Here is a 72,089-nt window from a genome sequence, read left to right on the forward strand (position 1 = left end):
TAGTGTGTAAATATTCTGCTGTTTCACCTGGGAGTTTGTCCACAAATTTATCACGGTTAAATATGTCAATCAACAACTTTAGTGAGATCGACAAATTTGCCATGTTGCCAGAAACACGGCTGACTATCTAGTAGGGGTGGCACCGAATCCGAATCCGGTATTCGGAAAAGCACAAATAGTGGGTTTTTATGAATATTTATTGCGTACAAATATTTTTAAAATTATTTGTTTTCTGGAAGAAAAATAAACATGTCAAATAACAACGCGCAGGTTGAGACTCATAACATAGTAAGGTTACATCACTGTCTGTGTCTGTATCATGAGTGTATAAATAGCTACAGATCTCTCAGCTGAGCTGTGGCTTAGTGGTCAGCACAGATGTCCATGGTCTGGGACACTGGGGTTAGAGACCTGGTGTGGGAACCCATCTTTGCAAGATGTGTAGTAAAACAAAAACAGGATTTTTTTTTTTCTTTTATTCGAATACAAATACAAATACTTTTGCTGCCTCAACAAATACAGATACAAATACAAATACTGGCCTCTCTGCACATCCCTACTATCTAGATGATCTGAATATTAATACAACAGCCAAATTAGTCCTGTGGTTTTCATTAATTATAAAGTTAATTACTCATAACAGACGTTTAAGTCAAAACAGCAATGATAAAAATATTAACTGTAGCTCAAACTTTCCACAATGCTACTTGCGTTATCTCATTTAAGCAAAACTTATGCTTTTTCAAAAATAACATGTAAGCTTCTGTGTGAACCTAAGGGTAGCAGGGGTAACCATAGGTTGCAGAAAGGTCGACGTTCAAACCCCCCAAATCCCAACAACACATCCTATGGACCAGTGTGTCAAGCAAGTTGATTGGTTGATTCAGTGCCTGTAGGGTTGTGAATCCCAAGCAGACATGAAAACAAGCATAAACATATTACATACAAGTATGAAAGAAACAGCCACACAAACGTCTCCTAGTGACCCCCATGCATGTTCATCTATGTGCAACCCAGAGAAGCATAATTCCAACCTTAAACTACATTGCACAAATTTTCTAAGAGTCCAAACTACATAGCTTATGATATCAAGACTATGTCTGTCATCTCTGCTATGTCATGCTAGTGGCTCTGTGAAGATGCACTTAGGTGCTTTGGGCTAAATGCTAACATCAACATGCTAACTTGTTCAGAATGACAATGCTGACATGCATTATTAGCAGGCATAATATTTATCATGATTACCATCTTATCCTAGCAGGTTAGCATGCTAATGTTTGCTAATTAGAACTAAACAGAAAGTACAGCTGTGGCTGATGGGAATGTCATTTAGCTTTGCTGGTATATAGTAATGAAGCAAATTTGGAAAAAGAAGACTATGGAAAGTTATGGGATAGGGAAAGGTATTACAAGTCACCCTGAGGGGAACATTAATGTCTGTACTAAATTTAATAGCAATCCATCCAACAGTTGTCAAGACATTTAACCACAAATGTTAACTCCATAGTAATGCTTGAGGAAAAGTTGAGGGATCACCAAAGTTAGTCAACCCATCCAATAGTTGAGATATTTCTGTCTAGACCAAAGTGGTAGACCAACAGACGGTCTGAAAGACTAATATTGCTATAAAAATGGAACAAAATTATAATATTAATAGTGTATAATAATAGTTACAGGAAACAAACACAACATTCCCTATTTAGAGTCACATTTGGATTGTCTGCCCATTTCTGTCTATTATTAGGTTGTATTCATTAGGTTATAGGGCAAAAAAATTGGAATCTCTAACATGTAATAAATATTTTTGTCTCAGTTGTTTTTGCTCTGACCTCTTTGATTGATGTTTGACAGTATAACCTGAAATGCAGACATTCAGTTAAGGTCAATGTGACTTTGATCCCCTTTTCAAAGATTAACTTTTTTTTGTTGCATCAGCGGGAGCAGGACTTGGCTATGATAAAATACACTTAACTCATTGGGGGGGAAAGTTTCCATAAGGGAGTTGGGAGACAGAAAACAGATTTGTCAAATGTGTGACATGTAACTTTCACAGACACAAGGCCAGACCAGTGAATGATGTCCTGTTATCCATTCTGACAAGGCATATTATCTTGTATAAAGTCATATCTTACCACAATCTTGTTTTCATTAAAAAAGTGGTTAGCATGTTTCCAATGCAAATCAATGTGTTATCCTTGAAACTAGTGAAGGGATTATATGTAAAGTGAAAGGAGTTATTCATAGTGACATAAACACTGAATTATTATTTGACTATGCAGTCTCTCTCAGATCTACGGATCATTTTGTTTCTTTCAGTTCATTGTTTTGGTTTTATGGTCTACAAATTTACTGTTTTGGTTCGCCCTCGCTTTCATCATTGTTGATTCCAGCAGCAGACAGCAGCAGTTTTTAGCAAAAAAAAAGCTCTGATAAACCCACTGTAGCTACCTCACGCATAAAACAGCAGTAGCTAGTGACTAGCTAACATTTCCCACAGTAATTGATGATGATCAAAACAGAGCTAAAAGAAGAGTGAATATTGGACTTAAATTTATTCAGGTGATTCAGTAGTAATGGAAATGTTGCTCCATGTCTGCTAGATGTGCAACTGTTTTACTAACACATTCACTCAACTTTATAAGGTGAAATATATATAATATATATAATTGTTACTGCTTTAATGTTAGCATCTTCTCACAATATCAAGTTTCTAGAAGGTTCAAGAAACAAATTAAGCCATTGAAAACAAGCGGTCTCACTTATCTTAACCTATCTCATAATGAAAATACTGAAGAGACCAAAAGTTACTAAATGAATTGAATGAATAGTGTGGTCTTTTTCTATTCATTTAATATTTCATGGCACTGAGATACACTCATAGTGAAATGAGATGCCTAATTTTTGAACTAACAGTTCCCAGACGTAGATTCTACAGACCACACTTACCATAAAAAGTAGCAAGCATCCAGTTAGTGTGCATTTTCACAAAAAGGATTTATGGACAGCCCAACTGTTGATGCCAGGCATTGTGAAATGGTGACCTGCTGCCAGACACTTTACAGCAGTTGTAGAACTTTTGACAGCTGCTAAATGTTATTTAAATCATATATTTCATCAGTGTTTCGTGTTAAAATGCTATAGCCAAGTTTATCATTTGCCCGTCTTCTCTTCCAGGATCATCAAAGTGTCTCAAAGAAGGAATGTTACAGAAGGATTATAGGAAAACGCCCCAGTGAGTGATCTGGATGTCTTTATATCTAATGCCAATAGATCACTGAGTTTTCTTGACTGGGATCCAAACATTTGCAGTTAGTAGTGTTTGTATTTTTCTCTATGCACATGTGTGGAAACAGCCTTGCAACAGATTCTGTAGTTTGGAGACATGCATCAAAAAACTTGATATTGGTATAACTTTTGTTGTAATGCTGATAAAAAAACATTGTCAAAAGTATTCTGTAACTTAAGACTTCCAAATAAGAATTGCCATACCACAATATTGTTATCCAAAGCAAACAGCATTGTTGGATTTTTCAGTACAGATGTGTCCTCTTTTAAGGCGTACTGGATTCAGGTTTTATTTCTATTACAAGAGCTGAAGAGCTTGTTTTCCATCATCCACTTTCTTGTTTCTAGTTGTAGCTCCTTAAAATCTTTTGCATCTTATTTGTCAATTTGTAAAATTAGTATAATTCTACTATGAGAAAGGTTAGTCTTATGTGACAAGACCAAAACCTTAAACAACATTAAATACATTTTTGCCTCATTACCCTATATAAAGTTTTTAAGGAATGCACTAGCAAACAGTTGCCTATTTACACATCTAACATGACACAGCAACAACAGAATTTTTGGTGCCCATGACAAATGGAGGTCCAATATTCACTTTCCTTTTAGTTCCTTTTTGGGCTCCATCAGGTTCACTATATGCTAGTGAAGCATTTAGCAGCTAAAAAGCTAGTTGCTATAACTTTGATTATAGTATCGGGTACAATTGTGGGCTGTCGGGACCAGTAGCCCTCATGGGGACCAAAGTCCAGTCCTAAGGAGGCAAAATGTAATTTCTGAGGTCCTGGTTAAGGTTAGGGTTTGGGTTAGGGTTAGGGTTAGGTTGGGGTTAGGGTTAGGTTGTGCACAATGTATCGAAGTTAACGCAATGTCCTAACAAGGATAGCTGCACATCAGACCTGGAGTGGGAAAAAAAACTTCACTTAAAGAGATTTTTAAAAATCTCTTCAAGTATCTTGCATTGGTGTATTTGTTGTGTTTCAGTTGTTTCCCAGCTTGGTAGTGGAGGGTTTTAATACCCTTATCTTGCACATCAGGTTATTTCTGTCAGGGTTACTGATACAGACATTTTTAAGAGACCACACCCATGTTTTTATGTGGTCATCTTTTCATCAGTTGTAGACCATAGAGAGGACAGACGCTGCAAACCCACGCAAACTTGGATTAGAAAATGTGAAGTATGTGGAAAGAATGGGGGCAGACTCTAGAGTAAACTTAGACTGATCCAAGAGCAACTGAAAGATCCTTTGGCCTGCTGGTCTGTTAAGAGCTAAAATATCCAGATTCAACCAGTCAGGCAGAAGTTCTGGACTAGAAACACTGAGCCCAATAAGTGTGCTGAGTCTTAGTCATTGGCTTCCAGCACTCTGATTCCCTGCCATACGTTGGCTGCTACAGCAGCACCAGTGGGTTTGTCAAAGATGACCACTCAAAGAATATTTAATTTCACCAAACACTGGGATACACATGGAGTTTTTAAAGTTTTGGAGTATTCACAGTGCTTTGGAAAGCGTTATGAGAATGCTGGGGAAAAGTCTGACCACATCTCATCCGTTCCATGCAGAGCCGGTCTGCCATTGACCACAGATAAATTATCAAGAGTCTGGGAGAGAACAGATGTGGCCAACACCTAATTGGCTCCACCGACACTCTCTCCGTCTGCTTATTCTTTTTCCCTTCTTGTTTTGTCATGCTCTGCTACTCCCTTCCTCTAACGCAGCTTTACTTTCTCGTCTGCACCAAAAAAAAAAATCAGTGCAATATCCATCACTGTTTTGAAGCTGACCTTAACATGTGTCTTGCACATTACAAGCACTTGAAAACTCTTTCCATCTTCGGGTGAGTGTTCCCCTATGTCGCTGTACAAACTGTTCCTACCACCTGAAATGTAATCACATGGGATAACGAGGGGTCCTACAAGTGCAGCTCTGATTGCATTCCTTCCCCTTGTGAGTTTTGGAATTCATGAATTGTGGATGCAAGTGAAGGGATAAGTGAGATAGAATACGGCTTCATATTTATGCCATGATATCACTGAGGAATTGGGAGTGAAAAGTAAGCATGCCATATCCAATAACAAACACAGGAAATGGAGAATCCTTGCTCCTTACACAAATTACACAAACAGTATTTCATTCTGTCAGTTGTGCTGTAAAGAAATAAACTGTAAGACATTGATTTTATTCATAGAAGTAGCAAGCGACAAAGACAAATATCTCCTTTGTGTGTTTGTGTTTTTGTTAACTTTCTTTCCCCAAAGTTGTACACTGTTCTGTAAAAAGCCTGCACGTTCATGTCTCACACTCTGAAGAAATAAACTTGAAATGTCTGAAAGCTAAAAAGGGAAGTTGGACTGCTACTCCTCTGACACACAAAATGATAAATGTGGATGGAACAGCAGAACCTTTTTAAGGATACAAACAGTGCCATCCGTCTGCCTTAGTGTCAGTCTGGCTGGAATCAGGCCCTAATGTATACAAAGGAAGTGTTTTGTCTGGTGAAGAGAGTTTCCCTACACTCTCTGTTCAATTAGGATCAACGCTTGCACTAAAAACTCATCTGGACTAAATTCACAGTGAAGAAAGATGCTTGACCTCCTATTCGCCAAATGCCTTAAAACATGTTGCTCTTGCCAGTGCAGGGTGTGGACACTGTGATGGCTTATGAGGGACTATGTAGGCCAGTTACCACATCTAAGTTTTTTTTGTTATGGACATGTCTGAGCAAGAGACAGGCAAAGGTTCAAGTATGAGTTTAGACATTCTTCAGTTCAAGAAAGAGTAACAATTAGAAAGTGGTAAAAATTAGTATTTTCTGTATAATTTTATGCCACCAGCTGATTTGTTCAGTTCACTCCCTGCAACTATCCCTTTCTCCAAGAGCAAGAGTCAATCAGGTCTATGATTAGATCAAGACAGGCTTGAGTTTCCATGTTGTTGAATAATGGTTCAAGATGTTTGGTAAGAATTTTCCACTGGCTCCGCTGGAATTTTAGCCAAATGTAGCAATGGTTTTGCCAACTCAGTAATAAAATCAGAAGAGCCTGCAGTGCTCTGTTTGCAATAACCGGGCAGGAACACTCAGTGGTGGCGCACTCAAAGAAATCCAAATTCAAGGATACCTCCAAAACATGAGAGTTAAACCAAAATAAACTAAAGGCATCTATAAAAGTCCTGACTAAATGCCTGATTTATAACCTACCTGGGAATTTTGGCCACTGTGGTTCTGTCTGACTTCTGAGATGCTGTTGATACTTCGAGGAAAAAAGAGGAGGAGCAAGAGGGAAATGGAAAAACAAAAAGGATCCAAAATCCAAATAAAGATATGAATAAAATAAACACCATTATTACTTGTGATTTATTAAATGTGGTTTTATTTTTATTTTATTTATTTATTTCAATAAACTCTGGAGTCTGGTGTAAAGTAAGCACGGAGTCAACCCCTAAAACTGACTTTCCTGTATTCCACAACTAATTCAAAAAATCACTGCTAAACATTATAAAGTTAAGCATCCCGAATTTTTGTCAAAGCAAAAAGCTAGCTTGGTTTGTTGTAACAATTTCGGTTTTTACTTCAAATGCTGACCATTTATATTTGTAAGACCAAACAACTTGATGTTTTTATGGTGCAAACCAATCATAGACATGGAGATATAAAAACAATATAGAGGAACAGATCAGCTGAAGGAAATGTTTAAAAGTTTAAAGCCCTTTTGAGATGTTTGTGCAAAATAAGCAATGTGATACCCCTGATATTCTGTACACTCAATATATGCCATGGAAATTATGAGTACAAGGAATTGAGGAGAATGAAGAAAAGGGAATATTGTGTATTACCCATACCGATTATAATTTTGTGTTTACAGCCGTTCTGTTATTTATAAAAACAATGTTTTCCTCCGTCAGCCTCCCGCTGAGTTTTGCCTCCTGCCAAAAAGATTATAAATTGATGGTTACGTATGCTGTTGTTCAGATTCAGGGACATTTTGCTCTTGTCTTGTTGACAGCTTGTTAATAATCCACATGTTCCTCTCCGGCTATGTACTGTCGGAGATACTGTATTTTATGTAATGTTGTATTTGTGTTATGGTGAGAAATACTGAAGATATTTGACATTTTAAGAAACAACTGGCTGGCCCTTTACACGAACATCTGTACTGGCCAGACAGAGCTTATCTCCACTGGAATGATGCATTAACTATTGCTTAATACTACTCTTCATGAATTTGTGTGTGTGTGTGCGTAACGTCAACATCTGTTTATCTAGTTATTTGGCAGTTGTGTTTCCCTAAAGTAACAGAGCTGGCTGTCTAGAGTGCAACTGCGCACCAGCTCATTACATTTTACCGTAATTTCATTTTTGTGTTATTAGCACTGAATGTTAAAAAGAAAAATGATGACTCATACCTCTCTGACCTCTCGCTAGTTTTCTACTTTCTCACTCTCTCACTCTATTTCTTCATTCTCTCTCATATCATCACCACATTAGCGCTCTTTGCTTCCATAAACACTCTCTCTGACTCACTCAGACGTACACAGTAGCAATCAGACACAAACCAGTCCTTGTCAGGGATGAGCATATTTGCCATGCTGGGCCAGCAATGCCAGGGAAGGGTCTGGCCAGTAATGTCTTTCCCAGGCAGACACGTTCTGCCTCAGGCCGGCCAAAAGACACCCGAGAGCCCTGGATCGCCTGGTGAAGACATCACCCGTTTTACTGCCAGTCTGAATATTTCCACCAAAGTACTCTTATATTCTCACTATTATCCAAGGGAAAAGGACGTAAATCTGCATCTAGAGTAAAACAAATGCAGTATTCAGAAAAATATACCAAGAAATTGTATATAGGATGACAAATCTGCTATCATGCACCATATAAATACTGTATATGAGAAACTCAGTTACCTTAGCCTTTATGCCTTTGTGCTGACTTCTGTCCCACAGAGGACAACTTTCATTTTTACAAAACATTCCTGGGAAAAGATATCATCAATCAATCTATTAACATCTGTTTCATTGCAGACTTGCTGTGTTTTGATATGTAACTCTAGCCCAAGCCAAGCTTTGCATAATTTATGCCAATTCAAGCATTAACATTAACACTTCTTGCACCTGCTGAACTGAAATGATAAGACAGATACACTTTGTCTTAAACCGACAGAATAATTTCCATACACGGTGCAGATGGACCGAACACTCCCTTTCATTTGACCTGGATGGATATCAAATGTCTATTGTTGGTTTTCTACAGGTTTAGAAAAGTCCAAGGAGTCAAAAAAAAATCACAGAAGATGCCAACCAATTAACATTATACAATGGCATGTAGCAATATACTGCAGCACTGTTGTTCTCTGTTTCCTGTTCCGAGTATCATGACTGGTCATGATTTGGAAGAATGCTCTTGTGTCAGCTGACAGGTAGCCCACCGCAACCACATCGTAACATCTCACAGTTTAAATACCTTCATGCTCATATTCACCATATGTGCCCTTGTTCAGTGGCTTCTGCTGCAGCTGTTGGCAAAAAGCCTTTTGATTCTACTCTGTTATGTGCACCTTTTGGACAGCTTTTACTCATGAGGGATTGTTTGAAATGCTTTGCACATTATGTTTATCTCAGGTTAATATACTGCAGCAAGAATCATCTCACTATACAGCCGAGTGAAACTCCATTTCTATGTTTATTTGTTATCTGACATGAGCGTTTCTGACAGATTTCGTCCTATTTAGGTGCATACCTCACCAGCACAAACTGCTGACTTCTATAGGTGCCTTTCGACTACTGTATGGTTTCTGTCATGATGGATTAATGCAACTTTCCAATGAGATTCCATCATTTGGGTCTGGACCATTAGCAATCATGTCCGCTTTGCTGACTCTGAGGAAAACAGATGTCTGAAAGTGCAGAAGAAATGTGCTCATAAACAAATATTTCATGTAACAGAGGAAATCAGCTGCAATCGTAGTAGTTAGAAATATACAAACAGGCTAGTGTGAACAGTCTGTATTTTCCCCATGTGGGAATGAAACTCAATCCACTGAATGAACAGGAAAAAATATACCAAAGTTCCTTTTAATCCTTCCTTTCATTGAAAGCATTGATTTAAGGAATGAAACAGCCTTGATGTTAGATGCTTTGATGGTTTCTGAACTCAGCAGCTCAATCAGCACTGAAAGCCAAATTTACACACATGGGTATCTGATGTTGTGGTAATGGTAGAGGAGCGAAAACTAATATTTATCTCATGCTACTTGATATCACACATTGCTGTTGCCTCAAAAGGGTTCTTAGCTCCATGAATTAGTGAGCGTTATCATCCTACATCACTCTCCCTGACCATGACTGTTACTTCTGAAATTTGACCTTTGCTTGAGTTGTTTAATATACGGATGATTAAGTTTTATCTCTGTGGCACACCGTAGAAGTTACATTTTTCAGGCAAAAGTCAGTGATGAATTTCCACCACTGATCTGTGAAGAAGCAGTTGTGTGTTGTTGTGCCTCAAGTATATACAACATAAAACTTTCCCAAAGCCCTACAGGCTGTAATGCCAATAGATTTTCCATTCTTCTGTTATATTATTGATGGTGCTGGCAGTGGCAGCCAATAAAACTGTCATATATGTACACAAGCTTGTAGCATTTGGCAGTTAGAGTTTTTGGCATCATCAGCAACTGTAAATTCATCACAATGTTGATCGTACATTTTGTTTTGTTTTCTCATGACATCTAATTATAAGATTGAGGGGAAAATGTAGATACATCTCTCAGAGCTCCTTTCATTTAAAAGCTTGGCGGCTAACATATCGTTCTTGCCGCTGAAACCCAAATGGTTCTGGGAGGGTCTCACTTTGTTGGCAGACAAGAGAGCTGCTTGGCTGCACACCTCAGCCCAGTAAATCAGAAACAGACTGAAATGGAAAGAAAGAAAAATGCCCACCAAATTCATCCAGTCCCATACATAGAGATTAATGAAGACTCTCAAAAAGCCAGTGAACACTTGTACTTATAGCAAACTTATGGTGCAGAACTTCACTTAATGAAAGTGAACTCTGGATTGCAGATTTGAGCGTTGTGGGAATGACTAATGCGAAAATGATGTTTCTGCACCATGAAAGGACTATTTGACAGCAGCGTAGATTGCACACCAAATGTTTATGTGTTCGTCACATGAAAAGGGTAGCTGGCAGTTAAGCTTATAGAGAAATAAAGCAGCTTCGGTCAAGCGTATGGTTATGGTTACGATTAGAGTAAAGCAACTCAAACCACATTGGTTAAACTTACAGGCATGATTAAATAAGAAAAACAATTGGTGATTTTGACCCCCATACCAACACTTTCACAATATTTTAGTGTCAATTAACTGACTTTGGTTAATTGTATGTCCTCAATGTAACCAGTTTGCGGTGTAAAACTGCTATGAAATATATTCTTTCTTTGTGCAACATTTGCCTAAAAGTGTTGGAACAGAAAAGCGTGGGTTTTTTATTGTTCATTTATAGTATTATTCAATCTAACGCCTGCCAAGGGACAATTGAATAATACTACATCGAAATACTATTCGTTTTTTAGCAGTGGTCCTATAATTAAGGTGCAACGGTGCATTTAAAACTGCTGAATTTGCAGAAGGACTGTAAATTGGACTTCCCCCTAAGTGACAATTGACATTTTCCAACATATACTGTACATGCATGACGTGAGCTCATAAGCAGTCTGCCTCTAACACACAGTAAATTTTAAGCTGCCATGTGCATTCATGCTCATCACAGCTTTTCGGGGTATGTTTTCAGTAATTATCAACAGGCAAAACTGCATATTGAGAAGGGCTTCCAAACATCCATAAATTAATAGCTACTAAAAATAAAAATGTTAGACCTAAAGTGAAAAATTTCCTTTACCACTCTACATTTACTAAATTGTGGAAGATGTAGACTGAGTTATTCCAGGTTCCCATTTTTACAGGCAGATTGCCTGTAAAAATGTCTCAGATTACAAAAATGTCTTTGTTTTGAATAAAACCAGGGTTGCTGTCTGTAATAATTCCGGTAATTATGATGGAGAGATTTTAAAAGGAATCAAGAGTTGACACAGAAATACTATCCAACACCACAGATACTTCTCATTACATCAAAAAAAGCAAACATTTCATAAGCAAACATTTCATAATATGTAGATTTTATCATTCATGGACTCCATCCACTACCTACCTAATGATTCATGCTCATATCAAATTAACAAGATGTGATTTAGTTGATTACTTGATGCAGTGGAAGAATGCATTCCTTTCTGGTCATGTTGATACGATTGGATGTGCGGACTGAAGTTCCAGCCCAGCCTTGCAGCATATTGAGACAGACTGCACAGTACAGACTGCACCCCCACTTACTCCCTGTGGCTCAATTCAAAATGTATAAAGGTTCAGACTGGCACAAAAGTAATCTGCAAAGACCAGGGAAAACTGTAGGGTTTTGTTAAATATCATAAAAGATCCCATTAATGATGAAGTAGTTAAAATTCATTTGTTTGCAAGGCTCCTTATAAATAATCAACTTTTCTACTCTTTTTAAAAGTCTACTTTAGCAAATATTCCACTGTATATTTCAAAATTGTTCTTGTTGTTCATAAACTTAATCCCACTTCCCCATTTTTAAGACCATGCAATCACATTAAATCAGTGCTCTAATGCCATAATATTCAGCTGCCAGGCAGCTGTGTTTGACTAGGTATTTATAATGAGACTATGAATGATTTGATTATGTGAAAGCTGCGCTGGGCAGACATTACTGCCTGAGGACTGCACATTAACTCATATTTGTCCATATTTTCTCCTTTATTCTACAGACTGGGTTTGTAAATGCTCGATCTATAATAACCCAAATCCTTCCCCTCTTTTTAAACCATGCAATCACAATTAATCAATGTTTTAATGCTGCACCGCTCACCAGCCAGGCAGCTGTGTTTGCCTATTTCACCATATCCTTCTCCTTTATTACAGGGTGCGATGTAAACTTGGCCGGTCATGATGTGTTCCCTCTTTCACTTCACTTTCTGCCAAGCAGGAGTCTGTCACCATGGAGATAAAAAAAAAAAGTCCTTGCCGGCCTTGAATGGCCACGTTTATACCAAAACACTACTTTAGCGACTGTTTCCGTCGCCTGTGTGCTTTTTTTTTTTTTTTTTTCCTAGGACCATGTGGGGCCGAGGGGTGAACGAGGAGGAATAGTGAATGCCAGAATCGCCTCCCTGAAAAGGCCTTTGTGTGGGTGTAAATTGTTATGACAATCGGTGATGAAGGTTTCCTTGGGTTTACGGCGATGCTATTCAGCGTTCCATCCGCATCCTCCTTCTCAAACATTTAGTGACACTACTTTGGAGTAAATTACTAAAAGTAACATGGCACATATCAGCATGTTTAGCATCATGTCCTCCAAATTATAATGTCTATTCTATCTGTAGTTCACTCATCCATTATTCAGCATCCATTTTACTGCAGTATTCAATACTAAGGGTCAAGTATGAGCATATTGGATGATAAATAGCTGCTAATGGGAACAACATGGCCTTCAATATTTTGACTCTCCTGTTAAAAAAAAATCACTAGGCCACTAATGGCAGAGTTAGTGGCTTTTATTGGTTTATCAGAATGGCAGCATGGCACTTATCTCACCTCAAACATGAAAAACACCCATTAAAGCTGGCAGCTTACTGGCCATGTGTGTGGGTATGTGTGTGTGCGGGCCCCTCGTGTCTTAAAGGAATGGGTGTAAACAGTGAACCAAACGGACGGGATTCCTCCAGTGCAATTATCATATGAATAAGTATCAACACACAGCCTCACTTTGATTGGTCCAAATAAGGTCATTTCCCACAGTGTTGCTGGCCCAGAGCCCAATTGTCGGCCTTTCACTGTCATCATTGGTGCCTCTACTCTGCATTTGTGTGTGTGTGTGTGTGTGTGTGTGAGCATGCATGTGTGTACAGGGTCTGTTTTGTCCATCAGGTCTGAGATTCTCCAGTCAGAGATGGAAATGACAGAGTTCCTCCACCTCACTGCTGGTAAAGTACTCAGAAAGTCAAGCCGGGGATTTGTGTGTACAGTCAGTACTTTAAAGGGCTTCCGTTAGTTCATCATTGAGAATACATGACAGAAAATCAAAATTCTCCTTATAGAGGAATGTTACCAATGTGCAGGTTTAAAGAAATAATGTTAGAAACAGGTAATGTAGGTATTTTTACTGTTGATTTTAAATATATACTACTGGGAAGGATTATTTTAAAAAAGCATGCTGCTGATTTCAAAGTATGGCATTGCTCTGAAAAATGCAACTAATTGATGTTGGTAACTGGGAGTCCGTTATGTGTCGTCTGGATTTATAGTTTCACACATACAGCAATTTAGACTCAGAGTCCCCCTTCACTGGTAAATCAAGCCACATCAAGGTTCCCCTTGCACCGACTCTCTAAATGACACATCATTTTAGCTCGTTATGGTGAAGCAGAGCTAGCTGTCTAGCTGACCACAAACGACATGCAGGGTCATTCTCAGTATATGAGAACATGACAAGGAATTTTTCCCTGAGTTGCTGATGGATGTCTTGTTAGAGATTATTATACAAAAAGCTATGAAGGAGCTGGGTTTTTTTTTTTTTTTTACGGGAAGGCCAACAGTTTAAGTCCTCGAGCAGCTGATATAACCTAGAAAGCAGAAGAAACAACTGAGTGGAGTTCCCTCAGCAGCTGCCATCACAGTACCTTTGAGCAAGGTATTAATGCTACGAAGAGACCAACACTGTTGTGATGTTAAGTTCCCAAATGTGTAATTCTCCCTACCAGTCCAACTCCTTACAAAAGCCATTGCAGTAAGAATATAATCAGTAAACAGTAAATTGTATTTTATGAAAGTATTTCAAGAAAAAAACATCTTGACACTAGAACTGCTGTCAAATTAATGTGACATTGGTAGAATGAGATAAATGAAATCTGGCAATGGTGCACAAGGTTTAAACAAGTTGCTCATCTAGACATCCCCTGAAGCCATATCACTTATCCAAACCGCACCTGTCATCTAGCCTCCATCGATCACACCTGTCCAGACCTAAAGGTATAACCCATAATAGCCTTTTTACATTACTATAAATGTTTTGTCATTAACATTCTCATACATCATTTCACTTTAGGGCATCATTGAGTCACTTTAATGGCCCTAAAATGCCAACTCATTTGTAATAGTCAAGTCAAGTCAAGTCAATTTTATTTATGTACGCCTGTGAAAAGGTTGCTCCTATCCCATTTCGCTAAGCCCTGGTTCCCAACATTACTAATGTTTTTGTGTTAAATCATTAATTTCAGTCTGTTTCTATTAATTTCAGTCATGTTGCACAAATGTAATACAGGTTTCAGTTGAGTATTTGTGTTTTACAGTGTTATGTTTTGTTGAGGGGCTTCAGTCCTGTTGTTCTTTTTGAGAGTTTTGTGATGGTGGGGTGGATCGTCTGCTTAATCAGATGGGTGTGCATCATTAGCTGCTTTCAGTAGTGAGTCACTAGGCACTGTCAAGTTCAGTTATTCTGTATAATTTGGTGCACTCATAGCTGTGTGTGTGTGTAACTGCAGGAAATTGTGATTGTCAGTAGTAACAGAAATTCTACGTCAGTGTTGTTCTTTATGTTTTGAAAGTGTAGTATCAGTCTAGCTCACCCTATGGTAATCTGAGGAGATGGTACCTTCCATTTAGGTGAGGCTGGGAAGGTAAAAGGCCAGTCACTGGCATATTGAATGGAGTAGGGAGGATAGAAGAAAGCAGCTTGCCATGAGGCTGCAGATTTTGTTTGTTACTATGGTTTAAGTTATTTTGGTTGAATTTCCTGGAGTTTATGTTTGCCTCTGTTTCGTTAATATTTTTTAAAATAAATCTCAATCTTTGTGCACGTACTACGGCCTGCTGACCTGCTTTTTTGCAACATCGCTGTAAAGGTTTCCAGTGCCCAAATACTATGTTCTGCAAGTTATCTCAGAGCACTACAAGTACACTAGTAGAGACAGAGTGTGCGTGATAATGGTAATTGCATGTAGTGTTTTGACTGGGTCTGCATTCTTGAAATAAAGAAATGAGGAAGTTGTATAGATGTTGGGCAGAGCACCAAATAATAGAAAGATACAGTAGATATATAGAGATGAAACGGAGCGTACATATAGCCTCTAGCTCTTCAGAAAATTGTGTGCATTCGTCTGTTTGCATGTTGAGTGATGGGGCAATGAGGTGTGGGTTACTATCACTACTCGAACACGTCGACACAGGCAAACCAATCTACAGAAGTTCCCATCTGTGTCTATACTGTATGTTGCCTTTTCAGAACTAATCAACAGTTATGTCTGCAATATAATCCAAAAACTATCATAAATCTTGAAGTTTACTTCATATGGCTATCATACACTAGAAGACTTTTATAAGACTAAAGTCTGACAACCTCACACATCTAAAGACAATGTGTCAAAAATCAGTGACTTTTTAGTCACAGACTATAAGATTTTGCAAAGACTGGGGATCTTGCAGGGTCACTATTTGCAAGAATACAACTAGATTCCTCTATGAGACTATTTCCTACAACAACAAGCTGTTAACAGTTAGCCATTGTATGAAATCCTTTGTGTTGTGCCACACTGGGTGTTTTCTTGAAAGGCAATGCTGCCTGCTGTTAATGTAAACAATGCATAGATATATAGTAACTATCCAATTATCATGGGCATCCCTTGACTCTCAACAAGCACACCAGACTTGCTGTTTGAACCCTGGGAAGACTGATTCGCTGTGCCGGCCCTCGGCTGTCATCTGGAGGAGAACACATCATCTGTTAAATGCGCTGTCCCCCAGCTGTTAAAATCTGCCGCCTGCAATTTGGATCCAGTGTCTAAAGTGAGTTAATTTAATTTTTTTTTAAACCAATTTAATCTATGTAACCAATTTTAGGTAAAAACGTGACAGTGTGCTGACTAATGTGCTGGTCTAGCCTTACCTTACTTATCGCAGCTACTTTCTCCATATAGTTTGCTTAGGACCTGATTACATGACAAACTCCATTTCCCATCAGCCCCAGGATGCGGGACAGGCACTTATTGGTTGTTGACAATTTTCACATCATTAAACTTCACTATTTGCATAAACCAAGACTAAAGACTTCCGATTCTAGACAAGAAAAAGTCTGACTTAAGACAGCTCAGATTGAGATTTAAGACCACCTTACACCAAACGATTGAGATGACAGGAGCATGCAACAACTCTCTTGATTTAATCCCGACATTGAAAATTTGTCTGCGACAGTGAAATCACTTGGAAAAGTCATTTGGTGTAAGGCCAACATAAGACTACATTTCAAATAGTATCCACTCGATATGAAGTGAACACATCACGCCTGTAGCCTCCTTAAGGCAAGTTTAAAGATTAAGGACCTTTCTCTGGCCAGGGAATTGCAACTGTCAACATCTAGATCACTGCATTGCCCTTTTGCTTTTGGCAAATCCCCAGTGGTTTGCAGCCAAAAGAATTGAGTACTGAGGTCATTACTTGATGGACCCTTTCACCTCTCTCTGACACCTCTTTTCTTCTAAGCACAGATAATAACGCCTGAAAGCTCCTGTTCATCCCCACTTTTTCTTTTTTACAGATACACACATTAAACTTTAGGATGCCTGAAATCCTGCTTTATAAAATACAAATTTCCTTCACCCAGCTCCCTTATATCTTTCTCTTTTTTCTTTCATTTTGACATCCCTAATCTTGATTCCAGCCTACCCTTTACTCTCTGAAACTTTACTCTCTGACACTTCAGTCTCTTTCATCTTCATCTGTCTCTGCAGGGGGATGGCAACACCTGAGCACAAAGGCGGCAACACAGCTGTAATTAATGTGTTTGTAAAATGACACTCTTTAATCCCCCACAGAGAACCTTTGTTTGCTTGAGGGAGATCAGACATAAACTCAACAACCATATTCAGTGTTTTTCTCTGCAGAGGCCATCTTGTGAACAGAAGGTCACAGGTTAGATCTCCACAACATGTCCTTGCCTTCTCAACAGCCACGTGTCACAGTAAAATTGCTTCCTCGAATTGTATAACAGGCCTGCCTTCCATCATCTGCCGCAGATTGAAGGGTTTTTCTCCTCATGATCCCATTATTGTATAATTTGCCAGGTATGATCTCAGCGTTTGTGTTGAACACCTGGCTTTATCCAATACTTCACATCATGCTGTAATCCTCCTGGCCTCTGACCTCTTTCCATGCTAGTCTTTTCTTCTTCTCCTTTCTTTCTTCTGTGGACTCAATTCAAGCTCAAGGATTACAGCTTGAACTCCAGGCAACAAAATGCACATTAGCTAAGGTCATTCAATTGTACAAAAACCTGAAAAAAAAAGCATAGCACTTATCCATCCAAAAGAAAGTACTGAGACCAACTAGTCTAAAATGGGCCATTTCAGCACACTTGGGGCCACAGCATGTGTGGTCTGCCCTTTGTCTTCTGCAGGGAAAGACAGTCAAGTTAAGGGAGGTAAAGCCAGACAGGATGAAACCTGCTCCTCTGCTATCTGATCCTTTTTTTTTGTCTTGAACAGAAAGAGCAAAAGATAGAGAGAAAACAGATGAAGAGAGCAGCTGTGGGAGGAAGAGTGCTTAAATACATCCAGCGATTGTCCTTGAGTGTGAGCCGTGATCAAAATAGAGTTTAATAAAGCAGAGAAGGACAGAGACAAGGATTTGATGGAAGTAAACAATCTGAAAGGATGCATCAGCTTTAATCACTGCAGGTGTTCACAGCTCAGGATTCATTTGATCTGCCCAGTTTGATTAACACTTAAAAGAAGAGCACTGTAACACTTGAACAACAGCAAACAGATATCTGCTTTTTTCAAATCTGCTTCAAATATATGTTTTAAAAAGACCTTTTTGACTTGAATCTGATTCATGTGATTTAAATGCATAATTTGGGCCGCACCCTTTTATGACCTTATTCACTAACTTCAATTTATGACATATATCCTCAAGTACTGACATGGTGGATATTTCAGACTTTATTGGAAGAATCAGCGCGGAACTAAAACTGGATTTACACAAGAATAGAGATTTCTGGTATAAATGCTTTGTCCATGTATCATCATTTCCATTCAAATTTTCAATAGGTCGCATTACTCAGAGTGAATTACAACGAGGAAGACTTGCTTAAGACTTGCCAAGTGAACACATGGCTGCTGATGGTGACGTTGGCTAATGCAGAAGTTAAACTTGTGACCTTCCTGCAACAGCATGACACACTCTCTCGCACCACTTAGCCTTCCTTACACCTTCCATTCATGTTAATAAGATGAGGTCTGGTAGACAGATACCTCAAACCTTTCCCTGATTAGATCCAGCTTTGGAAAGCCCAGTCAAGCTAGCTAAAAACTCCAGATTTGTCCATTAGAGTGAAATTCTGATAAAGCAAATAAAAAGGCAGCTCAGTTTTCTAAGAATTACCTCCATATTGGACATTGAATTAACATCTTTAATGTGTGTTAAGTGCCAGTGCAGGAAGTAGTATCCTAATGAATTTGATGATCCAGTGACTTTTCATCTAGCGCCACCAGCAACTTTAATGATGCCCTGAATTTTCCTTTAGCACCATCATCAGTTTGACATTTGTGGTTTTGAGTGAAATGTCTGGACAACTATTGGATCAATTAGCATGAAATGTGGTACAGACATTCATAGTCCCCTGAGGATGAATTCATCTCAGTTCAAATTTCTTATTTGTCCAATACTTTGCATACTTAACATTTCCACCAGCCTCGTCTTCATCTTTAGAGCAAATCAGCGCATGTTAGCATGCTGATATAAGTTCAGTACAACCTCACATAGCCGCTAGCATGGCTGTAGACTCTTAAGCTGCCAGTATATATCTTCATAAGTGCTTATCGGATGGTCTGGTGGTTTCAGAAACCTCCTTCTATTACATTTCCAACGTTGGATTGGTGGCGCAGCTGTGTCTGACTTTTTCTGTAACTTTCAGAAACTGATGATTCAACATTCACGCACACTTTGCCGCATGATTGGTCATCTGTGTGGTGTCAGAAAGTTTCATGTGTGCAACACATGAATGCCTTCCAGGAAAGACTGTCTGAAAATCAACCCCATACATATAAATGATATAGCCTGCCCTCCCCGTCCATTGATGGCCAACTCTTCACTCCTCCTGAGAGTGTAGCCGTTCGGAACAACTATGAACACTGATTTCCAACGTGGATGGACAACATGTAGTATGAACTACTTCTGATTAAGCATAACCTTTAGTCCTGTTATCAACCATAACCACAATCTTTGCCTCAGCTTAACCATTCTATAGTTGCCATTTGCAGATGTTGTAGATAGCAACAATTTTAAAAATGTCAGGTAGCACCTTATAATAACCATCATTAATAAATTGTAAATTAATCGTTAAATAAACTTTGGATAATAGTTATTTTACTGTTTGTTAATGGTTAATAATTGATTTGTAAACTGTCAATAAACATTATTTGGATGTCTATTAAAAAGTTGCAACTGATGATTATAATACCTTGTTAAATGGTTAATAAATACTTTGTAAAGCATCTATAAACATTATTTAAATAGTTAATACTTTGTCAGTGGTTAATAATTGGCTAGTAAACCATCTATAAACATTATTTGGATGACCATTATATAGTTGCAACTGATGTTTATAAAACTTTACAATTGCTTAATTAATGGTTATAAAGCATATATAAACATTATTTGAATGGCTGTTGTAAAGTTGCAACTGATGTTTAAATACTTTGTAAATGGATAATAAATGCTTTCTAAGCATACATAAATATTATTTGAGTGACTGTTACTGTTACTGTTTACAATAGTTAGTTATTGGTTAGTAAGTACTTTGTAAAGCATCAATACACTTTTTGCCCCCCATTAAATGTTTAATAGGTGACCTATAGAAGAGTAACTATTTGTGCACCAATAGCAGAATTGCTGTTGATTTTTATAATCCAGTTCAAAAATATTTATGAACAAACCTTTAAGTCAGTGTTGACTTGCAGCACTGCACCACAAATAAACAGGGTGGGATATGAGAAAGATGGGGGGGGGGGGGGGAAACCCACACAACAGATCAGTAATAAACCCTTTATTACAAAACAACAGTAGGCTAACATAATTTCAGAGAACATTATTTTACAAAGAGGTGCACCAAACACAAGTACCAGCACTGGGTATCAGCCCAGTATCTGGCAAAAATTAGGGTTGTCCTGATAACCAATTTTTGGGCTTTGAAGCTGCAATAGATCAACACAACACGGTGCTCTGGCTGTTCACAACACTAAAAGCGCTGGTTACGCTGAGTGTATGGTTGTGACATCACAACCTTATGTAAGTCCAATGACTCATTTAAAGGCACAGTTTCTGGATATGGGCTGTGCATTTCCACATGACCTGAGTGTTTTGATACTTTCACAGAATTTATATGTAATGTGGCATGCTAAGTTACCACATTTAGAGCTAACATGATAACACGCTAAACCTGATTAGCATCTTTCACATATTACATAAAATTATAGTATTAAAAATACACAAATGCATTTATCTACTGTAGATTGTAGTAAGTCCTCATTCAGGTGATGTAACTCTGCATTAACCCCTTAATGTTCTGAAATTACATTACAGACATATCTGTTGTCCACTGACATGCTAACGCAGCCTAGCATGCTAACATGCTTATCACGATAAGTATCACGATTTTTACAAATGGTATCAAATTAGTACAGTGTCAAAATTATACACACTTGCATTTACCTTCTGCAAATTGCACTAAATCCAAAGTTATTCTGCCAAATATCTGTTTCTGTTTTCCCTCCATGTTACAGCCTGCAGCTGCATCCTGTAGTGTTACCTCTACACAAAAGCTAAACAGCCTACTTACGTGTCTTAAGTAGAATATAATTCCTGGGAGACTACACACACAACCGACGGCAACAAAGAATCAGCACTGCCAGCACAACAAGCTCAACGTGGTTCTGTGGAGCAGGGCGGGTCATCAGGAACTTTTGATATAAGCAGAGTTGAGTTATTGGACTCAACTTAATACAAAGATTTCTAAACTTTGATTTTATAACACCTGTTACAAATGTAAATGCATAAATGTAATATTTTAGTCATCAATTGCAACTTTATAGATGGTTTACAAATCAATTATTAATCATTAACAAACAGTAAAACAACAAGTTTAATTAACTATCAATTTACCATTTATTAATGATGGTTATTATAAAGTGTTACCAATGTCAGCATTAAATGGAAACCAGAAGTCCCGGTTTGGCAGAATTGTCCAATATATTTTTTTGAAAGCACTTGTCTGGCGCCGAGGTTGACCCCCCACATAGTCCCTCTGAGAGCCTCCTCCTCTTTCTTGGCCAGAATAGTCCAATAGTCCACTGTCCATTAAGGCAACCTAAACAAACCAAATCAAGATTTTGGGAATGGGGTTAAAACTGTGAGGGAGGTTTACTGGAGGGAGGCGCCAATCTGAATAGACTAGACAAAAGTGTGTGTGTGTGTGTGTGTGTGTAGGTGGATGGTGTTTTTGTTTTTTCCTCGGGGTAATCCGTATAGAGACTGAATGAGGATGAATGACAGAGAGACTGTGAAAGAGGGAGAAAGAGAGTTTGTGTGCAGCATTCTCTGCTAAGCTCCACACAGCACCTATCATTACCAGATGTCACAGTGAGAGTGGCTGCCAGCCAAATCACTGCTTATTGCCTTAAACTCCAAACTCTCTGCTTCTTTCTCTTCTTTTTTATCCTTCTTATTTCTTTTCTCCCTCTGCTCCCTCTCCCTGTTTCCCTTTTCCTGCATTCTCCCTCTCCCTTTTTTTTTTCTTCCTCCCTTCTCCATTTCCAGCTGTTTATGGAGCACGCAGCAAGAACGGGGGAAGTTCTCCACCAATTGTTTCGGTCCTGAGAGAAGCTCAGCGGTCGGACCCCTCCCTCCTTCTGTCTCTCTCTCCTCTCTCTCCTCTGTCTCTCTTCCTGTCTCGTCCTCTCTCTCTCTCTCCTCCCCTTGTTGTGACAGAGCACACCTGCTTGATCTTGGCTGCACGCGCTCTGAGTCCAATTACCCCATAGGCCCTCGCAGCCACTTCACAGTCTCATCCCCCCACTCGACTGGATTTTGGGAGTCAAGCTCGCCTAGTTCAACTCTCTTTGCCTTGCTTCTACTGAGAACAGGTAGGTTAATCCTTTAACTCTGGGAAAAGAGAAAAGTAGGAAATTAATGGGTGATGTGGGGTTGAGTTAGGTTTCACACAGACCTTTTTTTTTTACAGAAATAGAGAACTTTCTTATGAGGATAGCTCGGTTGTTGCTGGATTGTGACATTGACTTGCAACACTGACTTCTTATCAATTAGTCATTTTTATACAAATGGAATCATGAAAAAAACATTACTCCTGATTTAAAAGGTCACATTATTTGCTGATGATGTTATTTCACAAAGATGAGATAACTGCTTGTGTTTTCTTGCAGTTACCTTTGTGCATATGTGTGTCTTTTTAAGTGTGCATAATTTTCTTCCTTATATAATATGTTGCTTCTACTGTACTTCTGTGCAGCCTTTGTGTGTGTGTGTGTGTGTGTGTGTGTGTTGTGCATATTCCAGATATGTTGCCAGATCTTGTTCCCACAGCACTCTCAGCTTTGTGATGAGGGATGTTAATCATTTCCAGTCCAATCTGCATGCAGCTCAGTGAAAAGAGCAGCGGCTAGGAAAGGGGGTGTGGTAGTGCTGTTGATGCTGGTACCTCACTCCTCTGCCAAAAACCTATTCTTCTGGCCCATTGTAAATCTCTAAAGTATCCACCATTCTGAATCTTTCAGCAGTTTACTTTTCAGGCTTGTAGTTTTTAATTTGTTGCTTTATGTGGCAATTTACCAAGTGAAGTGTTTTGACACAAGTTTGTTGATTGTTTGGATGTAACCCATATGGGAACCCACTGCATACCTCAAGTTATATCCATGGGAGCATTAGTTTTATACATAGCTAATGAATCTGATTTGTTATGCTTACATAAAGACATGGGGTTGAGTGAAGAGAAGGCAGAAGACTTTCTTTCTACTTGAGTTGTTTACTTTTTCTTTTTTTCATCACTTGCAACGTCAGTGGAAAAGATTTGGGTTTCTTGCATTAATTTGTTCCTTTTCTTTTTCTTTTTTTTTGTTTAGCTTTCTTTCATTCTTTTTCTTCCTCTTTTTTTCTCTCCCTTTGGAGTTTGGACAGTCTTCAAGCAAATGAGGGGAAAAAAAGCTGAAACAACAATCAGAATCTCCTTGTGTTGATTCAGCCCATTTCTGTTTGTCAAGACTTTGATTAGAAAAGTTGTCTCCGGTGCTTCTCACACTTTCCATTTCAGCAGTTCATTTGGGAGTGCAACCAGACCTTTTTAACCCCAATCTTTTATCTATCTGCTCTGCGGCCCTGTTTCTTCTCAATATGAACCTTCTCTGCCCACCGTGGCGTTTGCTGCTGTGATTTCAGAGGAGCAGAACAGGACCCAAATTGCTAGGGGCAACTTAAAGTGAGAGGCTTTGAAGAGGAGATGAAAAAAAGATGTACCTGGCAACGCACAGAGCCATTAATCCCATAATGGTACAGCTTCCTCTATCAAAGAGAGGTCTGAAGGCTTCCCGGCAAGCCACCACACAACTCTCAGCTAACTCATTACATCCTTTTTTGCCAGCAGGGAAAAAAACCTAATAAGGCTCAGCTGCACTGAATTGCATTGAGTGGACTGGAGTGAAACTGAACAAGGAAAAAGAGACAGAGGCAAACAGAATAGAATGAAAAGTGGGACTTAGAATAAAATAGACTCTAAAAGAGGCATAAACACTGTACATTCAGAGCAATAACGACTTCCCAAGTTCATAGTTTTGAGCTGAGCTGAGCAGATGTTTAACATTTGAACCAGAAGTGAGTGAAGGGAAGGTTTGGAGGAGACAAGGCCCAGATTTGCACTCAGGGGCTGCATTTTTCCATCTGGACTTCAGCTCTCTGGGTCAAAAAGACTAAAAGAACAATGGAATTGAATGGACATCAGCCATAAAGTCTTTTTCCCCCCTTTGCTCACGTGAATACCAGAAAGTTCCACATGTCAGTCTTTCTGGCCAAAGTTTTAAGGGGCAGACAGAGAAAGAAAATACCATAGGCTATGGGAGAGAAGCCGGGGAAGGGAAGGAAAGAGCACAAAATGGGAGGAGATGGAAAGAGAAGAAAGGGAGAGAAGGTTGGGCAGTTCGTCCACGTCTCTGCAGCGCAGACTGGTGATAATGGGACTGAGGTTGATGGCAGGCTGACAGCTCTTCTCATGGAACAGCTGAAATGTGGTTTAACCACTCACTGGCTTTCTCATGCTATGGCTCCAAACAACAGGCAGACCCTAAATTGATTTCTCAATAATAGCTATAACTCTGACACTTGTTTTTTTCTTTTTGTGCATAAAGAATTTTTATTGATTGTAGTGGTCAGAAGAAGTGTCTTGGGCATTCTGTAAGCCAAAATCTTTGCATGCATACATACATAAGAGAATGAACAGCTATTTTCAAGACTGATTTGGCTTAATGCCTATTACAAGAACTATTTGGCTTTTTTGAAATTGTCTGTTGGCCATGTCTTTGCATATTTTCAGATACACATGTTCTCACTCACAAAATCCCCAGACATATCAGAAATTTCTTGAAAATAATGACCACTGACTGCTCCGACCACTTCCAAGAAAGAGCTTGTAAAATCACTCATTTTCACATTTTAACTTCATTATTGATCAGGCTTATGTGTCTGAGCCTATGTGTTTATGCAACCACGTGGGAGGGGAGCTCACATTCATTTACTGAAGGGTTAAAAGGGCCACACGTGTTTTAAATGTCCTGTGGCCTTGTAAATACCTTCCAGTGATTCATTGCTGACAGACGCTCTGCAGAGGCAGACGCAGGCCTGTGGAGAGTTAGAGGGGAGGGGGAGGTAGCGGACAGGGGTGGTGGAGGTTGGGATGGTAGTTGGTGTCTGCTTTATATTGTTTCCATCATTGCATAAGGTTGGATTTGCCAAAATCAAGACATTGTGGTGCTCTGTGCTCAAATCTGTTTCTTTCATGCTGCAGAAGTTTACATGAAAGATCTGTGGTACTGGTTCCTCGGATATCTCATTGATTTTTCTCAGCTCGAAGTTTCAATGAAAGGCAGTGACAAAGAGGAGAAAGTGACAAAGCAAAGGAGGGAAAATTACGTTACTCCCTCATGCGAGATCTGCTTCCTTTCTGGGAATCATTAGTAATGCTGGGGCCAGACTCAGGGGTGGGAGGGAGGTGGGGGGAGGGAGAGGGAGGGAAGAGAGAGAAATGAGACGAAAGAGGAAGACAGGAGAATTGACAAGGATGCCGCCGCCACAGGAAATGTCAACCTCCACCCCTTTTTTCTTGGTCAGACATGAAATGATGAATCGCGGGTTTTTGAAGACAAGGGAGAAGAACAGAGATAGTCGTGCACCATGTACCACGTCTTTTTCTGGGATGTGGCAGATAGTAAATCTTTTGAAAATACAAGCTAAACTTTCTCACAGCTGCTTGTGCCTTTTTTCATTTTGACACATCTTTCCCTACTGGGACCACACATGCATTCAAAGTACTTTCACAAGCACCCACTGGCACTTTTTAGTGCCAGTGGGTGCATCCCTTTCATCACAATGTGACCATCACACATCTACAAAACAGACTTTTTTCCGATTTCCTAAGTGATCAAAGTTCAGAAACAGTGAAGACTCCTAATAAATGAAAAATAAACATCCTGATCCAAATCCTGTTTAACAGAAGTCGCCACAAAGCCGAACATTACATTTTTAGAACTGTAGTTGCCTTTGTTCATCCGATTTTGCATGTGTTTGAGGGTTTACAGAGACAGACTGTCTTGCATTGTTTTTTAAAAATCAATCAGTAGGGAACTAGATTGTGTACCAATTTTTTGACACTGATTAGTGTCAGTCCACTTCCTATGAATAAAGCCTGTCCCATTTTCATCTTGTAAGCTGGCATGGAGCCACACCACAATGTGATACTGGCCTTGTTCCACAAATGAAGACTGAATTGATATATCATGAAAAGAACCTTTGGGAGACCAGTTTAATGCAATTACTGTAGGTTTTATGCATATATTCATACAAATTATATAGATGTTTGATTTGTACTGTACATGTTGGACTCAACAATTGGTAATAGCCAAATATTAAACCCCATTTTAAAAGGAATGCTATCAGTAGGTTGTAGGCTGGACATGGTCTGTCTGTAAAATGGAGCAAAGCGAGGCTACAATACATCACTGCAAAAACATATCAAAGTTTAATCTCAGTGATGCACCGTTTTGAAGAAATGATCATATTAAGCTGCGGGGCACAAAACCACCTTTTGTAACATCAAGGTTGGATTTCCATCTTGATTGTGATTACTAGTGTTCCGCTGTGAAAGTGAAATTGATAAGGGGAATTTGCTTTTATCTCACAACAGAAAGCTGCATCTCCTTTGAGGGCAATGGAAATGCTGATACTGGCAAGATGTAGAGTTTGCATGGTCAAGTCATGTCCCAGCATGCTGTGTTGGCAGCCCTCTGGGTTTAGCACACACACATGTGTGTGTTGTTTGAGAAGCTTGTGTCATGTGTTCAGTAGATTTTCAGGTGCGTGCATGGAGGTGGGGGTATTGTCTTAGAGCAGGTCATCCTGCAGGGCCTGTGGACACAACTGAGCAGACTGGTAATGAAAACCAGACGCCTGGGGCACAGCAGGTTGTCTCATGCATCGTCCTCATAGGTTCATCCCAGCTGGAAAAGCTGGAAGAAGCCTTAAATTTGAAGTGCTTTTTTTTTTTTTTTTTTTAGAAAAGATTGCAATTTAGTTTAATTCCATATTTTTTGTTTTAAATTTAGAGTGACGTTCATGCTCACAAACCTTGGATGACTACATATCCATTATTTCACCACTTTCATGTTGACACAGCAATACATTTCCACAATGTACAGCCTTCTATCCCCAAATCCTAAATCCCTGAACTAAATGATATTACTCACAGTTTATATTGAAGCTGTGGTTACAAATTGTGAGTTAATGTCCCAAACAATAATCCCCTGGAAATCCCTTACATTCCCTTTTCCTGGTTAAATTTCAAATTCTTGTTCTATTCTCATCAACAACTCCTGGGCCTGATTATGTCTCACAAAGTAGCAGCAATTCTTGTCTTTGCAGTAATGCTGAAGGCCATTAAATGCTCATGTAGTTTAGTTTGAGATTGTTCTCTCTTCTTTTCTTATTGTCTGCCTCGCCCAGATTAAAAGCTGCTGAAAACTTTATGGAAAAAGGTTGATGGATTGATGGCAGGACACATGGAGGGCCATCTGAAACCCTGTATGAGTGCACATGTGCATGTATATCTGTTTATGTGCTTGTGGCCATGGGTCAAAGCAGGGAGATATGGTTCAGTAATGGGCGGTGAAACCTCTGTTATTTCATCTGCATCTCTTATCCTTTGACCAGAACTGGTGCACTGGCTTTGTAGATAATTCTGAATGTTTGAGCCTGCAAGACATGCCAGATGTGTGAAGTTCACAACATCTGAACCTCGAAAGAAAGCTTGATAAACTGACTTTCAAATACTTTCAAGTATTGACAATTAATGTATAATACTACAAGGCAAGCCCATCTGGCATCTAAGCAGGTTAAAACGAACCATCAAAGGCATCTACAAACACTATTTGACCCAGGAGTGCTTTATATCCCTAAATCCAAAAAGACGACAGAATGCTCCTGCCAAGTCTGCAGACAAGGTTTTCATTGGATTGGGCTTTGAGCTACGCTGAGATAAGAGAGCCTGACACAGCCAAGATTACTCAGTCTGTAAAGAAGACTGGAACAACATGTTCTCTGGATCTACTGTATGTTCAGGCTGGAGCTCTTTGTTCTACATGTTTCCAAGTGAGACGAAATGGCAAAAGTTCTGCATGGAAAACTGCATCAAGACCTTAAACATTGTGTGACACAATTCCAGGCGCTAAGTGTCGACTTATGAAATCACTCTTTTGATAGTTTTTCAAGTTTTTTCAGCTTCATAGCAACAGGACAAAAGTAAAATAGAAACATTAAAAGGCAGAGATATCTTATCCAGTGCAAGCAAGTCCCTTCTGAATGGAAGTGATTTCAAACGTGGTCATACTGTAACCACTGGACTGAAGCTGTACAGTGTGTCAGAGCGGTGGCTGTTTTGTGGACAACGACTATAATTACTGCTCATGTTAAGAGTCACTCTGAGCCATGATCCCAATGACCTGATATAACCTTAACCTGGATTTACAGCACATCACCTCTTACTCTTGCTTTCTCTCTCATTCTCACACACTGCTAAAAACGCAAATATTATTCCATGTATAATAAGTTCACATATGCATTTACACCTTAAAATATGCAAATATTTCACACACTCAAATGCTCAAATACACACTCAAAGCAAGCAAAGATACAGCACATGTGCATCACAATTATGCACACAGACCATATAAAAAATGGCCAGTATCACTATCAGCGCTGGCCAACTGACTGGTTTTGGGTCAGTTTCATCATCCTGGTCATGATGTTCAGGTCAAGGTCCACTGCAGGCCGGCTGCTCCCAAATCAGTTGTTAGCAGCTGCGGCTCATATCCGCCCTTCAATTATTGTGGCACCAAGAAGGAACGAGCAACTCTTGGCTTTATGCATGACAAGCAGATTGCTGGGTTTTTGAGACTCTGCATCCATGTGTGTGTGTGTGTATGTGCGTGTATGTGCGTGCGTGTGTGTGTGTGTGTGTAAAAGGTCAGGGAGTTTGTGTGGATGTCCGCACAGTTTTATGAATTTGAGCGTGTGTGTGTATGTGTCAGCAGGGTTGTGGCTGTGTTTAGAAATAGGCCACTGGACAATGAAACAGGGTTCTCCCTGTTGCTCTTACTATAACAGTAGATTCTTCGCTCCTTTGCTGTATTTTTAACACACACAGATGATAAAGTACTTAAATGGCAAATAAATGATTGCTGTGATTCACTACTTTTGAATAGAAAAAATTACCTAGTGGTATACAGTGGCAGCCACAAAGTTTCCCTTTATGTATCCCATGTGTATTACTGTAAAAGCTAATGCAGATGTTACTTTTGCAGCAGCCAATGTCACATCTTTCTCTGCTGCAAAAGCAAATTACATAGGCATATACTTTACATTTGTGTCTATGTAATTTGGCACATTTTGACGGAATGTGCATTAAAGACAAAAATTCTTTTAATGATGAACCAACACCAAAAGAGACAGTTGAATCTTACAGTCATTACCAACCAGGGGTACTTGTACCTCGGGCAGTACTTCTGCAGTTGCCAGGGCGTGCATGCAACGATTATAAGTCAGCTGTAGCATCCGAACACTGCTTGTTGCAGTTGAGTGTAGCCAGCGAAAAAAGCAAACGCTAAAGCTTAAGTTGATGAACAGATCAAATAGTTAATGAATGAATGTTGAAATAGCAAAGGTAAACTTGATCAAACCAACCTAAACATCATCAATTCAATTATATGAACATTATAGTATCAATATATACAGTAACTAAACTTTTGACTGGTACCATACTTTTATAAAATCAATAGTGTTAAATAACATCCAGTTTAAAATCATTTTAAAATTCTAATAAACACATTTGGAACATGACAGGTGCTGATGATGAGTTCATCTGACAGAGCTGTCTGACAAAGTTGGGAATTACTGTATTATATTGCATAGCCAGAATTAAAAGTTTCAGACCTAAGTATAACTACAAGTGGAATAGGTCTTTTTTTGTTTGGTCTTTACTCTGTAGGAACATAATCAGTATCTACCCTAAAGGCTTGTACCTTCTGACAAAGTAGTATTGTGAAATTTTCTCATTTCGCTTTCGCCAGTCCCTGCTCCATCACCTTTCGCCTTCTACCCAAAACTAACCAGTTAAATAGCTTATTTGACCAACGTCATTAAATTGTTACACCCGAGCATTTAACCTTCTTCCCCCTTGCCCTCCACCTCTCACTGTTACCCTTTACTCCTCTGGACCTCAATCCATGTGTCTTGTTCTGTCTTTCTCGCACTACATCCCTCTTACAGACTTTGATTCACTGCCAAACCTCAAGTATTTTTTTTTCTTCATTCCCTCTGCAAACTTTCTTTTTGGTTATTACATTTATAACCAGAAACAGATAGTTAAACAGAGTATAGACATTTCCAAACTAATCATAGACAGACTATTTTGAAAGTCTATCCATCCAAACCTTTGATCTGTGTCCTCTTGTCCTCCAGGCTTCCTGCTAGCAGCACCATGAGGTCGGCCTGTCTCTCTCTGCTCCTGGTCACTGCCTGCTGGGCTCTGCCCTTCCGCCAGTCTGGCTTCCTAGACTTCATGATGGATGAGGCGGAGGCATCAGGTCTGCTGCCTGATGAGACTCCAGAAAAGGAAATTTTGCCTTATGCACCTGTCGGACCCAGCTGCCCCTTCCGATGCCAGTGCCACCTGCGTGTGATCCAGTGCTCTGACCTCGGTAAGACAAGGCACCCCCACACTTGCATTAGGCTTCAATCTGGATACTCCACAAGTGTATAATTGTAGATAATTAATAACCAGTAAAAGGTGTGCTTCAGTGCTCTTAAATGAAAGGTCTTACTGTGCATTGGAGAAACCATCAGGGACAAAACACAAAACTGTGTGGAGCAGGAAGCTCTTTGGCAGATCTGTGTGTGGGATTCTTTCTTGACTTTTTAGAACATTAATACACATAATTAAATTTTTAACATGCAGCACAGACACAGGAATGTACTGTAGGTATTTGCAGGTGGCAATCAAAGTATTATGGTAGTAGATCAGCTGAGAGCTTGCATGTTGGAATTTACAGTCCCATAAACAACTCACATATTTCTATCCAAAACTTTATAATTAATAGAAAAGTTCTGCACTTTTTTTTTTCTTGAGTATACTGCAGTGTTCAAGTAATACTACAACTCCATGAAAACATCTTATACAAATACGCTGCTGCTGCAGTGATCCAAGTTAATGCTCAAAAAACTTCATCCTTATGGGGTATTATAAGGATGGGGTCCTGCCCACTTCAAACCAGTGAGAAAATCACAAACAAAAACACAAATTCAGAAAAAACTTGTGTGAAATAATCGCAGCTTTGGCAGATAATATTATGTTTGATATCAGGGCCCTTAAACCTTCATAAATGGGGTTTTAACTTTGACAAATATCACTACAATACCACTAAAATCTATCATTCATCTTGAACATTTGTTTGCATTATCACATTTAAGTACTGGTGGTACATTAAGCACATTTTACCTTGATTTTAATTGTTAAGTTCAGAAAAATAATGTCACAAGCTTCTTGTTCACATCTTCCATTTTCTTCTTGTTTCTTCCATTTGTGGTTCTGGCCTAGATTCCAATCAAACGAGCTCACTCTAATGGATCAGATGTAGAGGTCAGAAGGGTGTACGCTGTAGTTTTACTGTACTTTTACTGTGCTGAGTGGCATTTCTGGTGTTATGAGCATAGAGAGTCACTGACTTTACAAGCTTGGTCGTCTCCTCCGTCCACCCAAACCCACAGAGTCATAAGAAGGGTGTATGACGTTACGTTGTTGCATCGTTGTGAATTCCCCCATAGCGAAAGCGTCATATCAATGTTGCATTATTTGTCCATCCTGAGGAAATTGGGGTTTTTATTAAAAAGTGCTGAAGATTAAAGGTTTGTCTGGACTGAGAAAAGTCCTGAACAAATCCCAGTTTTAACAAGCTCAAATGTTCCAAAATGAAATCATTTTTCCATGTAGAGATTGTGCAGTCAAGGATAAAAGACTACAATTACCTAACTGTCTTTTTACTTCAGCACATTCACAACAATTTACTGAATTGTCGTCTTAGTTGTTTGGAGTTTATTGACTGTGTTTGTCTAATCTGATGTATAGCATATACAACAGCCTGAGTCATCTCACAGACTTGGTCATAGAAAAGTCCCTGAACTCATTTACTTTTGTATATTGAACTAAAGTGCTTCGCTGCACAGTTGGGTTTGATCATTTTTTGGCTCTGCTTTTGTTTGGAAAGGGAGGGTCACGAGCAGAGGGGGAGAAACTGGGAGGATGACCGTAAACTAAAGAGAAGTAGACAGATATACCCAGTTTATATCCATTTTCATTTTAAGATCTTACCAAAAGCAGAATGAATGAGGGACATAGTTGAAACTGTGAAAAAAAATAGATGTTTCCAGCACAACAATCACTGAGAGTGTGAAGAATAAGCAGAGTATGCATACAGACAGGCAGAACCACATGGGCAGGTGGCTGAAGAGTCAGAGAGACAGACAGGCAGTCAGAGAGACAGACAGTTGGAGAGAGTGATGTTCAGGAAACGGCGGGTTCCATTACATCAGTGCTTCAGCTTGGGCCCCAGTCAGCAGCAGCACTTTCCCTGGAGACGTAGCTCCATGGCAGGACTCTCAACTCCTGCATCAGCACTGTTGGCCATGAGCCTCCATCTGTTCCCCAGACCTGCTAGCAATGCACGCAAGCACACACTCAGACAAATGCAGGAATAAACATATGTCTATACATATATAGACACACACATACAAGTATTGGAAGCGCAGGGGTCTGCTCACCATCCCAAATCATCCTTTGGCTTTTGTAGATGTGGATTTTTCTTTGTGAGTTTACAGCTGGCAGGACGACAGCTAAAACGTTCAGGAGAAAAAATTTAGGCCAAGGTTCAAATGAGTTGTGATTACATTTGCCAAATTCTGTTCGAAAAGGGGTTTTGCTGATAAATAGCCTGAAACAACAGCTTTTTGTTCTTGCTTGGAAGTGTAAAGTTTTACCTTAACCGAATGGTGGTCAGCATTAGGTATCTTTTATATGCAGTGATTGTGTGGGCACGCACGTAGCATGTACCCACACTTGGGTTCTGAATGACCTAGCAAAAAATTCAAATTTACTAAATCCCACGAGGAAATCCATCCTTTAATGATGCAGCCAGATCATCTTGTGTAACTTGGCCCGCAGCGCCAGACAAGGAGAGGAAATTACATAAACACTGTCATTAATGCTTGGATGTGCTGAAAATGAGTCCAGTCCAGTCCAACGCAATCATACGCTTGATATCCCAATCACTTTGCTTTAAAAATAAGTGATTAATAGTGACTATAAAAGTGGGGTCTAGACTCAAAGTCCCATTTTTCATGTTTATTTCCTGCCAAGTGACGATCACCAAGAAAGTGAGACGCAGACTGAAACATGACATTCAAATCGTTTATACCAACCAATCAGTTCATGTACTTGTTACTATTGCACTGTCAGATTTTTATCACAGATTTTTATCATTTTGTTTCATAACCCCAAGCATTTGTGTGGGATACTGATGAAGTGTAGTGTCACTGCAGTAAAGTGATATTCAGTGTACAAAAAGACTTCTCACTGTAATAGGTTGAGCAGGTGGTTCAAATATTTGAGAGTGAACAGGTCAGCAAGGCCTGACACAACTCTATAACCTTCAGTTTTTATTTTTCAAAAATCTAGGAATGTATTTCCTTTCATTGTTATTATTTAAAAAGACAAAAAAATCATATTAATACTATTAAATATGACCTTTTTGTGGTGCAAGTTAGGTTTAAGTTAGGTTACGTTGAGGGTATGATAAGCAGTTCATTTGCATTTTTCATCCAGGCATCTATTCACAGTTTGCTGCTGGGGGTATTTTCTGAGCTGTTTTTCTTACAAGAGGATATCATTCACTGTAAATTGTAATGAAGAGTGTCTTCTTACAGCAGGAAATGGAACAAATCGGATACACAAGGACAAAAAGTCAGGGAGATTTAATTTTAAGCGATCTTTAAAAAAAAAAAACTCTATTATTCTGCAAAGATCTGTAAAAACAAAACTAATACAGTTAGCCTCCTTGACTTTACAGTGTTACTGCACACAGTAACGGACCCATATGAAACTGTTTACAATGGCTAGAATGTCTGTGAAGAAGATGAATTTAATATTGGGGTACTCACACTTAAAAAAAGAAAAGAAAAAACAGAGAGGTCTAAATCGAAACAGCTGAGACTGAGATATCTTCTTTAGGGAAGAACAATACGAAGAAAAAAGAGTAGGTGTGTGTGAGTGTAGAGATATACAGTGTGGAGCCGTAATGATGGCGGTGACCACAAACAGCTGTGAGGGTTTGTGGGACATCCACAGTCGAGTTGGAAAGGCTGACAGAAAAGCAAACCTCACTGGAAGTATTGTTTGGACAAGCTGAACAGAAGTCATCACAAGCTTTTAAGACAAGATATGTCCAAATATCTATATGTAGATCTCAGGAGATAGAAAGTGTAAGCTCCCTTGTTAAACTGTTTATTCTACACCTCTTCCTCTGAAATGTAAACTAGCCATCTTGAATCTCAGCATAGTTTTTGTCTTAACACAGATGCATAAGAGCAAACACCATAACGCCCGGCTGCCTTTGCTCATTTCTCCAAAACAGTCCACTTAACCTTTTACTACGGATGCCATTTTGTGTGTCATAATGTGCCATGCTAAAGTCCAAGCAAAACGATCTCAGCGTGAGCTCAACGTCCAGGTATGCAGCCGCTTACTTACTCCAAAGGAAATTTGTTTTAAGGTCCATTTCCACCACATGTGCCTTGGAGCACATCAAATAGTTATTTGGTCCCTTTGGAATGTCACCATAAAACACATTCTGCTTCTATCATTGAGACTTTATGTGGCATGCTACGTTGACAAAGAAGACTGTTCTTTCACAATGTCGCTACTGCAAACGTGATTACTATTTCCTGCTCCTCCCGGTTTGATCCGCTTCAGTTCAAACAGTTTTAAGCAACTTTAAGCACCTGAAAATGAGGGTTTCTCTATAACATTAAATATTCTCGACTAAATATGAAACAATCAGATTTAAGTTAAACATTTCCAATTGAGCCCTGCTCACTTCTAACTGGTGAAAAAAGCAAGGAGAAAAAACAATATACAGACATCTCTCAATAACAAAAGAAATAAAAAGGCCTTTAACGTACAGTAGTAGTTTAAACTGACAGAAACCGGCAATTAAAGACTCCAACCATGATCATTGAGACCAATAGGTAACACACTTCCTGTTAAGGTCAGAGTATGGGTAACCAGGGCTGTCACCAGTTCACCTCAAACTCAGATTCATAAGCTGCCACATCAAATAAAATAATGTCTCATGATAATCTTCCATCAGGTCTGAAGGCCGTTCCTGGGGACATCCCACACGACACCACCCTGCTGGACCTGCAGAACAACAAGATCACTGAGATCAAGGAGAATGACTTCAAGAACCTCAAAGGACTTCATGTAAGAGACATTTTACTTCCATCTATGGAGATTCATGTCTGTTCACTGTGCATTATTCCTAATGTTATGTAATGTCTGTTGTTATGTAACCATAACACTAACTACAACCCTCCTTCAATTTCAACCTTCCTCATGGGGAAATATATTGTATTAAACCCATTTTGTTGGATTTTATTGCATGGTCAGTGCACATCAAGAGAAAACTGTTCCAGGAAGCTGGCTGGGAAGGACTTTCAATAATTTTTAACAACCCACAATTTGGAGCATTGACTCCACTACACTTGCCATCCCAACTCTCTCTTCCATCACCGCCATCTAGCCACCCATAACACACTTCTCCTCCTACCTTTATTATCCAGAACCAGTGAATCCTAGCACCACCACTCCCACAGTCACCAGGTGCATGGAAACTATTCACCCGTAGGCCTTACAGCCTCACGCCTCTGAACTCTGTAGCTTTCTTGCTTGCAGTAAATACTTGTGTTTGACGACCAGAGCTGTTTCCACGTAACGTAACGGGCCTCTCAAGGGGAACGGACCACATACCTCACATTGCCTTGTGTCTGCTTACATCAGGGTGAAACAGGAGGAGAGAGACTTGTCTAAAAATGCATTAGTGGCAACTCCAGAGTGGACTTGAACTTGGCCCTCCATCTTGACAGAGTATGCACTGGGTTGGAGTATCTAACGGCCACAGAGCTAAAAATGTCTTTTGTTGAATCTAACATGGAAAGTAGAAGTTATTAACTACCCTATGGTGCATTTGTAAGGCTGAATGTTTCTAAGTGGAAAAGGAAACATATGATGTTAAGTTCCACATAAAGTTCAAATTCTATAATAATAAAACTTTAAACAGTGATTTGAATTTAAACAAGCAGATTGGATTAAACTGGATACATTTTTGACACACACAATGTTGTAGTGGTGGATTTTAGAAGCTCTACACCATGAAGAATAGCTAGTTCATTGCTTGTTTCTCACCTTCCTGCCATTTTTCCATGTAGGCTCTGATCCTGGTGAACAACAAAATCACCATCATCCACGCCAAGGCTCTCAGCCCTCTGACCAAGTTGCAGCGTCTCTACCTGTCTAAGAACCTGCTAAAGGACATGCCCTCCAACATGCCCAAGAGTCTGCAGGAGCTGCGCATCCATGAGAACGAGATCACCAAGATCAAGAAGTCCTCCTTCCAGGGCATGGCCAATGTCATCGTCATGGGTATGAAAATAAAAACACCTTCTGAATAATTTGAGAATGCAGATATTTTTTTGGGTAGCACAGGCAGTTTTAAGAGGTGTGACATTGAGCAGCACATATCTTCCAGCAGTAAATTGCGCCTTCAGAGGTTTGTCAGTGATCTTACGGATGGCTGCAGTTCAGCAGCTGAGGTGAAACCAACTGAATCCAATATTTCCTCTGACTGCACCGACTTTTGGAAACATCATGACAAACAAGGTTCATCTCTTCAGCACATCTGTGAAAATTTGAATTTACACCTTGGCACTTTTTTTCATGCAAAACATTTATTCCTCTCAAGATGAAAACTGCTGTTTTCTGCAAGTTTGGTTGGTGATGAATGAGGTCACAAATATAACCACGTATACTACGTTTCTGCTTTCATGGAAAGAACTATTACAGATAGCTGACACAAAGCCTTTGTTTAATGTTGTAGTGTAATCAAATGTAATCAAAGTGCTACACAAATAAATTGAGGATTATTTGACAATTTACTGAAAAATAAACTTACAACATAAGATTCATTACACTACGTAGAAACATTAGTGCTCAAAACCTTCCACAGTAAGTAATGGACCCACTTGAAAAGTTTTAAGTGTTTGCAAATACCCAACCTGCCTCGGGTCCTACTGGTGAACTTCAACAGCTGTAACAAGCTAAGCTGTGGCCTTTACTGTGAATGATGTAAACAGTCATCTTATTTATTGTTCAAGTAGGTACTTGCGTGGGAATGGTAAATTGGGTTGGTTTTCATTTGGAAAGAAAAAGACCAGAAGGAAAGTTTGTTCCATGTTATTTTACTGTTAAGATTTACACGGCACAGTTTGGTAATGATGACGTTGGCTATTACAGACTGCTACACTGTGCTGGCCTGTTAATGCACATGGTTATACAACATATGTTTTGTTTTTCACAAACTTATCACAGATTATTTGTCCTTTAACCTTCTTCCCCTCTTTTTTCGCTTAGCTTGTCCTTCACTTGACAACTTACATTATCTCTGACTTGTAAAACATCTGGTTCCACAAATTAAAATATCATTGCTCAGCTTAAGTTCAAAGTGTGGATTCAATAACTTAAAATGTGATGTTATGAGAATTATGATCCCACCGTGATGAATCAGAGAATCTGGCGTGGCAGAGGACTGCACTGCAAACACAAGCTTTTCTCTTGCCCAAGACTCTGTTTACTCATGACTCAGCCCTCTTTTCCTGTAATACACCAGGAGATGAATTAACCTTATAAATATGATCCTTGACAGCTGTTTTCTCTTTCTATCTCTCTTTATTCTCTTTCCTCTTCCTGAGATCTAATCTTCCTCCTCATTCATTATTTTTTTTTATTTTTATTTTTTTCAGAGCTCGGGTCCAACCCTCTGAAGAGCGCAGGAATTGAAGCCGAAGCTTTCGGTGACCTGAAAAGAGTCTCTTACATTCGCATTGCAGACACTAACATCACAGAGATCCCCAAAGGTACAGCGCTGATGTCTATTTCCACAAATAATTCCTAAATGAGAGGATTTGACTTAATCCAAGTCTTATCCAGTGAATCCAAACCAAAACAACCATCCTCTCGAAGGATGTTTGGATGTAAGCAAACAATGGGCTCAATGTGAAAAAACACAAATAATTCTGCAAAGTAATTTAAAACAAGCCTATTTTAGGGTGGGAGCATGTCTGATCTATTTAGTATTTATTTAGGATTTAATAGACTTGGAAAAAGCCACTCTTTGATAACTAATCAGCACATTTGAGCTGAAATCTAATGTTGCAAATTGCTACAACTATCCGTGTTACTGTCAGTTTCATAATGTTATATAAGCTAAAGTAAATGTCACTGTTGACGTCACTTTGTTTGTTTCTGGTGGTAATCCTTGTCCTGTGTGTTGCCAGGTCTGCCCAGCTCTCTCGCCGAGCTCCACCTGGATGGAAACAAGATCACCAAGATTACAGCTGATAGCCTCAAGGGCCTGAAGAACCTGGCTAAGTAATGACAATTATGACTCTCTCTTTTTTAACATGAATCTATAATTGCCTTTTCATTTCTTTTTTTTTACTTTGAGTTTTAAAGTGAGGCAATTACAGGTTAATTGTGCATTGCATTTCTCTTCATTTAAGATTCTCTTGAGTCATGTCTCCTGGGGATGTGCAATGTGGTTACTTGTTGTTTCATTTCTGTTAAGTGGCCATTTAAATGTTTATCTTTACCATGCTGACATGTAGCACAAATAGTCATAAACTCAGCAAATTGACTGTATAATGACGTCTAATCAGCTGTATCGATCTTTGGTTTGCTAACTTTCGCTAGCATAAGCCACCATACTACTGATCATACTACACCAAGTAAGATTGCAGAGAGAAAACGCCTTTGCTGAACTGAATTTAGCAAAGTGCATTTTATTACTCACAAGTTCATCTTTTTATTTGAATGAGAAAGACTGTGTTTTTTCATCTTTCAAAATTTACAGCCTCGCTTCAAAAAAAAAAACCCCATGGTGCACAAAAGAAGATGCATTATTTCTTACTCAGTTTCTCTTCTATGTTATCTCAAAGTTTGTCATGATGTCTCATGTTTTCTCTGGTTTGACGTGTGAATAGCTCAACCCGTCCTCAAAAGAAAAACTAAAGTATAGGTCGAAAATTCAGCCAGCAAAAACGACCTATAGTTACATTTGAGTGACAGATGCCATCTAGTGGCTTTAGTAATTATGACATGGAGAAGTGACGCAGTCCAAATGACGTCAATATAAGGTGACAAATTTCCATAATCCGAGGAGGTGGGTCGGGTGGATGGCTGGATGGATAAATGGCAAAAAGTGGACTTAGCTGCAGGAGACCGCTGTTTCATCAGTTTTTTTTAAAAAAAAAAACTGTAATTACAATTGTCTATAACTTTAAGGAAGTAGTAACTTTACCCACACCGCATTTCAAGTGATCATTTTAACCCAAACCATGAGCTTTCCCTAACCCTAGCATTGTCACACCATAAAACATAATTATTTTTTAACAGTGGTATTGTAACGGTTTTGGAAAGCACCGATGGAAGCGGCACATTAGAAAATGCTCCTATGGGTTGTTCTGGAGCGCATGGTACAATCAACCTATGTGGTCGTTTAATTATGAGGATGTGTTGGAATAACTTCACTTGGAATGTTGGCTGGGTACCTCACTTTAAGTGTAACAAAACCTAAAACCTAAACAGTAGTTTGTGGATAATCAAAATAGCTGGTTTGCTCATAAAATTTAGATACACTGTGTTTATAAGATCACGGTTCAGACTGTGCCAAAGATGGCAAACCAAACTAGAACAAAGAGGGCTTTGATGCAGCGCTAGTAGAGTGTGTTAGAGAGGATATGAGCTTAGCATGGATTTATTTTCCATTTTCTCATAATTAAGTAATAGACTGGGAAAGTAATGCCCTCAATTACAGGTGTGTAGAGTCTTTTCCATATCCTAATTTCCTCAACTATTTTTTTTCTTTCTGTTTCACTAGCTAATAACACTAAGAGGAGGAGATAAACATTGTTGTCACTACGTAGGTTTTGATACTAATGTAATTGGTGTGTTTCTTGTTCTTGCACATTTCCATGTCTCATCTACTTTCTGATTTTTTTTCCCCACAGGTTGGGTTTGAGCTACAATGAGATCAGCTCTGTGGAAAATGGCTCACTGGCTAACGTCCCCCACCTGCGAGAACTGCACCTTGACAATAATGCTCTGACCAGCGTTCCTTCTGGCCTGCCCGACCATAAGTACATCCAGGTACATACTGGTTTCTTCTTCTAATAATAGAATTACAGTGCTTGTATATATATATTGTATATAATGTTTTTAATCTAGGTTTGAATACACAATGTTATCACAGGAAGATTGTTATTACAAACATTTAGTTCCAGCAAATTAACTCTGCTTCATTACAGTTTTGTCACTCATTTTCTTACGGTGTGATCACACACAGCTCATTTTCTCTGATCAAAACCGTGCTGGAAAAGTTTATTTTGTTGCATTTTTGCATTTGATTTGTTTAGGTTCACACTACCCAATTACAAGTGGACCAAGGCTTCCATAACAAAAGCCACATGGATTCACTTAGTTTGTTTACTGAGTAGAGTGTTGGTAGACTGATACTATAGTGTTGCAGATTTTGGCGGCAAAGGGGAGTCTAAACAGGTCTGATGCCGGGCCCTACAACTTTAGTTTAGCTTCAATTCATTTTATTAGGTTTCTCAAGCCCGAGTAACTGCTGCATCAGTCCCATCCTCATATAACCTTGTATTTCGGGGTTATTTCCTGTTGTTGGTTGGGATTATATATTCACTCCAAATGAACCACTGCACAGATAACCTGTAATATAACAGAAACCTACTTTTTCAGACATCTTAGTGCAGGTAGTTTGTGAACCCAATCGTTGTAATGGCTTTGATCTCAGTAGCTGTAACAAAACAAGTCAGAAATTGAAGAAAAGGCTTCTAGATCATTGTGAACAGTTTACAGTAAGCTAATGTTTTTCCCAATCAGAAAACTGGGACACGGCAGCAGTACTGACATGATGAAGCAAAAGACAGACATTAAAATATGAATAGGGGAGATCTTTAACATAACAACCAACCATTTCAAATATAGGGTGTTTTATATGGAAACTCAAGAATTAAAAACTTAAAAAATGAACTACAACCTCATGAGGATATTAATAGAAGGTCCAGCCTTCTCTAAGAGACTACAATGTGGTTCAGCTGAAAGCAGGTTGTCAGTAGGAGTTTTATTTTAGGAACTACATAATCAAAGGGACTTAATGAGATGCTTAGTTTTTCATGTTTTTAAGATCTTTTTTTATCTGGTTTTGTTCTTTGTCTTTTCAACTTCGCATATTCCATTATATATGATGGGAATTGTGATTCATTGTGACATTTCTCCATGTATAGTTTGGGTGTTTTGAATCAGTGGCTTTGCAATCTGTAATCAGCATTATACTGTATATCCCAGTGAGTTTGTGGCACTTCTCTCCTTTTGTTCTTATTTTAGCCACTATCTATATTCATCACTGCCTTTTATTGACTTCTGTTGTTTATGGACATCAAAAGTACCAGGAAGTCCTCTTCCTTTTGTTTTCAGTAAAACATCCTGAGAAGAAAAGAATCTATGCGGTTTTCCAGAGTTGTTACTGTCTGATGACTTATTATTATCTTCTTTATCTGCTATATTTTGGAAAAACTAAATTATTGCCCAGTCCCAGTCAGTGACCAAACATTGTCATTATTTAAATCCCTTCTCTAGGTGGTCTACCTCCATGTCAACAAGATTGCTGCTGTTGGAACAGAAGACTTCTGTCCTCCTGGCTTCAACACCAAGAAGGCCATGTACTCTGGCATCAGCCTGTTCAGCAACCCTGTGCCTTACTGGGAAGTTCAGCCTATCACCTTCCGCTGCGTCTTCGACCGCTCCGCCATCCAGCTCGGCAACTACAGGAAGAAGTAGAGCGCCCCGGCCCTCTACGAGGAAGTGTGTGTTTGTAAATGAGTGTGTGAAAGTTTTGTAAGTGTGCGTGTTTGACCACAGTCCCTTCAACACTGACCCCTCCATCACTGCCTCCCCATACATGATGATGTCATTAATCCACACACTCATTTCAAAACTTCAGTGGACATGGACCTCAAACACAACATATCATTTTCAAAAACAGCATTATTTAGCTTCAAGGTTGGTGCAAGAGTAATACACACAGCTTACAGCAAAAAACAGCATACAACGGTGATGCTCTCACACACAGCACATCACTCATAGAATCGGTTAAGTCAGCATTAACATTGCAAATATGTTCTACCATTCATACTGTAACATATTATTGTGCATAATATGTAAAATTCCTTCAGTGGACAAAATGAAATTCAGAGTTAGACCCCATCCAAAAAGATTTGAAATCTCACTCAGTGGAAAATGTTTATAAATCCCAGTTTGATTGACTTTTTTTTGACCATTAGCCATTGTATGAATTATACAAAAGCTGACCTGTAGAGCAGGCAGCAAGGGGTTGTGTTTTACAGTACCTTTAACAACTGGTATACTAGAATGTACTAGATATTACCTGTGTAATAGGAATAGCATTCAGAGTGTAACATTCAGAGTGTAACATTACCATGCTGCGCTCCTTGAAAGAACTCCGAGTTTCTATTTGTATTGTACTCAATTCAAGTAGAGATAAAAGCAACCGTGACTTCTATCACATTGTGATTTCTTGTGCTTGCTTCAGTGTTGATTTAGTTCTGGGTGTTTTTTTTGTTTTTGTTTTTTTTTTACAATTGTCTTCATCACATTCCATCCCCTGTTCCTCTCCTAGTATATGTTGTTCCATTTAAAAAAAAAAAAAAGCAAGGTGAAAATAGCTTCTAAAAATGTAGAATAAACCATATATGTTTTAAACAGAAGCCATTCCCAAAGATTTATATGCATGCTCGTATTTTTTCCTTTCAACTTGAACCTGGTGCTTTCTGGAATCTCTTGTTAATGCTTGTATGTATTTCTCTCGTTGTTTCCCTGCTCTTTATTTCTTTTTCTTTTTTTTAAGTCAAGAAAAATTGGTGTGTGTATGTGGACCGGCATGCCCATTGCACCGATGTTGGTGTGAATGTTGTATGTATAGACGCTGTATATAAATGCTGTATAAAAAAACCTCTCATCGCTTAAAGGCACAAGCACTTACCATAGCTCAGACTTAATATATCAGCAACAAAGGTGTTCCTCTTTTTTCCGGAGCGGGGGCTCCAGCTAAGGTGTCCTGAACAAAATAAAGATACTAATGGAAAAAGTAGAAGTTTTTGATGGATGTAATGACCAGAACTTGCATTATTATCAATGGTGTAAGTGTAGATTTGTGCTCCCAGTCACAGGATGGCGCTGCAATAACTACAGCATAAATGCAAATACTTCCTGGCGAACAAGGTCAAGAGGAGGCACAGGTAAGATCTTCTGAGAAACTGGTGAGAAACTTTCATCAATACGTACACACAACAAACAAGGTGAAAGTGCTCCAACTAAAAAGATACATAATAATAAAAGAAACCCTTTAAAATATGCAATAAGGCTGATTTGCTTGGCTCAATCGAAGATACCCAAATGTTTCGAAAAAATGCTATCTATAAGAGATATTCACTCTTTTACTTATGATTAGGATTTGCTAAATGTAAAGGTCCCCAACAAAATCTACAGAGTAGATTTCTTTCCACATTTCTATAAAATCATAGCTTCTGACAGATGTTTCATAAGGGCTCTGCCCAGCTCTTACACTTAAAAAGAAGTCTGGCATTAAACATATTTCAGACTCATCAATCATCAATCACTCTTACTTTTATCAGACATTTTATCCGGTTTCTTTGAACAAAGCGTTGACTTTCTTGTCATCTGGTAACCATAAGTCACATTACAGATGTTACAACATACCATCAAGACTGTACTTTTGTCATATAGTTGGATCCTTATTTCTTCGGTTCTTCTTTCGAACATGGAGTGCATGTGCTCAGCATATGATGACAAAATTTAATGAAGTGGAAAGTATCAGTCTTGCGGAAATAGGTGGCTTTAATTGAAACAGCAGTTCAAATTTGATCAATGACAGTGTACTGTCATAGACCCAAGTTTTGCAAACTGCAGTGCAAGAAAAATATTTTTGACAATCCACTTAGTCTCCTCGAACCTTTGAGAGTTATATTTCATTCAAAAGAATAGAATGTATTGCCCATGGGTGACATACAGTACTTCTTCCAAATGCAGTTTCCCATCCATTTTCTATGCTAGCTTATTCTGCAGGCCTATCGGGGCTTGAGTAATTTCCAGCATCCACTGGGCGACAGTCCATCCAAGGTAAACTCTGGACAGTCCATTACAGGATGTACTGTATACATTCACAGGACATACACATCTGTATATACAAATAGACATGCAATGCATTTAATTTAGAGTCCCCAGTCCACCATGTCTTTGGTCTGTGGGTGGAAACCATAGCTCCCTGAGCAAATCACACAGACACAGGGAGAACATGCAAACACACAGGCCAGCAGGTTCAATAATAGATCTTGTTGCTGTAGGGCAACAATGTGAACCCCTGAGCCATCATACCACCACAATCAAGTCCCACAAGCGAAAATACTTGAATGGAGAGTATAAAGAAAGTTTAAAAATCAAACTTATGGTAGATTAATTCACCTCTGCAGCCTCTAACTCATAGTGATGGGTTTTGTGGACTGAGGTAAAAAAAAAATATTTGCACAGGGACCATTTTTGGCCTCTGAGCTACCAGTGATTTACAGTCTTTCAGTCATTTAAGAGACTGTAATGGGAATATTTAGGTTAAAGAAAAAAGAAATTAGGTTCTCCAGGGACAGTAGTGGTTGAGCAGTGGTTCTGCCTCTTGAGCAGGCTGATCAAAGCTCATCTAGTGTTTTTCATTTTGTGCCCTCTAACACTATTATACATTACACTGAATTGTATGGAGTCTCAGAAGTGACAAATTTCAATAACAGGCTATTTGATGAAAAAAGTGAATACATGATTTTTTTTTTTTTTTTTCATTTAGCTCTGAGAAACTAAGATAAAGCTAAAGCTAAAATTCAGCAACTGAAAAAAACATCTTTGAACGGCTGTTGTTGTTTTTTAACTTCTTGCTTTTTCTTTTTTCTTGGTTCTATTTCACATTTTATCCATGCAACATTTAACATTTAAAAATTTTCTCACAACTGCCCTCTTATTTTAATTAAATAGCAGATATCATAAGTATCACTGCATTGCCACACCCATATTTCTTTATTTTTAACTAATATTTTTCCATCAACACACCTCTTCCCATTGCTTTAGTTTGTGCAGTATTTATCACTGATGTTAGATGTTAGAAATAAACAATAAACTGGAGATGTTGGGAGGAAAATTACAAATATTGCATGAATAAAAATACATTTTAGACTGGTACTGTTAAAGGCAAAATATATAACTCTGTATATTTTTACACTCCAACTAATCAATTCATTCCATATTTGTATTTTCAGGTATACTTTATACCCAGTAGTAATAGTTGTCCTTTCCGGGCCTCCATAGTGTACTGTCTTCTTTAAATGGTAAATGTGGGGAATTGAATTACGAATATTGCAAATGGCCCAACCAAAAAAGAAGCTATGAAAAAACAAGAAAATATAAGAGTTATGAGTGGCTAAAAAAATCCACTCCCTCTGATATGACTTGGGTCTTGTTTTTTCCTTCAGACAAGGACAGACTGAAAAGTTTCAGTGTTTGAGTTCTGGCTTCATCCCAGCACCTCTGAGTCAGTTCAACACAGAAGCATGAATGTACTTCAATCTGTTGCCCCCATGTGGTGGCTATCGGTACAGCACTTTCTTTTCTTTCCGTCTCTCCCCCTGAAACACGCACACATGCATAAGCACAGTGCAACCTGATCTCCTGAACAGACATCTATCCTCTAGACCATAAGTACTTAAACTTATTGCTTTAGGCTCGTTGCCAATATTTGTGTGTGTCGGTGCATGTGGGTTTAGAGGTGTGCGTGTGTGTGTGTGTGTGTGTGTGTGTGTGTGTGTGTGTGTGTGTGTGTGTGTGTGTGTGTGTGTGTGTGTGCATGCGTATGTCATGTGGTGTTTCGATTAATGTGTGAAAATCCTGAGTAGAAATAGTCTAGAGGAAATCAGTTTCCATCTACTTTAGTCACACTTACCGCCTACTGTGCATTTTCACGTGCACATGTGAATGTGTGTGTGTGTGTGTGTGTGTGTGTGTGTGTGTGTGTGTGTGTGTTTGTGCGTAGGTAAAGTGCCTGTCTTGTGGCACTTACGCAACCAAAGTAACCTGAAGTCCTTCACCATGTTGGAAGTGAGGATTGGTGAGATCGCACCAAAAAGCAGAGTTTTCACAGATTTATCCCGATGGTTATTGCGATCTGCATATCCATACTACATTCATGAACTGTAGCCTACACACACAAACACCTGGGCTTATACCTGTCTTACTACCTGCAATATGGCACTGAATTCCTTCAGTAAGAAACTGAATCCCTCTATCGACACAACAACAATGTGTTGAGCCCTGTAATTATACTGTCAGACACTTTTATATGATAACAATACACTTAAGCTGGTCTAGCTTATATTTTATCATTTAATTTAGAGATTGTACATAATTTCATAAGAGTATTTGTGTGATACAGATATAGGAGATATACTTAGACATGGAGTAACAGAGGTCTGTTGTGTTAAGTAGATCTTCTTGTCTGACTTTAGTGCCGGTTTCCTCTTGCAGCACATGTGAGCCCATGAGACAAGGTGAGAGAATCACTTGGCCTGCATGAGGATGAGTCTCTCTGTTTTAAGCACAGTGCTTACCACATGGCCACATGGTAGGAACAGAAGGTGGTGTCTGAGTGCTGTCTGAGATTTTATTAGACGCCTCTATGTGTCTGTGCCAAGACGTCCCAGAATATCCCTGTTTGCTAATGCTGCATGCTTGGATCTCCATCTGTGTACCTCTGTCAGAGCATGTGCATGTGTGTCTTAGTTGTGAACCTTTTTTCTTTGCTCATGTGCTTGTATTTATGCATCTGCTAATGCAACTTTGTGTGGTGTGGTGTTGACAAGGAAGAATCAGCTAGGCTAATAAAGTTCACACTGCACTTTCACACGTGCCAGATTGTTTAATGTCATCTATGATTTATGATTCACTAGTTGCACTTTGAAGTTAAACTCATCCTTTGATGATGATTTGTTTGAGCCCATTCTCATGCAGAAAGAGACCAAGTATGAAGGCCAACAACTTGCTGACATCATATATAAAAGTAATATTACAGAAAAATATAACTGTTACTAAGATCTAGTTTAATTCCTTTGTAAAATAATTCACCATCAACCATATGACCATATAAAACAAATTTCAAGGACTACCTTTTTTCACCTACGTAACCTTGCAAAACTCTGGCACATCCTGTCTCAAAAAAGATGCGGAAAAACTAGTCCACACATTTGTTACTTCTAGGCTGGATTATTTCAATTCCTTATAATGAGGTTGCCCCAACAAGTCTCTAAAAACTCCCTAGCTGGTCCAGAATGCAGCTGCACATATACTGACAAAAAATAGGAAAAGAGATCATATTTCTCCCATTTTAGCTTCTCTGCACTGGCTCCCTGTAAAATCCACAATAGAATTTAAAATCCTTCTCCTCACCTACAAAGCCCTTAATGGTCAGGCACCATCCTATCTTAAATAGGTCATAGTACCCTATTACCCCACTAGAACACTGCGCTCCCAGAAAACAGGCTTACTTGTGGTTCCTAGAATCTCCAAAAGTAGAATGGGAGGCAGAGCCTTTCAACTATCAGGCTCCTCTCCTGTGGAACCATCTTCCAGTTTGGGTCCGGGAGGCAGACACCCTCTCTACGTTTAAGAGCAGGCTTAAAACTTTCCTTTTTGATAAAGTTAATAGTTAGGGCCGGCTCAGGCTTGCCTTAGACCAGCCCCTAGTTATGCTGCTATAGGCCTAGACTGCCGGGGGACTTCCCATGATGCACTGAGCTCCTCTCTTCTCCTCCTCCTCTCCATCTGTGCGCATTCATGTACCATTAATACATGTTACTACCTTGGCATCTCCCATGTAGCTTTGTGCTTTCTTGTCTCACAGGAGAACTTTGGCTGCGAAACAGCTGCTGTCCAGCTTGACAGCCACCGCTGCTGCTATTATTATTAGTCTTTTTTTGCCCACTGCTACTGCTATTATTATTATTAGTCATATTTCTATTATTATTATTATTATTATTATTATTATCATTATTATTATTGTTGCTGTGCCTCTCTGTTTTTCTCTATCCCCTCTCCACCTCCCTCCCTCTTTCTCTCTCAACCCAACCAGTCAAGGCAGATGTCCGCCCACCTAGAGCCCAGTTCTGGTTGAGGTTTTTCCCGTTAAAGTGGAATTTTTCCTTGCCACTGTCGCCAAGTACTTGCTCATGGGGAAATGTTGGGTCACTGTAAATTAAAGAGTCTAGACCTGCTCTATATTAAAAATGCCCGGAGATAACTTCTGTTATGATTTGGTGTTATATAAATAAAAATTACTTAACTTGACTTGACCATTAAGGTTCATCATCCCTTATTTACTGATGCTATGTATGCAGGTTTTTCATACTTGCACGTGCAGCTTACAATGATAACAATGTCAGATCTACCACTCAAAAGTTTTACTAAGTTTAACAATGGTTCCATGATTTTAGGTAGAGGTTGACAAAATCAGGCCTCTTATCTCTAGCCAGCAAGCTGACAATTTTTGTCGATTGAAATGACAACTTTTGCTGGCAGAGCAAGCTAATTAAGCTAATCTAAAAAAAAAAATACTAATGCTAATCTTAGTTTCATGAGTTGGTTGAAAACACTGTCTGTGGCTTACATTTTAAAGATTCGAGCTGACTCATTTTAAAAAGACAATCTTGACAGTCTTATATGTGCACTTGATAGCTTTAACATTATATCTAGATTTATAAATCTAGATACGTATCCTCCTGAAAGGCTAAGGCTAAATGCCAGACATGCTATCGCTTGCAAAGTCTCATTTTAGAGCAGATAAATGCACTGTTTAATCTATTCCGTACACTTTTACTCTTGTATTTTTGGTATTGGAAATGGTAAAAACAGTCCCATGCGCACTGCTTCGGCATGTGGAGAAATCCAAAGCTTGACCGGCCTGTCCTGCCTAGTTATGGTTGCTAAGCTATGATTAGATAATTGCTGTTTGGGGGTTCAGTGCACAGTCAGCTATATCTATCTCAGTTGTATGTTTTGATTGCCTTTGACTGCAATGAATTAAAAATGTCTTTCCACTCGATTGTTCCTCTGTTATATAATGATAAACATTTATTGTTTCTTATCAGATGGGGTCAGTCTTTAAAAACAATGTTGCTTACATGTAGCAGACCTTGCACAGATTGATACCATATGTTAACATAACCTGATAAGTAGTCTGCAACCAAATGTCTACTACCAGAGCAGATAACAGAACAGCTTTGCTCTGAATAGTTGCACATAATTTTATGTGTGCAGAGAGCATGGCAATAATCAGACTTGAAACATGAGTGGGCTTGTAACTTTTGAAAACTTAACTTCTGATATTTTTTGTAAGAGGACGCCATTCATCACTTGGTGTATTACAAGAAACTCAAAGAAATTACTATAATAGGACAAATAAAGTAAGAGAAGCCAGTGAGAACACATTTGAGGGGAGGAACCAGGCTGTCTAAGCGAAATGTCAGACTGTGTTTTCCAGCCTCCACAATCAGTTTGGAACAGTTTCACTCTGGGTTCTCGCAAACACTGACACAAACACAGTTGAAAAACCAACCCTCAAAGAAACAAATATTTTCGGAAAGTTACAGATGAAGGGCACAATGTGGACTTTGTATGCACAAATGGAAAACTGTTTTTCCCTGTATTTGAGGGCTTTGTCCATATTTTACTTCAGGGAATACTACGGAGAAATAAATAAATGTCCTAGATCCCTAGAATTTCCATTGATGTTTCCTAAGAAAAGACTATGCGACTGTTCTAACATACAGCCAACAATAACAAATGTGTCTGTTGAAATACCACTATTACTTGCATCATTTCCTGTTTTATTTATCAATTCATCTGTAGTGGTTAGAGGTTGTGAGAAAATATGTCCACATTTGACCGTATTTTTTAAAAAGGTAAGCTCTCCTCCATTAAGATTTCGCCCTCTCAAGGACCAAAAATGATCTTTCTCATGAGGAAAAGTCGGACAAAATTCTGAAAAATACTGTATGGCACATTTACACTGGTTTTATACAATGTCTGAGCTATTGAAGTTGCAGACTGATGTGCTGATTCTCGGTGAAATCAGCAGCACTATCCTTTTCGTGTTACAGTGAGTCATTAGATTGACTATTTGCAGTCTTGTTTGGGGAAGTACAGGCTTTCTGTTTTTTATTTGAGAAAACAATACACCGCAACAACCACTTACAGTGCAACAGTTAAACACACTGGAGTCACAAATGAATCAAGAAGGAAGGGGTAGGGGCTTCAAACTGACTTTGCAAGAAAACATACATATTTAAATATAGTATATATCTATCAGCATATGGGAAGAAACTATCTGTGTTTTTATTTTTGTTGTTCCATACGTTATGTTTTCTGCCCTGTTCATTCTACATATATTGTATACAAGATGACGTCACTGAAGAACTCCAAACACAAATTCTGAATGAATCACAAATTTATGTTCATGGCAATGTTACACAAAATTAAACAAGTTAAAATTAATTACAAGGTATTGGAAAAACACAGTTGAAAACCAATGTCTGCCATCTGGTGAAATGGAAAGGATATGAGAACATGAGGCAGACATCAACACATTCGAAGAGAACAAGCACAGTGACTAAGCACAATGACTAAATGTCTGTTTTCCAGCTTCCACTTTAAGAGCAGTCTGGAACAACTTAAGTCTGGGTTTAACACAAAAACACCACAGCACCAGCAGAGTAAAAACACACTAACCTCAACGAAATAAATATTTTGGGCAGTTTTTCTTCAGTTTCAGTTTTGTGCTTTGCGCTTTTAAAATGTATGGGGACAAGGCTACATTTCTGATCATTTATGCACAGAAATGGGTGGTGATTCATGTCTTTGAATTAATCATTTGTCTGCACAAATTAATAATTTATGGCCTCAAATTGATAACAATCACTACAGCAGCGACTTCTACTGGTTGATCGAGATGGGGGGTCACTGCAAAGGGTCACTGCAAATCAATACAAAGTTGTTCTGAGTGATCATCTTTATCCTATGATGAAAACATTTCTATCTTGATGGGAGTGGTCTTTTCCAGGGTGACAATGCCCTAGTTCACAGGGCACAAAGGGTCACTGAATGGTTTGATGAGTATTAAAATGATGTGAATCATATGCTATTGCCTTCGCAGTCACCAGATTTCAATCCAGTTGAACACCTGTGGGAGTTTTAAAACTGACATGTTAGACAGCACTTTCCACCATCACCATCAAAACACCAAATAAGGGAATATTTTTTGGAAGAATGGTGTTGCAACCAGAGATCAATGCCAAGGCCCATTGAAGCTATTCTGGCAGCATGTGGTGGCCCAACACTTTACTAAGACATTTTATGTTGCTTTTTTCTTTTATTTGTCACCCGTCTGTACCTCCTATTTATTAAGAAACATGGTGACACCATGTGTCATGGAGGTTACTGTCATCTCTCTCACCTTGTCAATTGTAGAGTTGTTGCTAACAAGGACCGCACTGCAGAGGGATTTTGGCAGTCCCACAGGGAGGAAAGGGGGAAAAGAATTGAAAAAAGCAACTTTAATAAGTCACCTGTGTGTAAAGTCTAGCTACACATTAACCTTTGCCATTTTGCACAGCACAGGTAGCAACGCACAACATGGCTTTCTGTCAACTAACATGCTGTATCCTCCTAAGTGTGCATTTCTAGAGCAAATATGTCAAGCTCTGTCCCCTTTCAAAGGCTTCTCCACTGCGGCTGTAGAAATGTAGCCTTCTTTTTCTTGGATTTGAAGGACATCAATTAACCAAAAATGTATCCTCCTTCAGTATCCTATCCATCCTGCTTTGCTTAAGGACTAGCCTTTGTCAAAGTGACCTTTAGAGAGTCCAGACCCTGAATTGGGGCACAATGAACCTATGCCTGCCTATGTTTTTATTACACTGCATTGTTTTATTTTGCTGAGTTTTGCTGTTATTATTTTGCTGAGACTGAGTAACAGTGAGCTGAACCCTGAAGATGAACCTGCGGACATTAAGTGTTGATTCTCAGTGGGATCAACAGTACTAGTAAGAAGAGTCATTGAATTCAGAAACAAGAAAACATAATGAATATAACAAAATGTATGTAAAAAAACATGACTATAAACAAGCAAACACAGTATGCAGTGTTTTTTAAGCATTAAAGGAATTCTAAAAAGTAAACATCAGCATTGCCTCTTCAATGGCTGTATGTTTCACATGTGTTAAGTGACTTTGAAGAGGTTACAAATTGGTGACCCAACAATACTAATGACTGGCTCGCTGGCCTTTAGGGCATCAACTGTGACTCTGAAGTCATCCGTCATTGAATGTCAGTAGAGGCACACATGGGGAATACAAAGAGGGAGTTGTCTCTTATCAATTATTCAGAAACAAAGTCCTTGAGACTTGAAAATTAACTCACAGATAAAGTGTCAAAGATGAGAACAGAAAATAATTTACAGTGTTTAACAGAATGATTCAAATTTTGAGAGAAAGAGCTTTAGGACATTTTCCACCTCCTCACCTCATAAATCTGAGATGTGTGCTTAGATGACTGTTGGAAATCACTTTTTGCCTTCTCATTGTGGAGAGATAGAGAGACTTTGTGTACTTGAATGACCAAGAGTCTGTTTTTGTCTTCATACTGTTTCGAAACAAGGAACATTCCACACTTTTTTAACCTCACCAGTTTATGTGATCAATCAAATCATTTCTAACATTTTACGTAGCAGGTTTTGGAGATGCATGGAGAGTCTGGTTAACACAGTTTTATAACAGCATCCTTTTGGCCTTAAACCTTAACCTTTATCTATATCCTCTAATGCTATCTGTCTGTTCAGTTTAAAGGTTATATATGTGAAATTGTGAAGTAATAATTTTTTATTGCCAATGAGTGAGTGGGTTTGAAATGCAACTTAAAAAATTAGACCCTCTCTGACTTTCTTGGGCGTAACAGCCTGTAACAGCCTGTGGACTGATTTCTATGCAGATGATCCGGGCCTGATTTTCCGTGAAAATCCAAAGGATGTGACATTTTTGTGCACTCCTGAGTGCCTTGCCTGTCTTCCATTAACATCAACAAACGACCGACATAACGAAACAACAACACAATAAAAACGGTGCTATTCGAGGAGAAATACTGTAGCTAATGAGACGGCTAGCTGCCTCCGTCGACTACAACATATCATCAAACATCAAAACGCCGCTGCAATTACAAGTTGCCCGCTCCTGACCACACACACACGCAGCTAAAACAACATTATTTCCTCAACAAAGGAGCAGAAAACAAGCTCCAGAGGAGAAAATAGCTTACCCCTTTTGTTTTTTCTGTCGGCAGTCCAATGGTGATAAAAAAGCACACATTTCAAGACAAAACCGCAGTGCATTGCTTCCCATCCACAGCCTATTGCTCCTCGGTCATAGCGCATTGCTCCCCGGCCAGGCCTGTTGCTCCCCGGCCACAGCGCATTGCTCCCCGGCCAAGCCTGTTGCTCCCTGGTCACAGTGCATTGCTCCCCGGCCAAGCCTGTTGCTACCTGGTCACAGTGCATTGCTCCCCGGCCAAGCCTGTTGCTCCCTGGTCACATTGCATTGCTCCCCGGCCAAGCCTGTTGCTTGCTCATAGCTCACTGAGCCTACTGGTGTTTAATAAAGATGGTTGGTAACAAAAAGGTGGCAGATTGCAGGTCGGGTCCAGTTCAGGTGGTTGATTTATGCATATTTTTGCCTGTTGGGTGGTGCATATTGGGGGGATTTTGACTGCAGCTAAACAGCCATAGGTGTCACTAATGAGTGATTCTTACAAATAGCACCTTTAAAATTAAAGGCCATCAAAATGTAATACCTCACATAATACAGCAATGTCGTTTTGGATTATCAATTATTACTACTATTACTATAAAGTTTACTAAGATTTTGATTTTATGCAATAACTAAACTAAAATTGACACATAAAACAAATGTTTAATGGCGATCCCAATGTCAAAAAGTCTGGCGCTGGTGAGTTAAGTCATGGAATTGAAACCAAACTGAAACCAAATTAATAATCTCTCTCTGCAGATGGCTTTTTAGATATATGAGGTGGGTGTCTATTGTCTCTCCCAAATGCATAAGTTGATGAAAAAGATTAATTATAGAGTCAAACAAGCCTGCAGAAGTAAGCAAGGACAAAACAGTTCTGAAAAGGCAGTTGAGAGATTCAAATGTTCCGGTCTGGGAGGAAAGGAAAAATGAGCACATACATTTTTTAACATATCTTAGGAAATCAGATATCTGTAGTTAGAATTTGAGGTATGAAAGTTGTCCACACATGAGAAATGCATCCAAGATGGTCTCTAAGAATGATAAGTGAGTAGCGTACCAGACTGGACTGCGACCAATTAAATCCAGGCGTCAATTCCCAGCATGCTCTGACGGTGTGATGGACGTCCACCAACAAATGGCAGAAACATTTGGCTGTTTTCTCTCCCACCCCCTTTCTCCACTGCACCTTTCAGATAAGTAAAACACCACCCTAGTCCATTTTATTCATTGGTCTGACTATTTGAATAGAGTATTTGAATAGAGAATATAATATGGAGGATGATTACAGGGCTTTAAAATATGTAGAGAAGAAAAATGTGTGGGTACAAGAATGAAAAGTGGAGTAATTCATCGCAAAGACATATGAGATCCATTGGATCTGCTTTAAACTACCTTCCCCCCCTTACAGTGCAATGCCTTTAGTCTTAGACAGAGAAGGAGAAGCAATGTTTGCGGCAAGTGTTATGCAAGTCTTTTCTGGCCGTCTCCTAACCCTTTTGTCAGATTTTCCAAAGCCTTATTCACAGCCCAAGAGGTACACCGGAATTTATTCTTCTTCATAACCAGCGTCTGGATTAAATAGCAGCCAAAGTTTGTTTTCACATTTTTCCACGCATAACTTTTTCTACTCTTTATATTTTTCCATGCACAGCCCACCCAACTCCAACTTAAGTTTTTGCTTGTTAACACTTTGGCATGATTATTTGGAGGATGATTAAAAGAAGTGGTTGTAAAGGTGATGGAAAAGTGGAAAAGGTGGAGGTAGCATTATGCATTTTTTTAAGCTTGTTTGTGGTGCTGTATACCTGCAGCATTTGCACCTGCTCTTGGTTAGTTAACATAAGTTTTTGCATGGTGCTCCCCAAGACATTCATGCAGATGACATCTTTAATTTCTATGACGCCCTAACTCCAATTTGCTGCAGAAGCCTCCCATCCTCCCCCCTCCTCCTTCTTTTTCCCTCTCTGTCTCTCCATCCACCCCTCTCTCTCCTCCCCCTCTCTCATTCTTTCCCTCTGTGTTTTTCTCCAGAGACTTCCAGTTTTTGAACACCACAGTGTTCTTACCTACTGGCCCTCCACCCTACAAACACGAACAGAGAGAAGCACAGGTAAGCTTGCATATGGAGGAATGGATTTGTGATTTCCTGTTTGATTATTCCTCTTTATTTTTTTGCTTTCCGGGTGGGATTATCAGCTGTCACTGAAGGGCTTTTGGGCAGTGGCTAGTACTGCAACAAAGACTGCAAGAGTAACAGTGCATGCAAAAAATGAGAGTTAAATGCTTCATGATTTTCATAATGTATTAGGAGTTTCTACATGCTTGGATATATAAGTTTATTTGGATACACACTTCCTTTGACTGTGTCATAGATTTCGATGGCTTTAGACTTTAGAAAATGATCTGTTTTACTTGGATCCAGTGTCTGTCTGCATTTTTCATAGGTCTGGAATTAATCATCCTGGTTTTGCATTGTCTATAGGTTTGATTTTTGTGCATCATCTTAAACTAGATATATTCCTGGTCTTTTTCTATGTGTTTTCTCCATTGTTTAGAAACCTTACTAAGGACAATAATCACTTCTTTTAGTTTTTGATGTGTAATACACATGTCAAAGATAGGTGCAGTATATATATTTTGTGTTCAAGTGTTCTTGGAACATCTGCATTGCATTATTGCTCCCATTGCCAGTTCAGGTATAGAAATCTATCAAGTTGATAGATGAAGTGGTGCTGAGAGCAGTGCAGTTTCATTCAAGTTGCAGCTGTAATGATGTGGCTCGACACAGACTATTGAATTAAGGACTCTGGGACTCATTGGTTACCAATTTGTTGACATGAACTCTTCACCGATTATATAATACTCTGGGGAGTGGGTGTGGTGGTATAGTGTGTGTAAAGTGGGAAGGTTCAGATCCCTTTTTGCATAATGGTTTAAAAGTTCTTGTTTTTTTATATAATTTTTTTCCATTAATGTCTCCAACTTTATAAATGAATCCTTCATGCACGATTAACCTGCACAAGATCTTATACTGTCCTTGGTCACTCTAACCCTTCTGTCTTCTTCTGTCTCCCCTCCCCTTCAGTCTGTTGGATTTCCAGACGCCATGTTTCCTCTCCGTGTACCCCTGTTGGCCGTAATGGTCAGCCTGGCCCTCTGCCAGTATTATGACTATGAATACCAGCCTTACAATTTGCTTGGGCCCTCTGGCCCCAACTGTAATCAAGAGTGTGAGTGCCCAATAAATTTCCCCAGCGCCATGTATTGTGACAGCCGCAAGCTCAAGTTTGTTCCCATAGTCCCGACAGGGATCAAGTACCTGTACCTCCAGAACAACCAGATTGAGGAGATCAAGGCAGGAGTGTTTGATAATGTTACTGCTGACCTCCGTTGGCTAGTACTTGACAACAACCAGATCACCAATGCAAAGGTAGCAAAGGGTACAATCGACAAACTCACTGGCCTGGAGAAACTATTCTTCAGCTACAACAACCTCACAGAGCCTGTCATCCCTCCCTCAAAGTCCCTTGATGAGCTGAAGTTGATGCACAACCAGATGAGCAAGTTCCCCTCTGGTCTCTTGAACGACAAGGAGAATTTGACCTCCATTAACGTTCAGTTCAATGAGCTAACCAGCGAAAGCATCTCAGGGGCATTCAAAGGACCGAAGAAGCTGCTGTCCCTGGATGTGAGCCACAACAAGCTGAAGAAGCTGCCAGCTGGAATCCCCAGTTCACTGGAGATCCTTTATGCTGATTACAACGACATCGACAGTATTGGAGCAGGATACCTGAGCAAGCTGCCAACACTGCAGTACCTGAGGATCTCCCACAACAAGCTGGTGGACTCTGGAATTCCTTCTGGAGTGTTCAATGTGTCATCGCTGGTGGAGCTCGACCTGTCTTTCAACAAGCTGCAGTCCATCCCGGAGATCAACGAACAGCTGGAGCAACTCTACCTCCAGGCTAACGAGATCACCAGTGAGTGGCAACTATCACTTTTTACTTATTAGCATTTTAAGATACTATATTAAACCATTGTTCAATTCTAAATGTTTTGTCTTGCAATGCTGTAGGCATTTTGTCTTTTACCAGGATTGACTTTTTGTCTAGCAAAATGGGTTGAGGAGTAATAACAGGGTACATGAAGATTTTGGGACAAAATGGTTTTTGAGGGTTTTTTGCCAACTTTGATCACTCTGTGTTTTTTACTCGCGACAGAATTTGATCTGGCAAGTTTCTGCAAGTTCATTGGGCCGGTCCACTATTCCCGTCTGAAGCATCTGCGTCTGGACGCCAACAACATCACACACAGCAGCATGCCTCCTGACTCCTCCAACTGCCTGCGCCAAGCTTCGGATATCATGTTTGAATAAGGACCTCTTTCCATGACCCCAATTCTACAACCACAGCTCACCCCAAAGCCTTGTGGATTTAAATGTCATAACATCCCTCTTTTCATAGTACTCACATGTCATGTCATGCACTTACTGACATATCAAGTAGTATGCAAATCAGGGGTATTGTAATGGCATCAATAATAAATCAAGAGCTGGGCAAATTTAAGGTACAATTGATAGCATAACAAGCTATCAACCATTTTGCAAATCCTTTTATGACATCTTTCAAACTATCAAATCAATTTGTAAATTCATCAAGCATCTTACATGTGCTCCAAGAATGTGGCTCTTGATATTTGTAGATACATGAAGGCAAAAAATAAATTTAAAAAAACAAAAAAATGCTATAAAAAAACATAAAAAAGTAAATGACTAAAGGTTAAATAACTAAATGCTTTGATTAAAAATGAAACACACACTTCAAACATTCCAAGCTGACATTATGTTGAATACAGGCACAATGGAGTAAACAATGAATGAAGTTAGTATCTCCAGTGTCTCAATTATAGCGTCATTTTGTTGTGTGTCTTGTATGTTCCAGTGTTTAACATGTATGATATAATGTGGGTACACTAATTAATCCATTGCTGTGCAAAGGACCAGCAAGAGAAGATTGTGTACTCAGATTTCAGTGTATAATTCCTAATGTGAGAAATAATGAACAAATTGTAAAATAGCAGTTACATTTTCAGTATCAAAATGCTTTCAAGGAAAATACCAGTGTTTTTAACATAAGTCTGTCATTCTTAGGCTACCTCAGACTCATATACAGTAAGTGGTGCCTTTATGCAAATAGAGTGATGTCCCACTTCTTTGATTATCTAAACCAATTCTCAACTTATAAATATCCACTCCCTTCAGAGGAATACCTTCTTCTACGTTCAATAACTTAAAGCCCCAGTTGAGTAAGACTTAGGTTTTAAATAGCCCTTGCAGCATTAAAAAGTAGAATAGATGATACAAGAATGAAAGCCACTGGTATTATCCTTGAAATTACTATATATAATATTGCTGTTGAAACCGTTAAATGACAAGATTATGTTTTTTAGAAATCACGAGTCAAATTGTTTCTTTTCGTTACCTAATTCCTAGCTGTCCGCTGTCATGCGCATTGCTGATTTGTATACAACATTTGCATTACTTGCATGCATCCAATGGAAACATTCTTTGATAATAAACTACAGCTTTTGCAGTTAAGGTGCTTCCATTGTTACGTTGTTGTTTAACATGTCTGATAAATGCTTTTGAACAATACATAGTCAACTTGACAGCAGTGACATGCTGATTAAATGGTGTAGCTATGTTATTAGAATATCACATTTTGTCTGGATAATTTTAAATTTTATCGTGATTTCTTTTGTGGCCTTTGAATCAGAAACTGCTCATGAATTTACTATGTGGAAACCAAAACACAGTTGAATAAACTATGTTTCCAACATATTTGTATGACATCGCTTTTTAAGACTGCTGTAATTAATTTTTTAACATGGAAACAAATTGATAAAGCATGTATAACATCTTATTTGACTCTGCTTAAATGTAAAGAGGAGTTGAACATAGCTGAACTTTAAGGAATATCATGTAAATTATTTTTCAAGGTCTTCTGGGCTCCTGTACCACTTTTTAAGGAGGCATAATCTATAAAGGGGTGATAAATTGTAACTATTGGTTTATTAATGGATAGTAAGTCATTTATTAGTTCTTTATAAAACAGTAACTATTAATAACATAACTTTGGGGTTTCTAGTTTTGGAAAAATCTATTTGGCTGGTGTAATAAAGTCATTAGTTACACCATATATATCATTTATATAGTATAGCTTATTTTATAGGGATATGCTGTAATTGTAACCAAATTTGGGAATTCTCTGAAAATCTCTGCATTGATGTTACTGACTAAACCGTGAATTTACTCTATCCAAGCCTACAATACTAAGGATCCTATTGCTCTATAATGGTTCAAAGCAGATAGGTGACTGTATAAATAATAAACATGAAAAACTCCTGTCTTGTCCACAGGGATAATACAATATACCACTCAGCAGTTAAAGGTGCAGTCTGTAGAATTTAGTGGCATCTAGCAGAACGGACTTGGCAGAAATGGAATATGATATTCATAAGCATTTTTAATTAGTGTATAATCCCATGACAATAAGAATCTATGGGTTTTCATTACCTTAGAATGAGCCCTTTATATCTACATAGGGAGTGGGTCCTCTTCCACAGCGCCTACCACGTTGCATCGCTATGTTTCTACAGTAGACCAGAACAGACAAACTAAACACTGGCACTGGCTCCGCATGTTTTGCAGTCACCGTAGGTTCTTCTACAAGCTTGGAAGGGTAGGGTGAGAGAAGGGGTATTCATTTGGTTGCAATCTACAAACTCACCACTAGACTCCTTTAAAATGTGTTGTTACTGCAGATTAGTTGTAGATTACTATTCTCTTTGGAGCCTGCTGGCTTTTTGGCAGCTACCACCTCCTTTTTTGGCCAAAATCACTCGGATGAAGTCATGTTGTTTGCCATTATTTGCAAAAGGAAAATGTAGAGGTTTTAAGATGGTTGTGAGATCCCTTTATTTATTCTCCAAGGCCTGTTAGTATGTTTCAGATATCCTGTTTACGTTCATGGCCAAATTGCTCTCAAAGAGCCTTGCATTGTGCATTGTGGCTCTGTGATTCTCAAGTCATTCATTTAGAGTACACAGGACTTATCTTCTTTGTTCTGTCCCACCCGTCCATGTAGCTGTAGAGCCAGACAAAAACACTGCTGGTCCTGGAGGGATGCAGGGGTTGCAAGGTTTTGCTTAGTACTATACAGATTTACAATATTTTCTGTGTAAATCTGCCCTTCCAAATGACTCAGATAGCGACCACAAATTCTCTGTGACAACATTATTTTTTCAGTAAAGCTTCCCTGTGGAGCTTCAATACAAATAGTTAAAGTTTACTTAAAAGAAGACTGTCTAACTGTACTCTTTCCAATAAGATATATTTTAGTCTGCATATTTGGCTCTTCAGGGGATCCACCATATGCTTGTTGGCACCACTTGTGGTCAAAGTGATAAATGTCTTCTTTCTTGAGTTTGTTTTAAAACAGACTGATGCAGATTCATAAAACATTTTTTGCATCATAGTAAACTGTGTCTATTTTCCTGCAGAGAAAACAATTGCTGAACATATTTTCTCCACTTTTTGTATCTCCATAGGTCAATCAAAAACTGTCAGTGAGGGATAAGAATTCTAGGAAAGGCTGTTCAGGTTTTGGCCATTTCTAGAGGGTGAGGTGTTTTTACTCTTGTGGTGATTGGAGGAGTTTAAGAAATGTGTGTTTCATAGTGTGCCAGAGGGAAAGAAAGCAATAAAACAAGCACATTCCTTTTGGTTTCTGCGCCATTTTTCAAAAGACTATCCAATTTAGGAATCCAGAATAAATCTTTAATGTAAAGTGTATGGAATATTTTTGGCTTAAGTCATGTTTTATTTATAAGTGCATTAACATGTGTATACTAGAGAAGATATTGCTGTCCTACATTTGATAGTACACTCAGGAGTTGCTGCACAATTTGTATTTTGAATATTAATATCATTTAATGAACATTTGAAACTTATACCCAGTCCAGTTGTTTGTAGTGAATTGTAGATTTTGGACTTAAACTATAGATAAAAACAAGCTACAAGGCATGTAGTATTGTACCATTGTGTCATAATAGCCACTAAACTGGACCAAATTGTGCCTACATCATCAGAAAAATACTCTAATGGATACTGTTGGAGCCTCAAATGTCTGCTTTTCATTACAGATGAATGTTTTCCAAAGAGTATCAGAGCCCATAAAATCTGGAAGCCACAGCCGACAACTCTCAAAATACACACCATATGAGATTTTATCAGAGTAAATTTATAAATGAGCAAGAAAGAGCATTCTTATCAAATGTTATATACAGTTTATACTTTTTGTAGCTATTGGCATTCAGGATTGTTGGCTGGACTGTTAGCCATCAGGGTCTGAGCCCAGATTCTTATCAATCAAAAAACTTTTAAAAATGTATTTCTAAATAGACTATTTCCATGCATTTTTTTTGTTGTATTAGGGCTACACATTGCTTGAAAAATGTGAAAATTGGAAAGGGAAGAAGGGTTTGATTTACCATATAGTCTGCACATGAATATTCCAGCCACTCCAGTATCACAGACCAAAATGAGCATTGTATCAGATACCTACAACCATGATCACTAGGCCTACATGATGGAAAATCCTTAAAACCCATAATACAATGGCAATTTCATGAACGAGAGTTGAAAACAACTAACTACTCAAAGTGACAAAGTAAACTTTCATAATTTGGTTGCAAAATCATTGCTGATGGATCTATTTGATATAAATTACAATTCCCACCTCAATGGTACAGGTAGATAAACATGAGAAAATATTGTTACTTGTGGAAAAATGAAGACAATGACTGAATTCTGTCTTTTTAAAATTATATTAACTGGTTAAATTTTGCCTACTTCAGTATTGTTACAACCCAACTTGTCCAGGCTGCTATGTAAGAAGGGAAACGGACATGAGGTTAAGATTAAATTAAATTTATTTGTAATTAGAAAGAAAGAAAGAAAGAAAGAAAGAAATAGAACTGTGTTCTTTGAAGCCAATAAACTAAAATTTTGTTTTACGAAATCTGCGGTAACTTAGCTGTCAATGTATGACATGATCAGAAAAAAAGTTGGATCGGTCATAAAACTTGCCTCAGGTGTTACCATTGTTTGTAGGACTACCAGACTTTGTTTTCCTGGCTCAGCACGAGAGGATGTTTGTGCCACTGCTTCATCTTCAACCCCTTGACCGGTAAAAATCTTCATATATCCATTTTTTCCTCAAACTGACTGACTGTGTGAGCTTGCCATAGTAACCCCATCAACTGAAGAACTGACAGCGACCTGTCAGCCAATTAAGACACAAAGATTTCCACGTATTTTCCCATAAACCTTCTCTGATTGGTCTTGCCTCCATTCCACTCACGGCAGATACAAAATTAAAACACAGTCGTCTTCTTTAGTGACAAACATCTAAAAGTGGAGAATTATTCAGGGATAAAGAAAGGCTACATCCCTGGACTTTTTCTCCAGTGCCACCATGAGGCTGAATCTTTTGTGATATAGTGAAATATATCAACCACTATTAGATGCATTGTCATGAAATGTGATGCAGATATTGTGTCCAGTGGATGAATCCTATCCCATTTTGCACCACCAGCAGATCAAGATTTTCACTTATCCAGTGAAATATCTAAAAACTACTAGATGGATTGGCACAATATTTCATACAGACAATCATGGATCCCAGAGAATGAATCCTAAAGACTGGAGTGATTCCCTGACTTTTCCTCTAGGAAGTACTATTGGATGAATTGCCATGAAAATTGGTACAAACATTCAACATTCAAGATGAATTGTATAACTTTGGTGTTTCATGACCAAATATCTAATCTGAAAAACTAATAATAAAATAAATAAATGTGCATGCTAACAAGTTAAACAAAGGTGATAAACATGGTAAACATTACCCACTAAATATCAGCATGCTAGCACTGTCATTATGAGTATGTTACTATGCTAACATTAGCATTAAGCTTGAAGCAACACTGATAAGTGGCCTCACAGAGCCACTAGCATGGTTTGTTCTGAGTAAGATTTAAAATAATGCAATTTCAAATCTTTAATCATTACAATAAAAAGATTAGTTTCAGGAAATAAGAGAAAATGTATGTTTATTTAAAACCACTTTACAGTACAATCCCCTCTTAGATACAACTCTTGTTCCTTGTGCTATGTGAGTGTACTGACACTGTGGATAATTAATCAGGAGCCGAGTTACATTATCTTTGGGTGTGCACTTTACATTCACTTGTCACTTCTTTTTGCAGAGCTGTGCACCAACTGTAACAACACCACTAATCCTGGCAGATGTGTACCAGATGGGCTGGAACCACTCATATTCTTCCTGGAGAGTTAGTCAGGAGTTCCTTATTAGAGTAGACACTATTTAAAAACTGCAAGTTAGTTGATTAGATATGTGGCATTTATTGTTATTATGTAAATGCATTCCAAATGTCCCATTTTATTCCTGCTAGGTGTTTGTAATTAGATCCAGCTGTCAAGGTCATTTACACTTAAAATTTGACCCGCTTTTGTGAATGAAAGCTAGTAGCTTTCTGTTCTGTCATTAGATGATAGGAGGTCCCTTACAAATGCACTACTTCCCTTTGCCATCCAATACTGTAATAACTTAATGGTCTATTTTAACTATTATTGCTCAGGTAAACTTGATACAAGTCAGGAAGTAAAAATATTAGCAGTCTGCTCACTGCCAATACCACTACAACATGCTACATGTTTCACATGTTTTCATATGGTCAATTGTACCAATTCCCAATCTAGGACAATTTCCTCCTCTTCCTCCTGTGTCACCCTCATTTAAATCCTGAGCGGAGCTCCTGCTGCCCATGTCTAGACAATAAAGTCCTTTATAAAGCCTTAAGCTTCACATCCTCATTCTTGAGACAGTAAGTGAAAGTATAATCAGCTGTTGCGGCCTGGCAGCCCAACTCCAAAGATCATCCCAGAGTCCAGACCATCTCCAGCTGTTCAACCTCTTTATCTCTGTTTTTAATTCATATTCTGTCCATCCATCATCACCCAAGTCTTAAACTTAACTCCACATATTTTCACTCAACTCATACTTTTCAGTCATCATAAAATAATATAATTGTTCATAGATGTTTCCCTTCCCTATTTTATTTCAAACTCTTTAACCTTTATTTAATTGCTCACTCTTGTGCATCTTTCTTTTTGTCACCCTTGTCCCCAAAAGTGTAGACATGGGCTCCAGATGTCCCATCTGTGGCCTTAACGCAGACACGCACACAGCTGAGCTGTGAAACAGAGCAAGGAGATAGGGAGGGGTGACAGGAGGAAAGGAAAATACTAAAGCATTAACCCAATCCCTCTCCTTTTTTTCTTACAAATTGGGTCTTTTTGTATTTGTGGCACAGACTTTATTGCAGGGTTTCAGGGCACAAGCGACCACTTGCACCGCTTACATAACATTATATTTGTCTATTGTGGACACAGAGCATGAGTCTCCAATAGGTTTTAGACAAGTTTCTACCCCAAAATAGTTAACCTTTTGCATTGCAGACCTGCTCACCAGGACAGAGATGAAAGTTCAATATCAGATAGTAACTTCAGCATGATTATATTCTTGCGTGGGAAGCCAGTGAGGGATGTAATCCCTCACTGTTGTTGCACTATAGTGACTATAGTGTCCCTTTACAAAACATACATTAGATGTGGGGTTGTCTGAGAAAAAAGTTGATGATCGTGGGAGAAATGTGGTGTAATCTTTGGTCGTCAGTCCAAATGGTGATACTAGATCGCGTTATAAGATACACCCATCAGCAGCTGATTTGGAGCTTTGGCGACCAAAGACAGCCAAAGATCTGACAGCATATGCAGAATATACTGAATACATCGAAGCATGATGATTCACCACACATTTATCGCACAACAACAATGTAATTGAGTCAGTGTTGGTATGTATGCTGAGAGGAAGGTGCGGATTCCTCTCGCTCATCCAATCAACATATCAGTCACGAACTTGTGATGTTTGAGAAATGCTTATTCACTTGCGTCTGGTCTTTTTGTTCACACAGGTTTCTTGTAGGGGAACTTTAATTCCCTGAGTGCACTTCCCCATTAAAATTTCTCTGTGGGTATTTTTCCCTGCTGTAATGTTAATCCGTTCCAAAGACGGGAACGTTTACTTGCTAACTTCATTAACAATAAGTATTTTTGATCATGCCTCTTGAAGGGGTAAATTTGATTAATAATTTTAGTCAAAAATACAATTGAATACCATTTAGCTTCAAACAAGGGGAGATTAATGCGACTTGGATCAGAGTGGCACTAATTCCAAAGACCCTCCCTGATTGGCCACAGATGACAGGTGACACGATATAAAAGGCTTTGGAAGATAACAAACTGGTTGGTCTGTTTTTCCCTCTTCAGGAAACTGGAGGAGGGCCAGTGTTTTGTGGACTGTTAAGGTTTTTCCCACTAATTATCTGCAGATGATGAATCTAATGAAATTGTTTTTGTTTTTTGTTTTTTTTTTTTTTGTTTCTCCTTTTTGTGGCTGGTCTGAACGCATTTTTCTATTCTGACAAATCAACGGCTGCTTGGTGGTCCATCCTTCCCACTCACACTACCAACCATACTGGCATATCTTGCAACCAAGATATTTCTATTTTATTTTATTTTATTACATTTTATTAAATTTTTATTAAACTTACACAATCGTTGTCGTTCTGAAGGCACCTAAAGTCAACAGTATTCAAGATTTGCAGAAAACATGAAAACAGGAAAAGTATAGGAGTATCAGTTGATATATTTGATTCTTATTACCCATCCATCCATACAACAAGAACATTCGAACAGCCTCACAAAGACAATGCTAACATGCTGATATTTAGCAGGTAAAACACATGCACTTTCATTTAACTCTTCATCTGTGCATTTGGGTTTGGATGTCTTTTGTTTGAATAAATATCAAACTAAAAATGCACACAAATGCTTGTACTAGTTGGTTAAAAGGTTGTCTACTGCTTACAGGGCTAACAATTTTCCATGATATCTTATGGGTAAGCCACTTTAAACATAATAAAACTTACTTCTAAATAAGTGGTTAACTGTGTTAAATTCGTCTTAGGCTTCTTTTCCACCATTATTGCTACAGTTGGTGCACTGCTGTTTCTCGCTATGTGCCTTAGTCCAGATTCTCTACAGTGACATCATTGGGTAATATGTTATCACTGATAGGCAAGATGGAAAAAACTACAAAAAGAAGACTTCGGTTGTAAAAAAAAAAAAAAAGAAAAAAAAAGGGAATTTTCCTATAAAAAGTTGGGCGTGAATGTCTGAGCCCTTTAAGCTCCTCTATAACCTCACCTGACAGCCCAGTAAACACACCCCAAGGCCGTTGAGCTGAAATGAGCCATAAACTGGTCATGCGCCCATCCCCCTGAGTGATGGGTAAAGAGCACATCCTCCATTGCAGACCAAATGGGTAAGTTGGGTGGGGTGACTGCAGTTTAACCCTCAACTGATGACTTCACTTTCTACACTAAAAGAAGAGACTAAGCGAAAGAGGCAGAAAAAAACTACTGGGCTGGCAGAAAAGTAGGCAACACAAATTCTGAAAGGACATCCCAACTCACACACCATCATCCTCCCACCAACAGCACATGCTCCATCCTCTCGGTTCATCTGATACATGTCCAAGGTGCAGCCTTTGGGGAATCAAACCGACAACAATACAAGCCTAGCCGTGCTAGCTCACAGCTCTGACTACATTAGAGTAACCTGAGACTGAGGACAACTATCAGAAGGAATCATTGGAGGAGCAGACAAATCAAACCTCACCTGGCTGCATGCAGACCACTGTGACCAGCTGGAGAATCAGGTAAAGATGATCTTGTCCTTCTTTTGTGATACATCTGTTTGAGAGAGGAGGAGTAAAAGGCTGTGACTGGATATAGGTGCAGTACATTTTTCAGATGGTTTACATTTGATTGGGTTGAACTTTACCTTAAACGTGGTTCACCTTAACCGCTTCTGATTCAAAACTTACAGATAATACATAAAAATGGTTAAGTAACCCTGCAAACAAAAGAAAGAGTGTTTTAAATGTTTCAGTTGTTATATGCAGTTTTGTCTGTTTTTCTTTATGCCAGTTTATTTTATGAATGAGGATGCTTGATATCAGGATATCAGGATAGATAGAGTGATAGATAGACACTTCCATATGCAATTTACAACAGTTTTACAAGCTTACACCTGGAAAGAAATTAAATAAATGTTTCCAAATAACACATATCTAGGAAAGTCACTTCTACTGCCAAACATGTTTTTTTCCACATAATAATCAACCACAAACACAGCTACTTTCTCAGCTCTGGATTCACTAAGCCATACTAACTCTCTCAAATGATTCGAAGTCATGAAGTGGATTTCAGCAAAGCCATCAACTGGAACTGATCCTGAAAAAAAACCATGCAGTGCAAATACAACCCGTTGTGTAATTAACATAGCTGGCCTAGAGACAAAGCCCCTGGCAGGAAATTAGCATTATCATATTCCTCTGCATGTGTTTCTCCTTAGTCTGTCAGGCAGATTGTGGCCAACATTTGTTTTCAGTAATATATGTTCCATTTTGCAGAGGTCTGTGAGGCACTGACTCACCCTTTTCTGCAGTTGGGATATTTAGTTGTAAATCCTGACACACATTGTTAATGACTATTCTGTTATAATGAGAATGGAAGTGAACCCCATCAGCTGTGCGGGGAAACACTTTCTATCAAATCACTGCCAGTTTCAGTTCAATCAAATTTTTTTTTTAAAAAAACAAGGAGGAGTTCTTCACACATTATTAATTGCTTTCTTGAACTTAATCCGCATTTCTGTCACCTTTTGGTACTTGTTTGGTCACTGTAACCTTGTAGGTGCCTTTAAGAAAACAAATGTTTCTACCCTTTAACCAGTTATACAGAGTCCTAACTGTTGCACTAAATCCTGACTGATTCTTGATTGTATCCCTAAGCTCTTATAAGTCTGCTGGTTGGCCATAGCAGTAGAAAGGCTGAGTAGAAGCACATTCCTATACACCACCACACCAGAGTTCAGCGCAGAGGTTACAAGCAGACTGTCCTGTTATTTAACAGAATTAGTTGCATGCTAAGTACTTGGTAGTTCAATAGCCTTTGCAGTCTGACAGCAAACTGTATCATCCTCAGAGAGTTGTCTTTTAAAACAGTCCTCAAAAAGACAGTATATACCTTTTACTTCTAGAGCAAGATTGTAAATGACTACAGATGCTGGCAGAAAATTACAGAAGTACGGAGAATGGTGTGTGAAGAAGACTTTGTGAATGACAAGCTTAAAGCTGCATTTGTTAATGTTTTTATATAAACTTTACTGTTTTGGTTCAGTCTGGCTATCATCAGCCTTGTTTCCAGACACAGTAAGTGGCTGTTTTCAGGTAAAGAAAAAACTTTGATAAACCCACTCTGTGCTACCTGGCCTGCACTAAACTGCAGACAGACAAAGTTAGGGACGAGCTATGGTCAACATAGTGAAGCACTTACTGTAGCAGCTGCAGAGCCAGATGTTTCCCTCAAGAAACAGAACTAAAAGAAGAGTGAATATTGGATTTGTGTGGTGCTCCGTGTCTGCTCGTTGTGTAAATATGCAACTGTTTGTTAACACATTTGACATATAAACTTTATTTATTCGTCTTTATTAGAGAGTTTTATGCCTTTTATTATAGAGTTGACAGTAAAGAGCTGACAGGAAATTAGAGGAGAAGGATAGGGAAAAACAAGCAACAGACTTCACCAGATTCAAACTGGGGACATTGTGATTATGTGGTCAGCACCTAGACTACCTCCCGTGCCAACTTTAGGTGATAGTATGTCAATATTGTGTTTACAACTTTTCACTGCCCTAAAGTGGCCAAAAAAACAAAAATACTGCTTTAAGTCACTTTAGACAAATCAGCCAGCAAGCCATGTTAGGACAGCACAGTTATTGATGTGCTGTAAACATGCGTCCACTCATCTAGATAGTAATTTGTCTTTGTATAAATGTACACAGGACTAACGTCTGTGTGTGTAATTGATAATACAAGATTACAAACGTGTCGAGGAATGATCACTGTTCACAAACGTACCTTGGCAGACACAGGGGGAGCTCTAATGGGCTTGCATGGCTGATCATGGATAAGTGTTGCTCTTGTCCTCACACAAGTCAGCAGGGATTATCCTGTTGCATTCAAGCCTTTGTCGTCATCACGGGAAACGAGCGCAATCTCATGCCAGTTTGTTCGGAGGTCACCAATCCTTGAGCTAGATAGACTCTACAAAAACAATTTGCATGGCCAGCTTGGAGTAAAATCCCCTCAGATTAAGTCTGACCTCTGTCCCATAACACTGTTAGCTCTAATGTTTGCAGGCAATGTTTTGTACTTAAGTACTGTACAGTGCGTTATCTTTGTGGTGGATGTTTTAGCAGCCCTAACAACGTGCCTTCCCTCCTAACAATATGGGAAACCATTCAAAATCCTCATAGTAAAATACACCACCTCACCATAAAATACATTATCTAGTAAGTATCTAATAGTTAATTACACTAACCTTACTACACATACTTTATTGGGTACAGAATTCCCTCGAGGACTACTTTGGACTTCTATCCTCTATGCGGACGTCATAGCATCTTCCAATTCCTGCAAACATTAATGATGCTCCACTTCATCCAAAAAATGTTTTGAAGTAAACTGAAGTCATTGTATGTTCATAGATCTGCATTCAACCTGCTGCAAGCCTTATCCTGCTTGAACTATTAAAAATAAGTTAACCTGTAGCCACGAAGAGACGCACATGCCCAGAAATAAGAAGTTGTGGCATTCAAATGTTCAGTATTATGAAATCTGATGTGTGCCAAGAAAACATTCTTTACATAATTCCACTACCTCCACTAGTTTGTCTATTTGAAACAAGGATGGTCCATGTATACATTTACACCAAATCTGATGATCTATCAGACTAGTAACATCCTCCCACATTTAAAAAGTCCAGTTCTGGTGATCATGTGTTTATCATTTTGGCAGAGAGGAATGATGGACTCTTGCTGGATCCACTTCAAACTCCAATGAGATGCTTATTTGAAGACAATTGTCTGTACAACACATTTATATTGAGCTATATTTGTGTACTTTTTGTTGATCCTCATTCTCTGTTGACTGCAAACACTGGCTTAAGATTTAATAATTTGCATCAAGCAGATTAATTAATCCTGATTGCTCTATGGGCAGCAGCAGCACAAAATTAGCACAAAGGTCGGCAAAGGACTCTTAGGGATTTGTGAGTGGAGTTAAACAGAGATCAAGCATACCAACCAAGGGAGGAAGGGTTGTACATGTGGAAGTTAGCAAACAAAGAACAGGTAGGCTTGCATTAGCCTGTTTCTAAGTGGGACATGTCTCAAGTGCTGAAACGGCTTAGCACACTACCCATCAACATGGGATTGACCTTTGATCTTGGGAACATCTGATTGGCCAAGAGAAGCTTTGGTGTCATCATGAGTGACAGGCTGGCACACGTTGAATGAAAAAGCTAGTGGTACAAATACAGGGAGGAGAGAGGTGCAGCCTCATCAGTTTGGACTACACTTGACAACTTGCTAACGAAGGACCTAGGCAAGAGGCAACTTACAGAGTTTAAGGTAAGCTGGGTTTCTGGAAGTGGAGTCTGGAGTTCCAGGGTTGGTAGTATTTAGAACTTTTGTCTTGCAACTTTAGTGATTTTATCTTTATGGAAGCATGGATCATGCTGTTGTCTTCTGCACCACAGCTCATACTCCAAAGCTAGGTGACAGAGCTTGGACCCCTATACAGTAAGAAATCAGGGGCAGTTCTCTTAAAACAGCTGTGTCGGCTTTGTCTTTGAAGTGCTCCC

At 38.9% G+C, this 72,089-nt stretch overlaps 3 protein-coding genes across 4 annotated transcripts in view; all 3 read left to right on the forward strand.

Annotated features, from left to right (window-relative positions):
- The first annotated feature begins 22,277 nt into the window (after positions 1–22,277).
- dcn (decorin) lies at positions 22,278–43,216 on the forward strand. Its single transcript, XM_067581314.1, has 8 exons — positions 22,278–22,546; positions 30,693–30,931; positions 35,651–35,763; positions 36,768–36,981; positions 38,358–38,471; positions 38,892–38,985; positions 40,623–40,761; positions 42,274–43,216. The coding sequence occupies exons 2-8, from the start codon at positions 30,712–30,714 to the stop codon at positions 42,472–42,474; spliced, it is 1,095 nt and encodes a 364-aa protein (XP_067437415.1). The 5' UTR covers positions 22,278–22,546; positions 30,693–30,711; the 3' UTR covers positions 42,475–43,216.
- A 12,931-nt stretch (positions 43,217–56,147) lies between these two features.
- On the forward strand, positions 56,148–59,953 carry lum (lumican). The gene is made up of 3 exons (XM_067581578.1): positions 56,148–56,226; positions 57,202–58,096; positions 58,337–59,953. The coding sequence occupies exons 2-3, from the start codon at positions 57,223–57,225 to the stop codon at positions 58,489–58,491; spliced, it is 1,029 nt and encodes a 342-aa protein (XP_067437679.1). The 5' UTR covers positions 56,148–56,226; positions 57,202–57,222; the 3' UTR covers positions 58,492–59,953.
- Positions 59,954–67,023: 7,070 nt separating this feature from the next.
- The window catches only part of kera (keratocan), an 8,103-nt gene continuing 3,037 nt past the window's right edge, over positions 67,024–72,089 (forward strand). Inside the window, exon 1 of one of the 2 annotated variants that reach the window (XM_067582168.1) lies at positions 67,024–68,038. In XM_067582168.1, the coding sequence (XP_067438269.1) occupies positions 68,007–68,038 (32 nt within the window). In that variant the 5' untranslated portion in view covers positions 67,024–68,006. Of the gene's footprint in view, positions 68,039–71,371; positions 71,857–72,089 lie in introns of those variants that run through there. The other variant, XM_067582169.1, reaches the window with a different exon arrangement.

The sequence above is a fragment of the Thunnus thynnus genome, chromosome 23, assembly GCF_963924715.1.
Source record: "Thunnus thynnus chromosome 23, fThuThy2.1, whole genome shotgun sequence".
NCBI lineage: Eukaryota > Metazoa > Chordata > Actinopteri > Scombriformes > Scombridae > Thunnus > Thunnus thynnus.

What these genes read in the sequence shown, in the direction of transcription:
- dcn (XM_067581314.1), top strand. Translation starts at nt 30,712, where the DNA reads ATGAGGTCGGCCTGTCTCTCTCTGCTCCTGGTCACTGCCTGCTGGGCT. An exon ending in GATCCAGTGCTCTGACCTCG is followed by an intron (nt 30,932 to 35,650) that starts GTAAGACAAGGC and finishes ATCTTCCATCAG; the next exon opens with GTCTGAAGGCCGTTCCTGGG. An exon ending in CCGACCATAAGTACATCCAG is followed by an intron (nt 40,762 to 42,273) that starts GTACATACTGGT and finishes TCCCTTCTCTAG; the next exon opens with GTGGTCTACCTCCATGTCAA.
- lum (XM_067581578.1), top strand. Translation starts at nt 57,223, where the DNA reads ATGTTTCCTCTCCGTGTACCCCTGTTGGCCGTAATGGTCAGCCTGGCC. An exon ending in CCAGGCTAACGAGATCACCA is followed by an intron (nt 58,097 to 58,336) that starts GTGAGTGGCAAC and finishes TACTCGCGACAG; the next exon opens with AATTTGATCTGGCAAGTTTC.